This window comes from Ailuropoda melanoleuca, chromosome 13 (assembly GCF_002007445.2).
Source record: "Ailuropoda melanoleuca isolate Jingjing chromosome 13, ASM200744v2, whole genome shotgun sequence".
Taxonomy (NCBI): Eukaryota; Metazoa; Chordata; class Mammalia; order Carnivora; family Ursidae; genus Ailuropoda; species Ailuropoda melanoleuca.
The window spans coordinates 3,143,271-3,205,032 of NC_048230.1; the positions used below are offsets into that span (position 1 = coordinate 3,143,271).

The 61,762-nt window shown below is 37.3% G+C and overlaps 1 protein-coding gene across 3 annotated transcripts; it reads right to left on the reverse strand.

Moving 5' to 3' along the window:
• Positions 1 to 3,368: 3,368 nt before the first annotated feature.
• GOSR1 (golgi SNAP receptor complex member 1) lies at positions 3,369 to 54,386 on the reverse strand. 3 transcript variants are annotated; one of them, XM_002912302.4, is made up of 9 exons: positions 54,266 to 54,386; positions 51,786 to 51,900; positions 47,827 to 47,914; positions 47,370 to 47,477; positions 43,098 to 43,189; positions 40,151 to 40,225; positions 17,382 to 17,411; positions 10,264 to 10,346; positions 3,369 to 7,350 (listed from the first exon to the last, which is right to left on the reverse strand). In XM_002912302.4, exons 1-9 carry the CDS (start codon positions 54,294 to 54,296, stop codon positions 7,226 to 7,228), a joined length of 747 nt encoding a protein of 248 aa, XP_002912348.1. In that variant the 5' UTR covers positions 54,297 to 54,386; the 3' UTR covers positions 3,369 to 7,225. The 3 variants fall into 3 exon arrangements, with proteins under 3 accessions (XP_002912348.1, XP_011222162.1, XP_034496129.1); XM_011223860.3 differs by having other exon boundaries at positions 51,780 to 51,900; XM_034640238.1 differs by lacking the exon at positions 17,382 to 17,411 and having other exon boundaries at positions 51,780 to 51,900.
• Positions 54,387 to 61,762: the final 7,376 nt, after the last annotated feature.

Consider the following 61,762-nt stretch of genomic DNA (forward strand, 5'->3'; position numbering starts at 1 on the left):
CTCAGGTCATCATCCCAGGGTTCTCGGATCGAGCCCCATGGCAGGCTCCTTGCTCGGTGGGGAGCCTGCTTCTCCCTCTCCCTCTGCTCCCCTGCTTGTGCTCTCTCTAATAAATAAATAAAATCTTAAAAAAAAAAGAAAAGGGCAGCTGAACCGAGGGCGGTTTAGTGACTCTGCCCGTGGCCTACAAGCGTCTGATCGGCGGCACAATACAGCCCCGCACCCTGCGGCTCCCAAGGCACGCGCGGCGATCCTTCGGCAAAGGGCGGCTGATGGCTATGGGGCGCGGGGGAGGGGGGCAATCTGGCGACCCGAGCGCCTCGGGCTTGCTCCCCCAGCAGCTCCGGCCCCCACGCTGGGTCCCGGGGGCGCAGCGCGCTGCACTTCCGGTCAACGAAGGTCCGCTGCTTCCGGCCGCGCTCCGAGCTGTGAGCAGAGCGTTTGTGAAATGCACGCAAGCAGCGAGACTGAAGAGGCACACGGGGACCCCCTGGGTGAACCGCGTTACAGCTGCGTCCCGGGACCGCGGCCTGACGTACCCAGCGGTCACGGCCGATGTAATTAAGTGCCAGGCGGAGCTCAACAGGAAAGTACTTGCGGATGGAGCCGTCTAGGAAGCGAAGACCTTCACATCTTTGGGTGCTTTGGCCAAAAGGAGGCGACAGGAAGGATTTGGGGCTGCCCTGGGGGGCGGAAAAGAGCCCGAAGGCGAAGGCGTATTTTCCAGAGCCGTGCAGGATCACTGAGGGGCATTCCCACACTGCCGGCCCTTTGCAGCCCAGCGTCTTAGGAAAGGGTTTTTCCCCTTGATGATTACAGTCATTAACGCAGGGGCTAAAAATTATTTGTCAACAGTGTGTAAGTTTGATCAGCGATTATGTTAATTTGCATTTTAGTAATAGGTGTGAGAGGAAGGCCCCATCTTCGTCATTGGGACAGATTGAGAAAACTTAAACAGATTGTGCAAATAAAGCTCATGTGGTGGTCAAAAAAAGGTACTCTGATCTCTTGGGCTTGTTTCCCGATCTGCAAAAGAATACTCCCTATAAAGTGGACAGGATTTTGTGTGATGTGTGTATGAATGTAGCAAAGTGGATATTCCGAGTGTTAACCCACTACAACACACCGGCAAACCTAACAGGGAGCTGCCAGATATTCTCGAACAGCGATGAGAGGTTGGAAGTTGTTCAGGAAGATAAACTAGGCAGCTTTGTGCAGAGCACGTGGCGAGGGGCTCCATGAGAGGAAGGACACCCAGCTCAGGACAGGGCAATACAGGGACTGAGGGCCGTATTCTTAGCATATTATCCATGAGTGCACATCCATCTGGGAGAATTGTATGAATTACGTGCCACACTCATTTAGAGATAACTAATCACTTTGGGGGAAATGATTATGTTTAAACCATACTTTTTCAGCAGTGATATAAAAGTAGTTACTAATCATATTTGCCTGCTCTCCCTCAAGCTGTAAGCAATTTCACCGGTAAAAGGATGGACTAATTGGATGCTTGAGAATATCTAAAAGAATTGCACTAATTAAGAGAAAGTGACGGTTTCCTAAGAGCTTTGTATCCCAAAGGAGGGAAGCTGAATGCCACAGATCAGGATAACAAATTAGATGAGAATTTGATGAGGGCAGCAGAACACTGTCAAGTGATCTCTGGGATTCCTCTAAGCAGTTGCGGATTCTCAGCACCCGATCTTTTTGGCTTTTAAGTGTTTTCAGAGAGTTAGTAATAAAGAGCTCCGCAAGCTGAGCTCTGCCAAGGTGGGGACTCTAAGCCGGGTGGAGCGGAAGGCATCAGGCTAAAGTGCATTCCTCTTTGTTCCAATTCAGCCAGCAAATCTGTATCTTCAGGAGAGGGAAAATACTCGTTTTTCTCCTGGCTTTTGCTGTAGAGACACAAGATAAAATGTCCTGATAATAAACATCTTCAGTGAGATTCTCCAGCCACTTTTTTTTTTAAATTAAATTCTAGGCCTCTCTGCCATCAGACAAGGCATGCTGGGGCAGGGCCTCAGATCCTTTCCCAAGGAACCAGCAGGTTCCACAGAGTGGCAGTCCATCCAAGCCATTCCACCCAGAAAGGACAATGCAGCACACCACCGCCACGGCCGGCCGGCCAGCTCTAGGAAAGACCTCTGAGGTTCTGAACTGGAAGGCAGGAAGAGTTGAACAGGAAGTTCGATCCAACTAAAGCCACTAAAAACCATTTTTTTTTAAAACAACTTCAATGCATTATATTAGTTCTCGTAAAGGAAGTGATTTACAAACGAGTCCTCTTTACTAAGCACTTAGCCACTAGTTAGTATTCCTTGGAAATAATCAAGCTGCAGAACTTTAAATAAGATTTAAATGTCACTTTTAAAACCAGGCAAAACTGGTGGTTCTTTCCTAACTTCTCTCATAGTCACACAGCGCAAGTGAAATTACGTTTTACAAAACTAGCACAGTATTTGGCATGAAAAAGCCCTCAAGATTCAAATCCTTGCTTTCCTGTTCACTCTGATTTTGAGCAAATTACTGAATCCTGGGCTTGTCCTCTTATCTGTACAAGGGACGGCTAGACTCACTAAGAGTGGAGTCGGATTTTACGTAGGTCTACGTGGGGGTGCGCACATACAGGGCTGGGCACAGGTTTGTCGCCAAAAGGAGGTCAGGATCTCAAGAAAGAAAAGGGTACTTTGGAAACCATGTGAAGAGATGAGAGGGAAAAACTGGGGTGGCCAAAACAGAAAAGTCCGGTCGGATTAAAAAGCCAGAGATGGGGGTGGGGAGTCACTGCTAATGGCGACAGTGCTGCTTTTGGGGGTGATGAAAGTGTTCTGAAGTTAGCGGTGCTGGTTGCACAATATACTAAAACCCATCAGTACACGTTAAAAGGGTGGATTTTATGGTACATGAGTTTTAGTTCAATTATAATGTTATTTTTAAAAAGGATGCAGAAAACATGAATAAGAATATTTTGGAGAGTAATGGAACATGAGGGATTTTCAAATTCTGTGGTGGGGTAGAGAATCAAGCTCTGGTCTGTAGGATGAAAAGTCATTATTTTAGAGAGGGTAAGAACCCTTTTCTCTTGCTAAGCTCTGCAATTTTACATTTACACCATACTTTCTGAAGTTTCATTTTGAGAAGAGATTCTCCTTCACTTCTTGGGCTAAATTATCAGTGGAATGTTCATATGATGTTTCTGAACGACAGGTGACGGGCAGCCTTCCAGTACCTGCAGTGTTTCACCCTGGGTTTTAGGACATCATGAGAAATACTTATTGATACCAAAGATTTCATAATTATTATTGCAAACTGAATTGCAAACTGAAACAATGGTACTGTTTCAATAGGAACAACCATAGGCACAACCATTTAGGTTTCTAATTTATTAAATTACATAACAAAGCTACTTCTATACAGTCAGAAAATGCACATTTAGATGAGAACAAAAATTAAGTACAAATACAATAAATCTGGTTCCAAAAAGCCATTTTAAAAGCAAAAAAAAAAAAAAAAAAGAAAGTGCATTTGGAATAGATTTTTAAAGAATCTGTATTGGCATTTTTCATGAGGAAACATCTTTCATCATGATAAAGTGTGACTGGAATTGATCTCCCTCCCTAAGAGCTAATAGGATGGGAACAGATGCAAATGCCCTTATACTAAAGTGAGGCATTAGGCACAAAGAAAATGAGAATGATCCCTCACGGCTCAGCTTTGCCTCAACTTTGTATCCAGTAAGCATCCTTCAAAGTCACTTAGTCCTTCCTTATCTTCTTTTCCCAGAGAAGCTTAAGGGTATGCAGGTTTATAAGAGAACAACAAGCTTGGTTTATAAAGACCACGATGAAAAGCTCTGCATCTGAGTAGAGCCAAGGCTCAACCCCCTCTGACCCGAGAGGAGAACGGAGCACAATTATTTCACTTTTCTGAGTGGAATCCATCTGTGCTTTAGTTACACTTGCCACAGTTTCGTGTCATCCTACACATGGCCATTCATCCCCCACGGCAAGTTGAAGAACTCGGTCAATTTCTAAGAAATCATATCTGGCTAATGATCAAACAGGAGGTATCAGAAAACCAAAAAGGTTAGTCCAGTTCTTTAAAGTCCTTTTCATCAGATTGAGATTATTAACAGTGAAATAGAAAATCAATGGTGGGAATGCAAGTCCAAGATGCCTCAGTTCCACAGAGGCCAAAGTCATGACATCAAATGGCTCAATAAGTACATTTTCCTAGTCAGATGTATTCAGCATCCAGTAGGAAAGAACTAAAGTAAATATTATTTGGTTTCAGGTATAAAAAGTGCCTGTGTGATGTCTCCTCTCTTCACTTGTCTCAATTCTTAGGATTTTACTTCCATGCCTGATCTGCAGTAGGGAAAATGGCATTCTCCATACAAGTGAATTTTGGTACAAAGGAGAGAGGAATAGTGGAGAAGGAAAGCCCTTTTCTAACACTAGAAAAATAAAGGGTGAGCAATGCAGGTTACAGGGAATCCTTCAGCATCATTAAAAACACTAAGAAGAATAGAGAGAGAGCCAGGACAGATCAACTGAAGCACTTGGATATCTAGGTTTGAACTTAGTAGTCAATTAAACATTTTTAACTAAAGTTATCAGCACACATCAAAACAAAATCTCAGAAGTATACTTTTGGGAATTTTGTCCTTTGTGTTGACAAGGTTTTTCATACTTCTTAGTGAAAAGCAAAGTTTTGAATGGTCACTAAAATGACCCCAAAGGAAGATCCATTTTTATATAAGACAATGGCTAAAGGAGAGTAATTTCCCCAAAGAGGTAACTTCCTTCTGACCTCCCAGCTCTAACAAGCAACTTACAGTTGGCCCTTGAGCCTAGCAGCGGGTCTGTAAGGGCAGAAGGGAAGGGGAAAAAACCAAGATAGTTAAAAAAAAAAAAAGTTAAATGGCATGAAACTGAAAAAGTTCTAATCAGCTATCACGGGATTCAAATCCTCTTCTTGTAAATGGCACACTTCTATTTGCTTATTCCAGGGCTTGTTTCTGCAAATGAAGGAACCGAAGAGGAGAGGAAGAGCTCTGTCCTCGCCACCCACACTTGCCCTGGTCACCTCACTATGGGCTATAGCAGCGGGCGGTTAGTCAGACAGACCTACCCGACACCAACATCTACACCAAGCTTTTTCAACTTCCTTGGAAGAACTAGTTTATTTTCATCAAGAAAATAACCAACATAATTCTATTACTTCATTTAAGCATGACCCTAACTGAAAGGCTCGTCACCCATCAGAAGCATGTGTTTGCTCAGGGCAGCAAGCTAAGTCCGCTCAGGCCCTCGGTTTACTCCACAGTCAGCTTTAATGGATGTACCAAATAACTAGACCAGTGAAAAAGACTGGTAGTATAATTAAATAAATAACTTTATTATGATACTTCAGATTTTATAAATGCCAACCATATAGCAATGAAAGTCCCATAAATTCTAGCTGAGGCGCAATCACCAATCAAGGCCCTTTGAAAAATCAAAGATAATAATAAAGTGTCAGGGGAGAGAAGTTTTGTTCTCCTAAAAGAGAATTTAATAAATGAACTTCTCTGATCCTTTAAGGTTTACGTTGGGAAAACTTAAGACTTTCTTTTAAGGGCATCCCCAATCAAGCAACTGATCGATCAACCCATATTTAGAAAAATAAACCCCACAGTTAAGGAAAAAAATGTATCAAATGCCTTTCATAACCAGGACATAATAAAACTTTGACACCAGAAGGAAAAACCTCTCAGTTTCTAGACCAGGCCAGGGGTTGGCATAGCCATAAGCCTCTGTATGAAATTCACCTTAATGTCGTCACCCACACACTGTGATGCAGTTAAGAACTACACGCGAATCTCGTTTTATTCCCTGTGGCACAGTCTGAAGCCAACACCATAAACACCACGGTCAATTCCAATGCTGACGCGCCACCTTCTTTCTTGGTGAGGAGCGTAGACGTTGGTCTTCAAGCTATTTGTGGTAGTTCAGTTAGACAAGTCATATATTTACAGAAATGAAGAAATGGTTAAACCTGAAAAGAATTCTGGTGGGTGGTTTAAAAATTTTGTCACTGTCCAGGAATGATAGAAGACAGGTGCAGACAGAGATTCTGTCACATGTATCTTCAACAGTAAAACCATTCTCTGGATGTTTGGAAAATCTTAACAGATTTGGAATGAACAGGTTTTCATAAAACCCAGAATTCCTAGTACATTAGGCAGTAGTTCTCAAACTTTTGCTCCTAGACCATGGAGCATTTACAGATGGAATTATCTGAATGGTGACCCCTCAATCAGTGTCTTTTTACATGTGGCTTGTTGAACAGATCTCACTGAACACTGAGCAGTCCCCTCACTCGGGGTTAATCCTGACATGATGAGGAATTGGTGGGAGCAGTGACAGACACTGGTCATTAGTTACTTTTATCATGGTAGAACCGATATTTCATTTACTTGTAGTAGCAAATATTAATCCAAGGAAGAAATAAATAAAAAATCACAACGACTGACAAAAAAGCCCATTAATCTTGATGCTTTTCCAGTAATATAGTCAACCCCAGTGTGCATACAATTTACTAAAAGAAGAAAAAAAAAAAGCTTTTTTGCAGTGTTTGTCTTCTGTTTCAGACAACCTCAACTGTGTTGAAGTTGACCTGCTGGCATCTAAAAGAATCTGTGAAAAATGTAATTTTCCTTGAATACCAAACAGGGACACAGAGTAGAAATTTATAGCACAGGTTATTAAGAAATGACTTGTGATTTCTCATCATGAGTGTAAAATAAAAGGACAAGAACTATTTTTATTCACAACCCAATCTGGGGGCTAAAAGGAAAGCAGTCTTTGGATACAGAGAGACCTGGTTTTCTGAGAAGTCCAGCTATGAGACCTGGCTTGTCATCAGCCTTCAACACTACTGCTGAAGCACAGAAACTCTGTTTCTGATTGGTTTACTTACCTCCTGGAAAGACAAAGCAACTGAGAACTTTTTTTTTTTTTTTAAACTAAAAACAGAAGGAAATGTGTGTTAGAAAAGATAGCACAGAAAAACTGTGGCTTCAGCTCAACCTGACCACGTCACAGAGTCCACCGCGACCAGTCTTGAACTAATCCCGCTGGTCAGGCTAATCATCAGGACAACCGACTTCTCCTCCTACTTTTCCTTACTCCAGATCAGGGTGTGAAAGCGGTGGCTGTCCAGAGTCCCTGGAGAAGCTCCATCAATGGAAAGCATAGAGCAGCAACAGGATGGTGCAGACACCGATAACAGCGCCCAGGATGAGTGAGTCTCGCCGCTTCCTTAGGTTGACCCGCTGGATCAGGCTGTTCACAGCAGGAAAACGATCTTTAGGAAAGCTTTATTAAGGTCATATCTGAAGAAGCCTCTTTAGTGAAAAGTCACAGTAGTCACAAAAATAGAGATCAGGGTGGTCCAGAAACAATAAATAATGAGAAGAAATACGGGGAAAGACAATTACACTGAGGGAGTCTTTAAAAAACACATGCCCCAGCGGGGAGTGTCCTACTGCTCAAGGTCCCAAACAAACTGAGGAATGACTGCCCTGCTTCAGGCCAGGGTAGGAGCCAGTGTGTGACCAGGGGAACAGTGCAGGGCGGGGAGGCACAGATGCAGCCAACTACCACTGCTACCACCCCCTATTCAAACCCCCCACCCCCTCTGTCTCCCCCCTCCCACCTCGCTCTCTCTTTAAACCCCTTCTCTCAGCAGAGTAGAAGTTTTGCCAGAAGAGTTTTGAAGAAGTAACTGCTCCTCTCCTCACAGGGTGATAACCCCCTTAGAATCGGGCAATTGGTGGGAACCGACTCAAGGGTCTGACTAAATCAGTCGCTGGTGAATTATTTACATTTTTAAATCTACTTTGCAGAAGGAGGCAGGATATGGCAGGAAAGCGGGTTACACTGCTCTAGCTGTTCTACTTGGGAAACATAAAAAAAAAAGATAGGAAATTTCCCATTTTAGAGGTTTAAAAACAGTCACAACTATATTTTACTTAGTAGTTCAAAATGTCTTCATACTGTAGTTTGCACGCTGTAGACAAAGCACATGCCGGCACATCCCGGACCGCTCTGCGTTTCCGACAGTATGTACCCTGCAGGGGCAGCCTCTCTGCTAATGGCGGTATCCCACCAAGGTCAGGAAAACCACCAACAAAACCACCTACAATCCTAGACAGCTGGAATAACACCTCCACCTCGTGAATCCTTACTGCATTTTCCTGTCATTAAACTACTCAGCAGGGACTACATTCGTGTACTTATATGTTCTGCATGTTACATGATTAGGACCAAAATCTTGAATTTCCCTGTCTACCCAGAACAGAGCGTCACATACTGTAAGCATTAATGTACTTTCTGAATTAATGAAAAAAAATTTGCAGAAATAATTTTTAAAATACACAAGAACAGGGGGGGTGCCTGGGTGGCTCAGTCATTAAGTGTCTGCCTTTGGCTCAGGTCATGATCCCAGGTTCCTGGGATCAAGCCCGGAGTCAGGCTCCCTGCTCAGCAGGAAGCCTGCTTCTCCCTCTCCCACTCCCCCTGCTTGTGTTCCCTCCCTGTCTCTCTCTGTGAAATAAATAAATAAATAAAATCTTTACAAAAATATATACAAGAACAGGAAGCATGAAATAATAGGCAAAAACTTTTAGAAGGTACAAATCTCATACAGAGCGAGTGCTTAATCATTTTTTTGCTTAGTAAAAGGATCAACAATCCCTTTACAGTATGTAAACTTTTGGCATTAGGAAACCCTGTCTCTAATGGGCACATATGTGTCCATTTTTCCTTTAGGGAGTCCCCTTTCTTCTACACTAATCTATTCCAGTCCATGTAATAGTGTGGGCTGACCCCGGTATATGAACAAACTCAGGACCAGCCAGGAAGAGTACCTATGGTGACTCTAGCTGGGGCAACTTTGGTCCTCTTGAGACTCTTATCTCGGCTGTTAGAAAAGACCCCTCTTTCCATGGGGATATCTGAACTAGTAGAAGGTGACTCTTCTAGCCATCTCGGTCACCATGAGGAGAAAACCTGAGAATGAGGCCAACCACAGGAAAGATAAGAGACTGAATAGGTAGGGGGAAAAGAGAGGAAAGGCAGATTAATAATAAAATCTGACCTCCTGAATCGAGCCATGCCTTAAGCCAAATTCTACCCATGAATTTTAGATAAATATAAACAAATTAATTCCCTTCTTTCCCCCTTAAGTCAGTCTGCATTAAGTTTCTGTTACTACCTCTCTATGGAGTCCTGACTAATGCTCATTTTATTTGATTTTTTTTGAACACACTTTCTTCAGGAAGTATGATAATTTGATGATACAATGTATGTAACTGCCCTGTAAACTGTATAGCCTTATATAAAATATAAATGATTGTGGATGTGTGGTTTTGTATTTAGGATAACAAAACAGGAACAAAATTCACAAAAAACTGGAAAATACCAATGCACTTCAGGATACTCCTTAGGCAAGTAAGTATCAACCTAAAAGTGACCTTAAATTATCTAGGACCAGAAGATACTCAACTTTTGAAAATTATAGGTCCTTCCTCCTTTAGTAATTGGAAAAGAAAACTTTTTTTCTCCAAAAGGCTTGACTTCTCTGAGAGTAAACAAAATGTTTTGGAGTGGCAGGCTTACCAGTTTTCCCACTGGGTTTCATGAAGTATTAGTAATCCTAATTCAAGAAACTTAAGAATTGAAACGGTAGAGGTCATAATAAGCTACCCTAGCATTCAGCTTGTGCATGAAAAGCCACATGAAAATACTCTGTTGGCAGTTACAACTCATCTACATGTGGGGCTGTCTGTCTCCTTCCTTCTTCTAAGCATCTGCTACTGACTTAATTCTCCAAACTGGAAAAAGAGAGAAAAAGCATGTCATTTACAATGTTGAGGTAAGAATAATATCTACTGTGGCATTCTAACATGGATTCAAGAGCTTTTAAAATGTAAAATAATTTTGTGAATAATTTGAAAATTCACAATTATAATTTTTTTCTAAATCGGCTAATATCAGACTTCTGGTGTACAATCTTTTCCAAATGGCACTAAACAGTATCAACTTTTATAAAGTAGGAATGCAAGGTACATTCATATTATGTAATTACTAATGGCCTCAACTGCTATTGGTGATGGCAACCTGACACCCGCCCCTCCCTGCCAAAAAAAGGCATAGACACCCCCCCTCCTGCCCCGCCCACCAAAACCTAGAGACTTCAAACTTTCAAAAAGGATACTGGCCAAAGTATTCATTTTGCTCTGAATCGACTTCAACATTCCTCTCTGGGAAGTCATATTTTCTTTTGTTGCCATAGCAATGCTGAAGGCGGAAAAGAGAAGATAATTACACTGGCATTTAAAATTATCCTGCATGCATGGATCCATCATACCCTTAAAAAGTGAGCAGAAAACGAAGACAAGGAACATCATCCTGAAAAGCATGGGCAGAAAAAAAAATCACTTTCCAAGTCACCTTCACACTGTCCTTTTCCTAAATGACCACTCCATCCCCACTGCTTTCCTCTGATGTCTTTTTCGACAAGGCAAGCAGGCCATTTCCTGTGATTTTCCCCAAAGCAACAAATGAAATGACAGACAAATCGCCATTACAAAAGCTTCTTAAAATGGTTTTGAAAGGAGCAACCAGGTGGCTCAGTCAGTTAAGCATCTGCCTTTGGCTCAGGTCATGATCCCAGGGTCCTGGGATCAAGCCCCATGTTGGGCTCCCTGCTCAGCAGGAAGTCCGCTTCTCCCTACCCCTCTGTACTCTCTGTCTCTCCGTCTCTCTGTCTCTCTCTCTCTCGGCTCTCTTTGAAATAAATAAATAAATAAATAAATACATAAATACATAAAATCTTTAAAAAAACCCAAGGTTTTGAAAGGGGCCAGCACTAAAATATCCTTAATCAGGAACTGTTGACAGGGACGTAGGAAATTATGATCATAAAAATAGAGCCAAAAGTGTAATATATCCCAAAATATTCATATATAACTAGTCCTTAATTTGTGAAAAGATTATGTTCCAGAATTCTACTTGAGAATCAACTAGGCAGATTTTTTTATTTTTATTTTTTAAAGATTTTATTTATTTGACAGAGAGAGCACAAGCAGGGGGAGTGGCAGGCAGAGGGAGAAGCAGGCTCCCCAAGGAGCAGGGAGCCCAACATGGGGCTTGATCCCAGGACCCTGGGATCATGACCCGAGCCAAAGGCAGATGCTTAACCGACTGAGCCACCCAGGCACCCCAACTAGGCAGATTTTAGGAGACACGTTCAACATTTTGCTGGGTTTCCAAGCCAGGTGACAAAAGTTACATATTCACTAAATGACTTCGAGAGATGGGAAAAAGTCCCTTCTCTTACAGAGACTATAGTCTCTTCCATGTGACTACTCTGATGTACTGTTTAAAAGAATCTCAGTTATTATTTTTTGGCTATCACTGCCAGGGTAACTTGCAACAGCCTTATCTCCCTGGACATTAGAAATCTAGAGGGCAGGGTCAGTGTCCATTTTGATAAGTAACACACGGGGAGTGCTATAGATACTGATGTTATAAAAAACAGCAGGAAACAGAATGTTCTTGAATAATTCTGAAAATATATGAAACATTTAAAAAAAAAAAAAGCAACAGATATGAAGAGATTCTGGGAAGATGATGATCAGAGCACAAATTCCTGACCTCACCTCTGGTCTAAGTTCCTCCACGGAGGAACAGAAGAACGAGGCAGGTATGAAGGGGAGGGATCCACCTGAGATCCCAAGTTCTTCTGACATCTCCAGGGAAGAAAGCCAGGTAGGCTATACTCTCTCGAGCAAGGGAAGAACCAATGAACTGATGGCAGGAAAGACTAGATTTTTCTTCAAGCCTGGGGCAGACCTAGGTTTCACTGCATCCTGAGGAGCCCAGAGCACTGAAGAGATGGACCTGCCTGCGTGGGAGCTGCAGGGGTGGGCTGAGCTGCTCCCAGGACCTGCAGCTGGTAAAGGGCTGTGACGCACGACCACAGGAACCTCTAAGCCGAGAGCTGACAGCCCCCCAGCTGGTGTGAGGGCCAGCCTTGAGGAAGAAAAAACTGCTGCGCCATCCATACCACCTGACAGGCCTCTGCTTAGGGGTCTCTAAGAGCCTGACCTATCTGGGAGCTGACCGCACATACTTCTGAACAAGCAACACCGGGTGTCCTACTGGAGGAAATGCTAGAGGGAGTACTCGAAGCAAATGGTGAATCAAAATTGAAATTTCAAGATTTGAGGAGGCAAAGAAGAAACAAAAGTGTGTGAGGAGACAGATAAAAGGATATATATTAGAGCATTGTTTTATATAATAAAAGACAAACACACAAAAACACATCTCCCCAATGGAAACAATACTGGAATGGTTTAACAGATTATGATATAACCATACCATGAAGTCATATTTGGTTATTAAAAAGAATAAGATGGCATTATTTCTATTAATCTGGAGGGATGTTCATGATATACTGAATGACTAAAGCAAGACAGAATATATAAAGTATGAATCCTTTTTCATTTCAAGCAATAAAGCATCTTTGTACATGTCTGTATGGCAGTGAGAGCGTATTAGAAAGATATTAACAACTGTCAGTTAATACAAGTTTCTCAGGGGATAAGAATGGAGGGACATTACCAAGAGATTAACTTTTTCTTTATATATTTTAGTTTTAAATTGTTATAAGAACATTGTACTTTTCTAAAATATACACATCTAATAAAGAAAATCGAAAAGAAAATTGCAGTAATTCCACCTGAGTGACTAAGAAATGTGAGTAACATTAGCAGCACCAAATGTACTACAGTCAAGCAATGATTTATAGAAGTTTTTCCCAGATCCTAGAAAAGATCAAGAATTGAAGGGATTATATATCTCTGAAGGCAAAACTGTGCAGTAGGGCTAATGATGGAAATTCTTAGAAATTTGTACAAGGAACTGCCAGACCCTTACGTTACCTCCCCTGCGCCATGAAGTCAGATGACCGCCCCCAGTTCGGTAGAAGAGCTAACCTAGGAGAGACCTGAGAGATGCTGACACTTCGAAGCTCCCAACGAAACAGCCAGGCCCCCTTCTGATCATCCACTGTGAGGCCGACCAACTGGCAAGTGTCCCACCACCCCTGTACACAGGACGAGCTTCCAAATACTGGATTTTGGAGCCTCACCCTCAAATATGAACAATGAACCAAGAATCACTACAAGTTTGAGAAGAGCCTCTAATGAGAGGCAGAGATCCAAACCAACCAACCAGCACACAGAAAAGTGAATCTGAGGAAACAGAGGCAATGATAGAAGCTCGAGAAACTCTAAAATCAAATTATATATTCAATGTCTTCAGAGAGAGAAAAGAAGGCATCACATCCATGAAACACATAAATATATGTATATATGTGTATGTGTGTGTAAGAGGGTACCCACCCCTTAGAAAAGAGCTGGTGTAAATTTAAAAAAAGAATGTAAATTAAAATGTAATAGAAGTGTCAAAAGGACAAACTGAGTAAACCCCTCAGAAAGTAGAAAAAAAGATAAATGGATAACGGAGAAAAGGTAAGACAGGAACAAGAGAAGGCCCAACATGTTTATTATTTTTTATTTATTTATTAGATTTTATTTATTACTTATTTAGCAGAGAGAGAGACAGAGAGAGCACACGCAGAGGGAGCGGCAGAGGGAGAAGGAACAGCAGGTTCCCCACTGAGCAGGGAGCCCGATACGGGGCGCGATCTCAGGACCCCGGGATCATGATCTGAACTGAAGGCAGACGCTTAACGACCGAGCCACCCAGGCGCCCCTATTACCTTTTAAAATTAAAATAAAAAACAAGAAAACAAAACAGTGAAAAAGGAGGTGGGAAAACGATAGTTTAAGAAAATTTCCCAGAACTGGAGATGAGTTTCCAGACAGTAGGAGCCCACCCAATGGCCAGGGCAATGAACTGGAAAAGATGCATGCTAAGCTTACTATGTGGAGGTTAAAAAACACACAAAACATGGGGAAAATAGGATGACCCTAAAAGTTTCCAGAAGAAAAAAGCTCATTACATACAAAGGACCAGCTACCTTAACCGGCACTGGACTTAAAAAATAATACCGAAGGGGTATTATATGAAGGCGGCTCAGCATCTGCCCTTTGGCTCAGGTCATGATCCTAGGGTTCTGGGATTGAGCCCCATGTCGGGCTCCCTGCTCAGGGTGGAGCCTGCTTCTCCCTCTCCCTCTGCCTGCCGCTCCCCCTGCTTGTGCTCTCTCTCTCTCTCTGTCAAATAAATAAAATCTTTAAAAAAAAAGTACTGAAAATAGCACCTTCAAAAATTTCAAAATTATTTCTAACCTAGAACTCTCTAACTTAGCTAAGCAATGAATCAAGAATAGATGTGAAAAGTTCAAAATTGTACCTCCTGTTCTTTCTCAGGAAACTACTAAAGAATGTGGTCCAGCATAATGAGGGAATAAACTAAGAAAATGGGAGACACTAAATTCAAGAAATAGGTAATCCAATAAAGGAGATTATTTGAAGGTAACGGGGAAAAGCGCACCAGGACCAGTGCAGTGGCGCAGGCCTGGAGAACAACCAGACAAGAGTAAAACAGAAGGAAGCAGTCAGTTAACTTTACGCTGAATTTTAAATCCCAAAACCAAAGAGAACACAAGAGTCGAAACTAACAACATCCTCTGCATCATTAGTTCTTATTCATAATTATGTCTGTGATGGAATATGATACATTTAAAATGTGGTTGTTTTAACATAAATTTATAATGTACTTTTAAAAATGGGTATTATGGTCTTGTATAAAGTAACACAATTTCATTTAAAGCGAGGCTAAGCTTCTGAAGGCAATCTTCGAATCATATATGCCCCTGTTTTTTACACTGGGACTATCACCATCTCCCATGCACTTTGACTCAGAAGTAGATAAAGAAGATTAAAAAATAATTTCCACAAAGTACTTTGTATTCCTTGGAGAATGGATACTGTCATCATACATTATGTTATTATCTTGCTGAATATGCATGATTGCCAGTACCACACAGAGTATACCTAGACATACTTTCTCATCTCATTGCATCATTCGGATTCAAGATGAGTGAAGTCTAGGTTGTTATTTCAAGGATCAAATACTCAGACGCAAACATAAGCTCCAAATAATATATAATGCTTTTAAAATGATAAATCATTGATAAATCATTGATGTGCTCTGTAAACTAAACTCAGACACTTATTTTTTCAACGACAGACTAGTACTGTTACACACTTAAAGCTTAAGAATAAATATTAAAAATATTAGTTCTTTTCAATTAATTGATTCAATTAATTGATGCCAGAGTCTATATTCAGTTGTGCACATATTCTTAAAATCTCCAAAAGGAAAAAGTAAATTGTTACATATAGAATATGCAAAAATAATTATTATCTGACACTTAAATTTTATATTATCTATAAATTTTATATTATCTATAAGTAATCATAACTAGCTTAAGAATCAATAAAATTTCACCTGTGATACCTATCAGATTTTGAAATAAAGGGAAATAGTAAAATAAAAAAACCTTGTAATTACATTTTTTTTTTTTTGCTTTTTAACTAGCAAAATAGTAGTAGCAGTGATTCAATGGTTCTCAAATGTTCCTATGTGAGGAAGTACTCCAAATTTTTATACTCCTATTACCAGCCCTTACATAGGTCAGCTTTGAGTTGAAAAGCTTAATTAAGGCAGCCTGGCCTGAAGAAGATCAGGTAGAAAAAGGAGGAAATAACAGGAAGAAAAAAGAAAAAGGATAACAGGGTAACTTTTAGTAAAAAATCCTTGGCAAATGTGATTTTACTTTATGTGCTGATGAAAGAGGAGTCACAAGGAAAATATTTCAGTTGACAATTAGGCAATGGTGCGAAAACTTTGTTCAGATGGACAACTCAGTGCGTGTAATTTAAACAAAATCTCCAGATAACTGCATATTATTTTAAGAGATTATACTTTATGAAATAATGACAGAAACATTACAACCTACTGAATAAAGAACTCATGAGTCCATATCAATATAAATACATATTTAAAATATGAACGATGAAATATTTAGTGGTAGAGAGGCCTCATGTCTGCAATTTATATTTAAGTAGCTTTAAAAAAAAGTGAAAAAGCGCATGTGGCAAAATGTTAAGGTAGGGAATCTATGTAAAGGGCATATGGGGATTCTCTGTACTACGGAAACTTTTCTGAAATCTGAAATATCAAAATAAAAAGTTTTTTAAAAGTTTGCATTAATAATACAGCTATTACATACAGATTACCTAGTAGCAGCCAGGCATTGTATTAGGCATTTTACCTCATACTATCTTTAATCTTCACGATAATCTTTTAGGGTAGGTATTAACATCAATCCCTGTTTTTTAAACACATGACAAAAGAAGGCCCTGAGTAAATTATCCAAGAACAGAGATCTGCTAAGTAGCACAAACCAAATCACACTCCAAAGCTTGTACTCTTTCTACAAGGTGGTAAATATAATAGTCGTTAAGTAGAGAGCTCTGGTTCTAGAATTAGAGAGATTCAGATTTGAGGATTTGAATCCTCAACACAGTGTATCAGCTGTGACCACAGGCAAATCACTTACCTTGGTTTCTTTTTTGTTTTGGCCACAGTGTTTATTTCATGGGTTAGTGAAGAAATTAAATAAATGAAGCATGTAAAGCACCCGAGCACAATACCACGGCCGCCAGTAGGGGTACGTATGTTTGGTGACGTTTCCATGTGCTTCATTATACCTTTCCTGAAAAATGCTTTAGATACTGCTGAATTCTAAACTATAGAGATCATATCTAGTTCATTTACTTTTTTACTGTCATAAGACGGTATCTAAAAATTCACCAAACCTAGAGAATTAAGCAGGTCAAACCAACAAATAAATGTCCCTTACCTTAAGCAATACCCTACTTCAGTGTTATTACAGGTAATGCTAAATACTATTGCAGAAGATTTTCTGCAGCTGCTGTGACAGAAACCAAATCTACATAAATGGCATAAATAAGACATTTACCAAATCACATGCCTATGATGGTTTTCCATTAAAAAGGGAGAATGAAAAAATTGAAGCTGAAAGTACTGAAAATGAATTAATCAGAAAAATTAACCTAGGTAAATCAGCCTAATTCTAGAAACAAGTATTTTGGGCTTCAAATATCTCTAAAAAGAGAAGGATGCAATAAAAATACATCACAATCTAGTGAAATTCCCATCTTTAAGAATGATAAATTAATTTTAACTCTAGTTACAGGGTTAACCTAATCTGTTCACTTATGTTGCAAGCAAACAAAAAATGCACTGAAGTAAAACAACATTTTTTCCTACCTTATTGTCTCTTCTATCAGACGATCTGAGCTGCAAATAAAATGGAAATTAAAATTCTGAAATTATTAAGGCATATTTAAAATTTGTACTTAATTTTTCTACATTTTAGAGATTAACTTCTCAGCCACTAATATAAACAGAATACCCAAGTCTTTTGAAAGCATCTGGAGAATATTCTGGGCTCTGAAATAAATTTAACTCATCCACACATATAATTTTCATCTTACGTGTATTTGTTAGCTTAAATCTATTTCTTCCACAGGGATATTTGATGATTAAAGACAGAACAGTTTTAATGACAGCATAAAGAAATAAAACTTCTTTAATCTAGATAGCTCAAACTTGTCACCACCATCTATTCAAAACTTAAGAATTACAACTGACTTGTTGAGACAGGATAAGGAAATATAGTTCTGATGCCTATAAGTAGTAATTATTTACACCTTAAAGGTCCTTCCATTTTTGGGAAACATTTTTTCGTTTTGTTTTGGAAACAAAACTAAATTTCAGCCTACAAACTTTACAATTCAACAATGTGAATAAAGACACTAAATGCACCTTTGATCTGTAAAATGCACTGGAGAGAAAGAAGTCTATTTTAGGGAGGAATTCATAGGTATCAAAATTGCTAAAGGTGCTGCTCTGCGGCAGAAAGCAGGAGAACTCCCTCCTAGACATCTGCATCTGTTTAGCACAGCGCAAGGTGCACAGCACGTTCTCAACTGAATACTTGCATATTTTCTTTCTAATTATTTCCTTCCAAAAGAATTTCTACATTCACTGTATCAACTAATAACTGGAGGTTTCATAATAAAGTAGTGGACCAGGAAATCTAAGTTAATGCAGGAATTAGGGGACAAAGATGAACTTTAAAAAATGTCATAAATACCTTATATAAGCCCTGTTTTGGAAACCTTTAAGAATTTCAAAAATTACATGGGGCAACTGGGTGGCTCAGCCAGTTAAGCGTCTGACTCTTGGTTTTGGCTCAGGTCATGATCTCAGGGTCGTGAGATGAAGCCCTGAGTCGGGCTCTGTGCTGGACACGGAGCCTGCTTAAGATTCTCCCTCTTGGGGCGCCTGGGTGGCACAGCGGTTGGGCGTCTGCCTTCGGCTCAGGGCGTGATCCCAGCGTTACGGGATCGAGCCCCGCATCAGGCTCCTCTGCTATGAGCCTGCTTCTTCCTCTCCCACTCCCCCTGCTTGTGTTCCCTCTCTCGCTGGCTGTCTCTATCTCTGTCAAATAAATAAATAAAATCTTTAAAAAAAAAAAAAAAAGATTCTCCCTCTCCCTCTTCCCCTGCTCCTCCCCACCCCTCTCCCCCTCTTAAAAAATTTTTTTAAAAAATCAAAATTGCAAAGATAGTTGGAGGAATTTAGAGCCAGCTATGTGGCTTTTGAATGCTATCTCTACCACTTACTAGCTATCTGACATTAGGTAAATTACTCTATGGTTAAATATTCTCACCTGTAAGATGGGAATGATAAACAAGCAAAAAAACAAAAACAAAAACAAAAAACAACCCCTACTTGTTAAGAGGAATAGAGAAGTTTATATACAGTGATGAGAGCAGAATCCGGTACATGGTAAACACTAAGTATTTTTTGCTATTATCACAGTAGTTTCTCAGTAACTATGGACTGATTCTAAATCTAAGCATAAAGTTGATATAAATTTCCATATAAATCCATTGCTGTGGTGAATTCTATTGATAAGTATGCATTTATTTTATTAACAAATGTGTATGGAAGTGCCCTGGAAGAGAACTGCATCAGACAGGGGCCACAAAGATAAGGTACTAGCCTCTACAGACCTTACTATGGAGACAGACAATACCTACGCCTACAGGTATCTTGGTAACGTGGTCATAAACTCACAAAAGAGGGAGTGGTTAACTAGAACTGGATTAATAGCTCCTCGTTCAACACAATGGTTTGGTTGACTGTCCTCATTAGAGCCTTTCAGCGTATGGAAAGGCAAAAAAATAAGACATTTTAAGATGCAGGAAGTGTAATATGAAAGTAAATAATTACATTGCCAATCTCAGCAAGCCAGTTTTTTATTTAACTTTTATTTATTTATTTGAGAGAGAGAGAGAGACAGTGTGTGCACACAAGCAGGGGGAGTGGCAGGCAGAGGGAGAGAGAGAAGCAGACTCCCCACTGAGCAGAGAGCCCAATGTGGGACTCAATCCCAGGACCCTGGGATCATGACCCAAGCTGAAGGCAGACACTTAACCAACTAAGCCACCCAGGTGCCTCCAAACCAGTTTGCTTTTTTTTAAAGATTTTGTTTATTTATTTGAGAGACAGCCAGTGCCAGAGTGAAAGAGAGTGCACAAGCAGGGGGAGGGGCACAGGGAGAGGGAGAAGCGGACTCCCTGCTAGTTTCCCCTTATCCATGAGGGATATATTTCAAGACCCTCACAGAATGCCTGAAACCTGGATAGTACTGAACCCTATGTATACTATGTTTTTTTCCCTATACATACATACCTATGATAAAGTTTAATTTATAAATTATGCACAGTAAGAGATTACAACAATAACTAAAAATAAAATAGAATAATTTTAACAATATCTATAATAACAGTAATGTGAATTTGATCTTTCATTCTCAAAACATCTTACTGTACTGTACTCACTCTTCTTTTTGTGATAATATGAGGTGATAAAATGCCTATGTGATGAGATGAAGTGAGGGGAATGAATAGTAGCATTAGGCTACTACTGACTGACCTTCTGACAGTAAGTCAGAAGGCAGGTCATCTGCCTCTGGACCACAGTTGACCACAGGTAACTGAAACCATGAAAAGCAAAACCACAGGTAAGAGGGGACTACTGAAGGCCAATATTCCGGATGAACACAGATGTAAAAATCCTCAACAAAATGTCAGCAAACTGAATTTAATACATTAAAAAAGGGTCATACACCGCGATTAAGTGGGATTTATTCCAGAGATGCAAAGATGGTTCAACATCTACAGTCAGTCAATGGGATACATCACACTAACAAAATGAAAGATAAAAATCATGATCATTTAACAGATGGAGAAAAAGCATCTGACAAAATTCAACATCCGTTTATGATTAAAAACTCTCAACAAAGCAGGTACAGAGGAGATGTACCTCAACATAAGGGCCATACAGGACACACCCACAACTAATATCATATCTATGATGACAAGCTGAAAGCTAAAATCAGAAACAAGGACTCCCAGTCTTGCCACTTTGATTCAACAGTTTTAGAAGTCCTAACCAGAGCAATTAGGCAAGAAAAAGAAATAAAAAGCATTCAAATTGGAATGAAAGAAGCAACCGTCACTATGTGCAGGTGACGTATTATATATAACCAGGTATTTAAATATATAGAAAACCCTGAAGACTCAATCAAAACACTGTTAGAAGTAGGAGCGCCTGGGTGGCTCAGTTGGTTAAGCATCTGCCTTCGGCTCAGGTTATGATCCCAGGGTCCTGGGACCGAGTCCCACATCAGGCTCCTTGCTCTATGGGGAACCTGCTTCTCCCTCTCCCCCTGCTTGTGCTCTGTCAAATAAATAAATAAAATCTTAAAAAAAAACCTGTTAGAAATAATAAATGAATTCAGTAAAGTTGCAGAATACAAAACCCATGACTCAAAAATCTGTTGTGTCTATATACTAATAATGAACTATCAGAAAGAGAAATTAAGAAAATCCCATTTACGATCACATCAAAAAGAACAAAATATCTAGGAATATATTTAACCAAGGAGGTGAAAGACTTTTATACTGGAAACAAGACATTAATAAAAGACATTGAAGAAGACATAGATAAATGGAAAAAATATTCCATGCTCATGGATTGGGAGAATTAGTATTGTTAAAATGTCCATACCACCGAGAGCAATATGTAGATTCAATGCACTTCCTACCACAATTCCAATGGCATTTTTCACAGAAATGAAACAAACAATCCTAAGATTTGTAAGGAATCATAAAAGACCTTGAATAGCCACAACGAGAAAGAAAAAGTGAGCTGGAGGCATCATGCTTCCTGATTTCAAACTATATATTACAAAGCTATATTAAGGGGCAGCTGGAAGGCTCAGTCGGTTAAGCATCTGCTTTCTGATATGGTTGTGATCCCAGGGTCCTGGGATTGAGCCCCACATCGGGCTCCTTGTTCAGTGGGGAGTCTGTTTCTTCTTCTCTCTCTGCCCCCCCTACTCATGCTCTCTAATAAATAATAAAAAAAATCTTTAAAAAAAAGCTATAGTAATTAAAATAGTATGGTACTAGCATAAAAACAGATATAGATCAGTAGAACAGAAAGCCCAGAAATAAATCTGCACATATACAGTCAGTTAATTTATGACAAAGGAGCCAAGAATACACAATGCAGAAAAGACACTTTCTTCAATAAATGGTGTTGGGGAAACTGGACAGCCACATGCAAAAAATGAAACTGGAACGCTATCTTACAACATACACAAAATCAACTCAAAATGGATTGGAGACTTGAACATAAGACCTGAAACCATAAAACTTCTAAAAGAAAGTGCAGGCAGTAAGCTCCTCGACACAGATCTTGGTGATGATTTTTTTGTATCTGACACCAAAAACTACAAAAGCAAAAATTAACAAGGGGAATTACATCAAACTAAAAAAATTTTTTTCCCTCAAACTAAAAAATTTCTGTACAGCAAAGGAAACAATCAACAAAATGAAAAGGCAACTTACTAAATGGGAGAAAATATCAGCAAATCATACAGCTGATAAGAGGCTAATATCCAAAATATGTAAGGAACTCCTACAACGCAGTAGCAAAACAAAACAAAAAACCCTAATCTGAATAAAAAATGGCATAAAACCCGAACAAAGGTTTTCCCATAACATACCAATGGCCAAGAGATAGATGAAAAGACGCTCTACACTATAATAATCAGGGAAATGCAGATCAAATTCACAGTAAGATGTCACCTCATACCTGTTAGAATGGCTATTATCAAAAAGACTAGAAATAACAAGCGTTGGAAGGATGTGGAAAAAAGGGAAACCTTGTGCACTGCTGGTGGGAATATAAACTGGTGCAGCTATTATGGAAAACTATAGAATTTCCTCAAAAACTAAAAATAGAACTAACACATGATCCAGCAATTCCACTTCTGGGAACCGAAATAAAAAGCAAAAAACAGAAAGCAAAAATACTAACTCAAAAAAATATATGCACCCCCATGCTCACCACAGCATAATTTACAAAAGCCAAGATATGGAAACAACCCAAGTTCACATAACAGGAGGATGGATAAAGAAATTGTGATATATACAATGAAATATTATTCAATGGTAAGAAAGAATGAAATAGTGCCCTTTGCAACAACATGGATGGACCATGACAGCATTATGCTAAGTGAAATAAGTCAAGACAGAGAAAGATAAATACCACATGATCTCTCTTATATGCGGAATGTAATATATATATATTTTTTCTTTTTTTCCCCTCCCTCGCTCTCTGCCCCTCCCCCCCATTTGTGTGGTCTCTCCCTCTGTCTTTCTTGATCACTCTCTCTCAAATAAATAAAATCTGGGGACACCTGGGTGGCTCAGTTGTTAAATTTGTCTGCCTTCGGCTCAGGTCATGATCTCAGGGCTCTGGGATTGAGCCCCATGTCAGGCTCCCTGCTTGGCGGGGAACTTGCTTCTCCCTCTCCCACTCCCCCTGCTTGTGTTCCCTCTCTTGCTGTCTCTCCGTCAAATAAATAATCTAAAAAAAATTAAATCTTTAAAAAAAAAGACAAAAATTGAATGATGACTGCGAACAAGGAAAGAAGTTACCAAATCTGAGAAAGAATAAAGAAATTATAAGAGCATTCATATGTTCATTCTTTGGAGTGAAGGGTCAAAGAACTGCTAAGTCTAGAATATGGATAGTCTGTCCTCTATAGCTATTTAAGTTGCTTCCTAGAACGATAAAATTTAGAATGAAGTGATCCTCCAGTGACATGGAGGTTCCTAGATGAGAGGAAAGGGGAAGGATAAAGAGATGGAAAGAGCCTTAGGAGTACAGATTTTTATTTTATTTTATTTTTAAAGATTTTATTTATCTGACAGAGAGAGAGACAGTGAGAGAGGGAACACAAGCAGGGGGAGTGGGAGAGGAAGAAGCAGGCTCCTAGCAGAGGAGCCTGATGTGGGGCTCGATCCCAGAACGCTGGGATCATGCCCCGAGCCGAAGGCAGACGCTTAACGACTGTGCCACCCAGGCGCCCCAAGAGTACAGATTTTTATTAAAGTAGAGATAAGTCATTATCTAGTAGTAGTAGGGGAAACTAAAACTGATTGTGGAGAAAGAGGAAAGAGAGCTATCATTTATTGAGATAGTAAGAGCCAAATTTCTGAAGTCAGACTGCTTGAATTTGAATCCTACTTCTGCTATTAACTGCGTGACTGATGATCAAGTTACTTCTCTCATCAGTCTCAGTTTATCTGTAAATGATGAGAATGGTGTCCAGTCTTGGGTATGTGTGTGTATATGAATACTTATATATATAATATTTTTATATAAGATATATTACTCAGCCATAAAAAAAGAATGAAATCTTGTCATTTGCAATGACATGGATGGAGCTAGATGGAGAATATTATGCTTAAGTGAATGAAATAAGTCAGTCAGAAAAAGACAAACATTATATGATTTCATATTAATATGTGTAATTTAAAAAACAAAACAAATGAGTGAAGGGGAAAAAAAGAGGGAGAGAGGGGCAAACTGAGAAACGGACTCTTAACTATAGAGAACTGATGGTTACCAGAAGGGAGGTGGGTGATGGGGATTAAGGAGTGCACTTGTTGGGGCACCGGGTGGCTCAGTCGGTTAAGCGTCTGCCTTCGGCTCAGGTCATGATCCCAGGGACCCCTGCTCAGCAGGAAGCCTGCTTCTCCCTCTCCCACTCCCCCTGCTTGTGTTCCCTCTCTCACTGTGTGTCTGTCTCTGTCAAATAAATAAATAAATAAATAAATAAATAAAATCTTTAAAAAAAAAAAAAAGAGTGCACTAGTTGTGATGAGCAGCAGGTGTTGTATGGAAGTGTTCAATCACTATATTGTGCACCTGAAACTAATACTACACAGAGGTTAACTAACTGGAATTTAAATAAAAACTTTAAAAAAATTATTCAAAAATCAATCAATGTACCCCACCATATATGAACAGACTAAAAAGCACTTGACAAAACATAACAGCCACTCTAGAGAAAAATTCTCAGGAAAGTAAAAACAGAGGGATACTCCTCAACAGCTAGCATTATACTTAACAGGGAAAGACTGAACACTTCTCTGTAAGATCTGGCACAGGGCAAGGAATCCCATTCTCATCACTCTTATTCAACATAGTGCTGGAAGTTCTGGCCATGCAAGAAAGCAAGAAATGGAAATAAAAGGCATACAGATTGGAAAGGAAGAAATAAAACTATCTTTATTTGCAGATGACAAGATTGTCTACACAGAAAATCCCAAATAATAAAAATTCCTAGAATAAGTGAGTTCAGCAAGGTCACATTACACAATATAAACATGCAAAAATCAATTGTATTTCTATGAACTAGCAAAAAGCATGTGGACACCAAACTTAGAAAGCCAATGCCATTTATAACTGTTCAAAGAAGAAAAATATAGGTGTAAATCTAATAAAACCTGTACACAGAACTTGTATAGGACAACTACACAACACTGATGAAGAAATCAAAGACCTAAATAAATGGAGACACACACCACATTCATAGATTGGAAAACTCAACACAGTAAAGATGTCAATTCTCCCCAAGCTGATTTACAAATTTAATGCAATTCCTAGATACAGACAAGATTACTGTAACATTTATAAGACAGTCAAAAGAATTAGAATAGCTAAAGCAATTCCTAAAAAAGAATAAATGAGAAGAATCAGTTTACCCAATTTCAATACTTAACACAGCTAAAGTAATCAAGACTGTGTGGGGAAAAAAAAGACTGTGATACTGGCAGAGAGACAGACACAGAGATCAATGGAACAGAAAAGTGTCCAGAGATAGTCCCACGCAGATAAGTCCAACTGACTTTTTTTCTCAGGTGGATATCTAAGGTGATTTTTTTAAAACCGAAGTGAAATCATGTAACATAAAATTAACCATTATAAAGTGTACAATTTGGTGACATTTAGAGCACATTCACATTGTTGCACAACCACCACCTCTACCCAGTTCTGAAACATTTGTATTGCCCTAACAGACAACTGTACCCAGTAAACAATTCCAACTGACTTTTGACAGAAATGCAAAAGCAATTCAATGTTGGAAAGAGAGTGTTTTCAACAAATTGTGTTGGGGCAATTAGACATCCATAGGCAAAAAAATGAACCCTGACCTAAGTCTCACATCTTACACAAACATTAACTCAAAATGAACCATGGATTTAAATGTAAAACATAAAATTACAAAACTTGAAGGGAACAAAAAAAAGAGAAAGTCTTTGGATTTCGACACTAATTAAAAGCTTTCGGTCTGGGAAAGACCCTGTTAAGATGAAAAGGCAAATTAGAGGCTGAGAAAAAAAATATTTGCAAACCACATATCTGATGGAGAAGAATTCTCAAAACTCTACAGTAAAAAAAAAAAAAAAAAAAAAAATTAGAAAATGGGCAAAAGCCATGAAGAGACATTTCGCCAGAAGATAGACTGCAAATAAGCACATGGAAAGATGTTCAAGATCATTAGCCATTAGGGAGATAGAAACTGAAGTCACAATGAGAGATCTCTACACAGCTATCACAATGGCTAAAATAAAAATAAGTGACAACATCAAATGCAGGTGAGGATATGAAGAAACTAAATCATTCACACATTATTAGCAGGAATGTAAAATGTAAAATTTTAAAGTTTTTATTTAAATGTACTCTGGAAAATAGTTTTAAAACTAGTTATTTCTTAAAATTTAGATTCTTGTTCTTTTTAAAAATTTTATTTTAAACATACAATGTATTATTAGTTTCAAAAGTAGAGTGTAGTGATTCCTCAGTTGTATGTAACACCCAGTGCTCATTAGTGCCCTCCTTAATGCCCATCACCAGGGACCCCCATTCCCCCACCCACCTCCCCTCCAGCAACCCTGTTTGTTCCCTATTGTTAAGAGTCTCTTATGGTTTGTTTCCCTTTCTGACTCCCTTCCTGACTTATTTTATTTTTCCCTCCCTTCCCCTATGATCTTCTGTTTTGTTTCTTAAATTCCACATATGAGTGAGATCATACGATAATAACACAAACCCAATTCCAAGTTAGATTGAATATAAAGGTACATACCTTAAGTAGTGTACAATGGTGAATCAGTGTTAAAAAAAAAACAACGAACTGAGGGCTTCAGAGGGGAGAGGGGTGGAGGACTGGGATATGTCGGTGATGGGTATTAAGGAGGGCACGTATTACATGGAGCACTGGGCGTTATACGCAAATAATGAATCATGGAACACTACATCAAAAACTAAGGATATACTGTATGGAGACTATTATAATATAATAAAAAATTATTTAAAAAAAAACAAACCCAACAGAAACTGTGTGGAAAATATATTTTCATCTAACTAAACTCAAGTGAATCTGTCTAGACAGCAATGAAAAAATAGAAAGCTAAGCATTTCATACAAATCATCAGAAAATCAGCCAGATATATTTCATTACTACGATTATCTGATTTCTGTAAGATCTGAAAATATAATAGCATTTCTTTTGTATCTGTTCTCAACCATAGATGTCAGAGCTAAAGTTCACTGCACCAGCTAATAAGTCAGCCTAACTACTAGACTTTGGTTGGAAAACAAAGTCACTACGTTTTACGTTCAAAGATAATGTCCTTGAAGAAGTGAGGCTGAAATGGCCAGTAAGGAACAACTATCTGTGTCATTTCATAGCAAGAAAATCCTTTGATGTTGTTTGTAGCACACAGATACAATTCTTGTTTTATGTAATGAGTATGTTCCTTAAAAGGTATCCTTTTTGAAAGTAACATTTTGGCCAATTTAAATCATATTTTAAATGTAATAAGACCATTCTATTTACATAAATCAAATTAAAAATCCTGTAAGGCAAATACTCATGCCTTCATTCTCCATTTTTTTGTATACAACTAGATTTTCAATAATAGGTTTTCTTAAAAGGATACAGTTTCATTGAAATAGGTCGTTTTATATATTTGAAATTCACAACTTATCTTCATATTATGGTAATTATATAGCATCATCTGAAATGCAAAGAACACATTTTGCTGGATTCCCCTGAAAAGGAAACCAACCTAATAGGCTTTGCTTATATAGAAAACTAAAATTATAATCCTCAATATTCTGTCCTGTGGAGGAAGGAGGTCCTCCCTCCCTGTGGTATCCTTAATTTATACAGTGGCATAGACAGAGGAAGGCCGGTGATTTTTAAATTTCTTCTCAGATTGCCTTAAGTCCTTACTTGTTTAGCTAAGCCCTCCACTGAATAAACACCATTCATTAAAACCATCCTGGATAGTGTGGATACCAATTCAACAACAGAGTGGCTACATAAAGATGGCATAATCTAGTAAAAGTCGAATTTAAAATTGCTTTCCTTTGGGGCATAACATACACCATCAAGTGGAATTATCCTCAAACTAGTACTTCATAACAGCTCAGAGGCATTCCATAAAGTCATTTGGAGTCTGTAATTAAGCAACAAGTTTCTGTTTCTCTAAAGACCAATTTAAACTAGCTGAAAACAATGAGCCAAATTTCATCATCAATTATTGTATGAAGAAATCACTAAAGCCACATTAAAATAATTCTCTTTTTAATAATAATTCATTTCCCCCAACACACATACTGCAAACGGCACAAATTTCAGGAATAAAAATGGGATTTCAAACACATAATTTAAGGCAATTTAAATCAACAAAATATAAGAATTTGGCAAAATCACTTAGATACCACCTAATTAGAATCCTCTTTTATTCCAGTAAATAATAAACAAATAAGCAAATAAGAAAATAAGCAAGTACATAACAAATAACAATTTTAAAATTGATCCCTTTGTAAACTGCAACTGGTGAGGCTGTCACCAACCAATCATACCATTTACATCAAACACTGTGGTGATGCAGTCTTTTATTTAAACAGATCCTTAAGATCTATGTCTTATTTATTTCTGTATATATTTCTCTTTTTTTGAAAAGATGTTATTTATTTTAGAGAGAGAGAGAGTGAGAGAGAGACAGACAGCACGAGCAGGGGGAGGAGCAGAGGGAGAGAGAGGGAGAAAGAATCTCAAGCAGACTCTGTGCTTAGCGCGGAGCCCAACTTGGGGCCCAATATCACGACCCTGACATCATGGCCAGAGCCTAAACCAAGAGCCGGACGTTCAACTGAGTGAGTCACTCAGGTGCCCCTGTATATATATCTCTTAAAACATGTTAAATGAATACCATTACGCTGCAATAGGCTACAAAAAACTGTTTTAGTGCTAACAGGTATTTATTTTACAGATAACATCTGGGAAATACAGAAAAACAAAGATGAAAGTATAAATTATTTGTAATCTCTATTCCATTAATATGGTGGTTTATCTCCTTCCAGTCTGGGTGACTAAGAATATCTTTACTTGCTTTTTTTTTTTTTTTAAAGATTTTATTTATTTATTTGACAGAGATAGGGACAGCCAGCGAGAGAGGGAACACAAGCAGGGGGAGTGGGAGAGGAAGAAGCAGGCTCATAGCGGAGGAGCCTGATGTGGGGCTTGATCCCATAACACCAGGATCACGCCCTGAGCCGAAGGCAGACGCTTAATCGCTGTGCCACCCAGGCGCCCCTACTTGCTTTTTTTTAATGGTTTATTTGGCATAGAAATTTTGTTTTACAATTATGTGAAGTTACCTAAGGACAAAAAGTAAAGCACCTAACAGACTCAGAATACTAATTTAGGGAGAAAAAAAAAAAAGTAAATTTATTAAATTATTAACAGTGAGTTCTTGGAAAGTCACTTTTTCCATTTTTTAAAAATAAGTAGACTTATTTTTTAGAAGAGTTTTAGGTCTACAGAAATATTCAGCAGAAATACAGAGCTCCCATATACCCGTTCTTCTCCACCTATTATTAACATCTTTTAGTGTGGTACATTTATTACAATTGATGAGCCAATGTTGATAATTACTCAATAAAATCCATTATTTACATTAGGGTTCACTCTCTGTTGTGCAGTTCTACAGGTTTTAACAAATGCATAATGTCACGTATCCATCCTTACAGTGTCACACACAACAGCTTCACAGCCCTAAATCTCCCATGTGCTCCACCTACTTACTCTTTCTCCTCTTTCCACCCTGAAGCTCTGGCAACAGCTGATCTTTCTACTGTCTATAGTTTTGCCTATTGTCATATAGTTGGAATTATACACTATGTAGCCTTTTCAGACTGACTTCTTTTGAGTATTTAAGGCTCCTCCATGTCTTTGGGGGCTTGCTAGCTTACTTCCTGTATCACTGAATAATATCCCATTGATGGATATATGGTAGTTTATCTGTTCATTTACAAGGACATCTTGGTTGCTTCCAAGTTCTGGCAATTATGAGTAAAGGTGCTATAAACATTTGTGGGCAGGTTTTTGTTTGGACATGAGTTTTCAATTCATTTAGATAAATACCTAGAAGCGTGATTGCTGGATCAGATGGTAAGACTATATTCAGTGTTTTAAGGCAGCTGCGAAACTGGCTACACCATTTTGTATTCCCACCAGCAATGAGTGTGAATTCCTACTGCTTCACATCCTTGCCAACATTTGGTGCTGTGTTTTGGATTTTGGCCATTCTAATAGGTATATAGTGGTATCCAGTTCTTTTAATTTGCAATTCCTTAATGACATGATGCTGAACATTTTTTCATATGTCTATTTTGCCATCTGCTTATCTTCTCAGATGAACTGTTGATCTTTTGCTTACTTTTTAACTGTTGAGTTTTAAAAGTCCTTTGCATATTTTGGGTAACAGTCCTTCATCAGATATGTTCTGCAAATATTTTCTTTCAGTCTGTGGCTTGTCTTTTCATTCTTGACAGTATCTTTGACAGGGCAAGGCAGAGGTGTTTAATTTTAATGAAATCCATCTTATCGTTTTTTTCTTTCATAGATGGTGTTTATGGTGTTGCATCTAAAAACTCATTGCCAAACCCAACATCACCTAGATTTCTCCAAAATTATGAAGCTTCTACAAGTTTTATAGTTCTGTATTTTATGTTTAGGATCTGTTTTGAGTTATTTTGGGGAAATGAAAGGTGCCTATTTTATATATATATAATACATAAAGATATATATATATCTTTTTTTTTTTGCATATGGATATCCAGTTTTATAGCACCTTTTGTTGAAAAACTCTTTTCTCCATTGAATTGCCTTTGTTCCTCTGTCAAAGATCAGTTGATTGTATTTGTGTAGGTCAATTTTTGAACTCTCTATTCTGTTCCACTGGTGGATTTATTCTTTCACCAATACCATGCTGTCTTGATTACATACAACATACAATATATATACAACAGGAAATCAAGTATAAATGGGTAAGTTTTTGTTTCTCTTTTTCTCTCCTCAAGGTATTTTAATCAAACATTTTGGTGCAAAAATATTTTTTTAATGTCACCAAATTTGTTCAACTACAGCAGAAACAGAAAGCTTAAGAAATAATGTGGGGATGGCAGTTTCCATTGTCTGTTCTTTAGATAAATGGTTTAAGAAGACTGAAAATCCCCAAACACTACCCGAGTCACAAAGAATCTATGAGGTATTAAAGAAGTGTTTTCCAAAAAAAGAAGCATTTCCCGATGTTTCTGAAACCTCTATAAAAAACCCCTCATATATCAATATATGCTAATGTGCTTACATAAATAAAAATGGAACTACACTTTTCATTTTATGTATGTTTCTCTCCCACTTACTTATAACTCAGAAAACAGTTCTTTCATGACATTCATGAAACTATAAAGTAATCATGACATTCATGAAACTATAAAGAAGAAAATGGCTAGTTGCTCTCTCTTACACCCTAGGCCTTGGGTTCTAGTCAAGGCTTCAAGTGCTTGGCTCTATGAACTTACTACACAAAGTTTTCATAAGTCTCAAAAGGGATAATGTAAACAAAAGTATCTTGTAAACTGCATAAGCCTACACATACGTGGTTAATACAGATCAAGGCACTTTCAGGTCTTAGTCTTTCTCTTGCCCTGGAATCCCTTTACCTGATTCTCAACATAAATTGCTTATAGTTTAAAGTCCAGCTCAAAAGTCACATCCTTTTCCCTATCATCTATACACCCAGAGAGAACTAATTCTTCTTTATACTGTAATATTATGCTTTCCTTGTTCTTTGTTCCATATCAATTCATTCAAGAATAAACAAGCATTTAAGATATATCAGACATCGTACTATGCAGTGGAGGAAAAATATCTTAAATTTGCAAGGCTTACAAAGTTTTCTTCATATAAGATATCTTATTTAATACTTAAAAATATAATATTTGAACAAGATATCATAATTATGTTTATTACTTCTCCAACCAGAATGAATTCCCACGGAGCAGAGGCTGAGTCTAATTCATCTTTGACTCCCTAGAGTCTAGTATAGTACCTAGCACACAGGAGACACTCATTAAATGATTGATAAATGAAAGAGTAAATGAGTAACAGATACTTGTTAGATGCATAAAGTACCAATCAGAGTTAACAGAGTTAATTTATAAATTTCCATGGGGAGGGGGGCAGAAAGAGTTATACTTTATATGTGCAAACATATATCTGGAGAGAGAAAATTCCTCACTATAGCAGAGCATCTCCAACTCAAGTTTTATTGTATAACAAAGCCATGTACCAACTGAAGATAGTCTTGATTTCAATATACTCCAGGTGAAGAAAAATGAGTTCTGCATAAAAGCTCCAAACTAGGGGGCCCCTGGGTGGCTCAGTCAGTTGAACGACTGCCTTCAGCTCAGGTCATGATCCCAGGGTCCTGCGATCGAGCCCCACATTGGGCTTCCTGCTCAGGGTGGAGCCTGCTTTTCCCTTTCCCTCTACCTGCCGCTCCCCCTGCTTGTGCTGTCTCTCTAATAAATAAAATCTTAAAAAAAAAAAAAAGCTCCAAACTAGATTATTTTGCCTTGTAAAACTGTGTATTACCACATGAATATAAAAATAAGAAAAGTATTATTCAGGGTTCTATTAATTTGCTTCGTCCTCTATTTCAATATGGCAGACAACTGCACTACCTGAGACAAATGGGGCTTTGACATGTAATTTTAAAATATCCCATGAATGAAATGACAGATAACACAGTGAAATAATCAAATGCTACCAGTCCTCATATGTTAAAAATTTAACTCTCTATTATATGAAAGACTCCTAATATAGATAAGGGATAGATCTCCAGATCTTTACTATTCTCACATTTATGGCTACTACTAATACATGTGGCTTCCTCCATAAGCTTCCCATTTTTCTACTCCGGAGCACCACTTTTTGTTGGATCACTTCACTAGCATTACCTTTATAACAGAGTGATGTTTCACAAAGAAACAAAAGTATATGTACATATACGTATAAATCATTTCAGGTAGTTACCAAGTAAATAACAACAAGCAGCAAATATGAACACAGAAGTGAAGATGGAAGTGTAAATGCAGGTTATACATACTTGCTAGCCAAATGACCGCCTCGACACCAGCTCATTAGCTCATAACATTCAAGTTTGTGTCTCAACAAAACTACACATCACGAACCTTTATTCTTTTCCATCATGAACCTTTAGGTTTCATAAATAGTTGAGAAAGCGAATGTCAAATCCTGAACACCAGGAGTCTATCCCATTCACAGATATTATAATCTGACCATCATTTAATTGGAGTCATATGCTATTTATTAAACAATAAAGGTATATATGATTATACCAAAAGCTTTTGGGATAAAGCTGCTCCTTGTAAAAGTCACTAAATTATGGTGATCATTTGTCTTATACTTTTCAAATATGGTCATGGTCCATTAATACAATTAGAATTTAATTGCACAAAGACTATTCTAGAGTCAAATTATATTTTAGACATGTAAATTGACAGTGCATATAAAAGGTTTTCTTCTTTAGTATCTGCTTTTCTTACTCGTAAAATCCTCATTATGTTCTACTTTATAGAGACATGGCTCACAGTTTACAAAGCTTTTCTATATGCGATATCTTAGCCACTCTGTGACGTAGCTACCGTGAGAACTGGTTTAGAGAGGAGCGCAGTACTGCAGAAGCAATCACCTCAACAGTTGCAAAACAAGACAGGAAAAAGTTCAACCCTATCCATGACAAAAACTTTATGCATGAGAGAGCCTGAAAGCAGTGACACTTCAGTGGCAATTAGCACAACTACCACAAAGTTCTTAGTTTCTGAACCATTCTCCAAAAATAGGAACTAATGCTGCTTGGAGAAGAGGTTAATTTCAGGGCTGAGGCAGGGAAAATACAAGAGCCACGAAAACTGTGGTAACAAATTGTGAAGAAAGTGATCAAAAACAGATGGGACATGTCAAATGACAAAAGCTAACCTGAAGGAGCTCCCAACGGCCAAAGTTGGAACAATGTGAACAACAAAATAATGATAGTGCTGGTGCTGGATTATAACCCAAAGTATAAAATAAATATCCATGAGTTTACACTGATAAATAAATAATGAAATAAAATGAATGATGGAGAAGGGGCCTCAGAGAATGTCAACTATTAAACGTACAAGGACTAATGGAAATAGAAAACCATCAGTAGGCAAACAACCCAGAAATAACCGAGGAAGCAAGATTCACTAAGGGATGCAATTAAAATTAGTAGAAAAAGTTTACAGAGAAATAGGGTATCTGCAGTTTCAAGGCATCTTCCCCTATATTTATTAATTACAATGGGAAACAATTTTACAGTGGAGAAATGTGACAGGCACTACTTTAAGCAATCTAGATTAACATTACCAATAAGACATACTGACATGATATACACCCTGATATGATGCTCCAAGAAGGGCCCAACATCACTGTATGGTATTCTTGCCAAAACTGCATTAACACTTACAGTAGTAGTTATTTTTATAGAATGTCCCTTAACTTGGGTTTGTCTGACATTTTCTCTTAACAAATTGAGGTAAGGCAATTTTGTCACAGATCTGAGGAGACTAAGGAGACAAGACACCTAAATGCAACACAGGAGCCTGAACTGGATCTTGGAACATAAAAAGAACATTAGTGGAAGAACAAAGTCTGTAGTTTAGTTAATATTACTGTATGATAATCTGCTGAATTTGCTAACTGTATTACAGTACTATAAGACATTAATATTAGGGAAGCTGGGTGAAGGATATAAAAAAATTCTCTGTACTATTTGTGCAATTATTCTTAGTCTAAAATTATTTCAAAATAAAAACCTAAAAAGCCCAACCAACAAAAAAAGCAACTCTTGGTAAAACAGGAGGAGAAAGGTTCTTCCTCAACTCAATTAAAGCATGTACAAAACCTGTTAATATCAAAGGATAAATGTTTCTCCCTAAATACAAAACGAGGCAAGAATATTTGCACTAACCACCTCTATCCAGCACTGTGTTGATGGTCTTACCCAGTGCAATGAGGAAAGGGATAAAAGGAACACAGATTAGAAAGGGAGAAATAAAACTATATTCTTGGATAACATGACTGCATACACAGAAACTCCCAAAAGATTTACCATGAAACTACTACAATAAGTAAATTTAGTAAGGTCACAGGATGAAGTTATATACAATAATTATTTTCCATACTAGACAAAACAACTGGAAAATTAAAAATTTTAAATTCTATTTATAATCACATCCCCAAACAGGAAATAATTAAAGATAAATTTAACATAATTTGTGTAAGGCCTACATGGTGAAAACCATAAAATGCTACAAGAAATAAAGGAAGACCTAAATAAATAGAAAAACAGACCATGTTCCTGAGTTGGAAGATTTGCTATTGTTAACATGGCAATTCTCCCCAAATGGTTCTACAGATTCAATGTAATCCTATTTAAAATGCCAGCAGGCTTTTTCTTTTAACAAGATGGTTGTAAAATTTATATGGCAATGAAAGGACTTGGAAGAGCCAAACAATTCTGAAAATACAGAACAAAGTTTGAAAACCTGCATTACCTCATTTCAAGACTTAAAATAAAGCTACAGTAATCACAACAGTTAAGCTATTGGTGTAATGATGGACTATATAGGTCAATGGAACAGAACAGGGTTCAGAAATAAATCACGTAACATATGGTTAATTAATTCTCAACAAAAGGTGCCAACATAATTCAGTGGGGGAAAGGAGAGTCTTTTCAACAAATAGTGCTGAACAACATGATATCCATGTGATAAATAAATGAATCGACCTTAATTCAAACTAGACACAAAAATGAAGTAAAAATGCTAAGACTGTAAAGCTTCTGTTAGAAAACAACGGGCAAAATACTTGCAAACTTAGGTCAAAATTTCTTACACTGAAAATAAATGAAGCATAAAAGAAAAACTGATCAACTAGACTTAACCGAAATGTAAACCCTCTGCTCTTCTGGAGGTCACCATAATGAAAATGAAAAGGTTAAGTCACAGCCTCAAAGAAAATATCTGCAAAACCTCTGACAAAGAACTTGTATCCGGGATACAGAAAGAACTTTTAAAACTCAATAGTTAAGAAAAACAAAGCAAAACAAAACCCAATAGTAAAAAGACAAATAGCCCAACTGAAAAATGGGCAAAATATATGAACAGACATTTCACTAAAGATAAACAAATGACTGATAAGCACTTGAAAGGATGCTTATCGTTAGTTATCGGAGAAGGGTAAATTAAAACCACGATGAGATACAATTAGACATCTGTTAGGATAGCTACAAGAGAAGGGTCGACAGTATCGTCAAATGCCGGCAAGGATTTAAAGCAACCGCAACTCTCAATACGGGATTGTCAGGAATGCAAACATGATAAAACAACTTAAAAATATCAGACAGTTTCCTATAAAATGAAACATAAACTTACATTTGCCATTAGAACCCAACAATACAACTCCTAGGTAATTACTCAAGAGAAATGAAAACATACAGCCACGTGAAATTTTGTCTATGGATGGTCATATCAGCTTTATTGGTAATAGCCCAAAACTAAAACATTAACCTCAATATCCATCAATGGGTGAACATATAAACAACTGAGGTTTATCATACAATGGAAATTATTCAGTGACAGAAAGGAACTGACTACTGATACAAAAAACAAAAACAAATAGGTGAATCTTAGCAATACCATGCTAAGTGAAAGAAGTATACATTGTACGAATTCATTTATATGAAATTCTGGAAAAGGTAAAATAATCCACAACAGCAGAAAGCAGGTAAGCAGTTGCCTGGGATTGGGAGACAGGAACTGACTACAAAAGGGCATAAAACTTCCCTGGGGTGACAGAAATGTTCTATATCTTAACTATAATGGGCAATTAAACAAGTGTGTGTGTGTGTGTGTGTGTGGGTGTGCGCGTGCACACACATATATATACATGTTAGTTAAAACTATATCCTTTAAAAGTAAAGGATGAGAGACAGATCATAAAGGTTCTTTGAGGGGAAAAAGAAGAACTTTAAAATACAAAACTCATCCAGACAATTCTTTCAAAAAGGAAAATATAAAAGAGCAATGAAAAAGAACAGTTAAATAAAGGAAGAGAAATTAGTCTAAATAGCAACCAAAGAGCTCACAGAAATGCATCTACACTACAGCCCAGTAAAAAAACAAATAGCTACAAGCTTGACAGCAGTTCACAGTCAGCATTTTTTTCTGACTGATGTACTGAAGAGACTCAGAAAGATGATTCAAAAATGAAAGCTACTTTATCCACAGGAAGAGAAATTACTCTCTTTCTTAAGATAAATTGTTACAAGCTAACAACATTTACTTTTAAGACAAAAAGTATTAACAGGAACTGGTAAAAACAATTACAAAGTTAGGTTTTTTTTTTTTAAGTTTGGCATTCATTTATAAAAATTGTTTCAAGGCAAAAATATGTACTTTTGAAACAAGCTGTAGAAGTTAACATTACCATAAAAAATGTTATGAAGAATCAAATAAAAAAATATATATGCTTCTAGCCATAAAAAGTCCAAAGATACTGTACAAAATCCAACTAGTTACCTGAGTTATTGGGTATTAAAAACCTTTATCCATAAAAGACCAAAATAAAAAATACAATAGCAGCAAATCCGGCCTATTAATTACAAATGAACTATATAATCTATAATCACTACAGGTTTCTATAATCACTTTTAGGTTAATTTAACTACTACCACTTTGTGCTTCTTTTGCTTGGCTGTTTAATCTATGTTTTCTCCAATGAAAATGCATTCCTTATATTTTTTTTAAAACTCTATTACTGGAGAATTTTTGCCTATCTTGGCATAAACTTAAAAAAATCAAAATATCAGTGTTACTGAGGGCACTGGGGAATGTTTACATATATGCTACTAATGGGACTCTAGCAAACCTTTAGAGGGAAATTTGACAGTAATATAGCAAAAGCTTTACAAGTGAATATATTCCAATTCTAGGAATTTATCATAAGGAAATAATTATGGATACTTGTAAAGACTTCAATATGTATAATAATAAAAACTGAATATAATCCAAAAGGCCAACGTTAGGGAAATGGTTACATCATGGTTTATCTGTATTATGAAATAGATGTAAAAACAAATTATCAAATAACATGTAAAAGGCTCCAATTTACTGATGAGTAAAAAATGGTTACAGAATCTGTACTAACGAGTGATTTGAATTGTCTCTTTTGTGTTATCCAAACTTTCTAAATTAAGTACTTTATTATAATGAGCACTTATAGCTTTTGTATGGAAAAAGTTCTGAAAAGATCTTGCCAATTCTTCCTTAAGCGCTTGGCCGATGACAGAGATGACATTGAAAAAACAGAAAAAGTTTTCCATTTTATTTGTACACATAACATCCATGATTTTATGTTATCACCTAACAAATATTCATAATTTACACACAAAAGATCGATTTTTCCAAAATGTATTTGAAAGCTATGTTCTAATACTGAAAGCAATGACTGAGCCCTTGTTTTCAGTCTCAACAACTTTCCTAATCTATCAGAAGCTCATATTCCATTCAACTCATCCTGCCTCAGTTTCTCTCTGTACAGAATGAGCACATATAAACTTTCTCACAAGAATACTGAAAGGAATATATATAAAGTATATCACATGTAAAACTGAGAAAAATGCAAAGTACCTTTTGATTGCCAATCTTCTCATCATTCTTATAACCTAAATAATTCGTTATATGCCCCTGAACTGATGTATTTTTTCCTGTAAAATGGACAATATAAAACTCCTGATGGGTTTTCTTTGAATTATTAAAACAAATGCGAAACTGCAAAATTTCATATACAATTATAATAAGCAGTATGCTTTGAAATTATGAAATAAAGGATATTAATTTATATAATCACTCTGATACACTTTTCAGCAACAAATTATTCTTAAAGTAATTCAACTACTGCATTTCTAACTTTTTAACATCTTTTTGAGGCAATAAATACAGAAACACTGATGCAATCTAATCTTTATTTTATGCTACTTGAGTATCTTATCCTTTAAATTTGCTTTGTAACTAAAGAATGTATTAATATAGCTCTGGATATAATGCAAAATTCTTTTTCTATGGTGGTTTTTATCAAATATAAAAAGAACTACCAAAGCTAGGAGTTAAGTATAAACTAAAAATACTCTAGGAAAGACTGCCCCCTTGTGCCAATCAATAACATTCAACAGCTTAAGAAAGAACACTAAGAACTATATCCAACACTAGAAGAATCCAGGCTTCTATTTTTTAATTTTTTTAATTAAAAAAAAATTTTTTTTAGAACCCAGGCTTCTAAAAAGGTTTTGATTTTTCCATGTTCTGATTATAACAGCTTATATCTAAAGTAGTGATCTTTAAGCTCATACAGACATGCCTCATCTATGACATTCAACAGCAAATATCAACATAATTTGTAACATTTAATTATAATGGGTACCAGCTGCTCAAGGGCTTAGAGGCTGAATAGAGATAAGTAACTTTCTGACCCTTGAGTTGTACAACAAAATACAGAGAAAATATTAAAGAAACCACTAGCTTGCAGGGAAAAACATACACAATAAAGGGATAGAATATGGTTAGTTGTTTTAAAACATATATGTAGTTTATCCAAGTTTTTAGGCATTTTTCTTCTGAATTCTTAGATAATAAGATAATTTCTTTGGATTTGAAGTATGGCCCATTACTCTTTATAAAGCTTCTTGGCATATATAAGTGGTAACAGGACATTCAAACAAATAAGTCATTATCAGCACCATTACTATTATTATTACTAATAGTAGTGAGCAAACATATTAGAGGGATAGACTTACTAAAGAAAAGAAACATAAGGCAATAAAAGATATAGATACATTACAAGTAACAATTCAGTGACGTGAACGCAGATTTTGGATATTCGACTGCATAATATCTTTCCTAACTAATAGCTGGAACAGTTACAATTCCATTTCTACCAAATCGGGTCATTAGGAGAACTAAATAAGTTAGCGCTGATAAAGCACCTGCTATAAAAAACACCACAAAATGTTTGTTATGTCAATAAAGGAATTAGTAAGTATGGGAAGCTACATGGTATGTATGTATACAATAATACCTACTTTCGAAGGTGGTCATGTTCTTTCAAAAATAGTTCAGTTCTTCTGTTGTTTACTCCAGACCCACTTTTATATGACCTGGAATAAAATAGAGAAAATTTAAGAACATTTTTGGCAGATACTGCAAAACAGAAGTAACTGACTCTAGTCATATCCAAAGTAGACATATAGAGCCTCTCCATAGTTTTGAATGAACAGTTAAAATGTTTGATCATTTTCATATTCTAAAAATGACATCCATAATAAATAAATACAACTGCCTCTCTAATTTAGGGCTAATTGTTTATTATTTTTCACCAAAATAATCCAACATTTTAAACAGAGAAACCTTATTTGCCTTTGTCTATTATTATTATTTTTGTCTATTATTATCTCTTTATTTTCTCCAAGTGGACGTAAAAGTTTAAACTGATTACTACACAGCCCATGGGGTACGAAGCTACCGCCATGCAATGTTATCCTTCACAATGGTATATGCAGTCTATTCACCAGAGCCTAGAGGGCTAAAATGAAGCTTAAGATCTGGTGATTTCAGCACACTTAAGGATTTCTGTGTGGCCTTAAGTGCACTAAAATTTACAAGAAAATGCTTTTTATCGTTACTATCAACACCTTCATGTTTCTGCTCTTTACTCACATTAAAGTAACAAGAACAAAATAAAAAATTCAAGAAACTGCACACATACTACAGTAAGACAAGAGAGGGTCACGTTGATAAAACTGAACTACTGGCTGAGAGGCAGTGCTGATTTGCAAAGCACAGAAGGAAAGAAAACCCCAGGAAAAGCAGCATGCGATAACCAAGAACACACAGGACTTGCAAGACAGATGATTTTTTTTTTTAAGATTTTTATTTTTTATTTTTAAGTAATCGCTGCACCCAATGTGGGGCTCGAACTCACAACCCCAAGGTCAAGAGTTGCGCACTCCTCTGCCAGAGCCAGCCAGACACCTTGAAAACAGGTGATCTGGATTTAAATATATACTCGCATCATTTATTAGCCAGTTAACCTTAGACAAGTCTCTTAATATCTAGTTTTATAAAATGGTACTAATAATTTCTATCCATACCAAATGATTATATGAAGCCAGAAAAGAGCTAATATATGGAAAAGTAGTACACAACTGCAAAAAACTTTAAAATGTCAGTTATTATTACTATATCTCATCTCACTAATCATATTCCAATCTGTATTGTTAATTTGAACATGTCTTATTCCCCTCTAGCAACTAGATTATAAACTCCAGGAGGGCTAAGTTGGTCTTTTCATTTCTAGCTTCTACTGTGACTGATCCAGAGTCTTACTCATGGTTGGTAATCAGGAAATAGTTTAATGTATGGATGAACATGTTTCTTTAATGATTGTTTTTCAGAAAGCAAGTTATTATGGTGGGCTATATTCTAACAATTTCCACAAAACTGGGGGGAGCAAAATGCCTAAACATTAAAGGCCGTCCCCTACATTGGTTCTCAATGTATACCTAAAAATACATACATAAACAGTCTGTACAGATTTTAAGCAAAAGACTTACATGTTCCTGAGAATTAAAAATATTACAAAATATCTAATTATGGCAAATATGTTGTTTTTCTACTCCTACATGTTTCACAAAGTATATTAAGACTAAACATTAAAAAAACAGAACAGAGACAAACAATAAAAATTAATTTTCCAAGAGAATTTTGGGGATAGGAACATAACTTTGATGGCTGGATAACTCTCGATTAGTTTTGAGCAAAAATTTTGAATGCAATGAATATGAAATTATTTCTGTTGCAAAACTTACTGTTGTAACAAAATAAAGGTCTCTAGAAAAATGTTTCTCAGAGTACACATGACACATATCAGCTTATGATATGGTAATGTGTATCACAGATATGTTTATGAAACACAATAATTACTTATGAAACATAAGTATCATAAATTTATCACAAGTGAGGCAATGACAGGCATCAACAGATGGTCCAAAAGTGGAAAGTCTTCAGTTTTAATTAGATGTCCAATGGATTTACCGTTTTCAGTTGTGAAAAACATTTTTTTAAAAAATTTTTTAAAGATTTATTATTTGAGAGAGGAAGAGAGACAAACAGACTCCGTGCAGAGTGCGGAGCCCAATGGGGGATTGATCCCATAATCCGAGATCATGACCTTAGCCGAAATCAAGAGTTGGACACTTAACCGACTGAGCCGCCAGGTGCCCCGTGAAAAAAATTTTAAATGTCCATATGAAACATTAGAATGCATTACTGAAGGTGAGGTAAAGGGATGGAAGAACAAATCTTTAAAATTACGGTTGAGATTAGCATAGAAACACTGGAAGTTCTTAAATAATTTGACATACGGCTATGAAGTCTGAATAGAACCTGGAAAGCATAGATATTTCAAATTCCAGAGAAATAAAGGATACTTTATATCTATCATATATATACATATATATATACATATATCATATATATATGATACATATATATATACATCTATCATATATATACATATATATATACATATATATGATAGATATAAAATTACTCTGAAATACATATATATGTAACTGTTAAGGCAAGAAGAGGGTAGGGGGATAGGTGGCAATCAGGGAAACACAGAGAGCTTCAGTTAATTGGCAATATCATTATTAAGTTGGGTGGTAGGAGATCAGAGAAAAACTCATGAAGATAGCATCTCAGCTGGACTCTGAATTAACACAGTAAAGTCAAGGTTGGCAGGAGCCAATGATAAAACTAGGGGAAGCTGGAGAGAAGACCAGCAAAGTAGGTTAGATTCAGCAATGTTTAAAGAACAGTGAAATGAGAATTTGAGAATTCTCTATAAAATGAGAATTAGAACCTTGAAATCTAAATCATGGTTTTGCTACTCAGTTTACTGTTAATCACAGATACGCTCTAAATCTGAATAAACATCCTACAAAAAGAACATAAAAGGTAACTTACTCAATATCCTTTCGTACTGATCCCATGAGATTCTCCCTTTCCCGTATTGCCATAAAGTTTGCTTTGGTTTTATGGAATTCATGTGTATAGTCCTGCAATAAATCAACATCCAATCTCAACATAAGCTCGTTACATATTTTCATCTTATCTTATTGAACTAATTATGTATTGTCATATTATAAATTTATGTCAAGAACACTGCTATTTAAGAATCAAACAGTCAAGAAGTAAAAATAATATTATAATCTTTTTCCTGAAGAGTGACCAACCTCTTTCAAATGAAAACAATTCAGTGTTAGGGTAATAGTACCACTAAATCACTATCCTTCGTAACTTCTAGTACTTTGTCTTATGGGACAGAATTATGAAGAAAAAAATAACTTTAAGATAAAATGATTCCAAATAGTCTAGGATAAAACTTGAGGGGCTCTTTCTATTTATTAGTGTACACCCAATGGGGCTTATTTTCAAATTTCATCTTTTTGATTAAATTCCCACAGAAATTTAATTCCTAAACCTGTCAAAGCAAGAACAGAACCAAAAGAACTGTAAAGAACAAAACAGTCTTTAAATATTTTCCTTTCTTTTTCTATTACCATACTTTCAAGAGATTAAAGAATATTCATTACTTTTTAAAATTCAGAGATGTGTATAGAGAAGATGAAAATCATAATCCCATCTCCCAGAAAGCCCCTACCACCCCTTTAAACACAGAAGTATAAATGAACATGGAGAGAATACTAAAAGAACACCAAAAGGAACAAGAATAAAAACCATCCTGCCCTACAGCTCATAACTGTGATCACTTTCTTGTATTTTCTTTCAGGAGCTATGTTTCTGTGTATATAAGCTTCCTATTATTTCCCTCATTTATGCTAAAGAAATCAAACTACAGTTGATCCTTGAACAACACAGAACTGAAATGCATGAGTCCACTTATATGTGGATTTTTCTTTTTTTTTTTTTTTAAAGATTTTATTTATTTATTTGACAGAGATAGCGATAGCCAGCAAGAGAGGACACAAGCAGGGGGAGTGGGAGAGGAAGAAGCAGGCTCATTGCGGAGGAGCCTGATGTGGGGCTCGATCCCATAACGCCGGGATCACGCCCTGAGCTGAAGGCAGACGCTTAACCACTGTGCCACCCAGGCGCCCCTATACGTGGATTTTTCTTACAGTACAGTTCTTTAAATAGATTTTTCCTACCACTTTTAAATAACATTTCTTTTCCCTAACTTACTTTATTGTAAGAATACCGTACATAATATGTAAAACCTACAAAGTAGGTGTTAACCAACTGTTTATGTTAGGCTTCTAGTCAACAGTAGGCTATTAGTACTTAAGTTTTTAGGGGGTCAAAAGTTACACGTAAATTTTCGAATGCGCAGGAGTGGAGAAGCGGGGTGTCAGCACCCTTAATCCTCACATTGTTCAAGGGTCAGCTGTACTCTGCTATATACCTTCTTTTCAGTAGTTCATAAGGTATCAGGTAATCTTTTCATATTAACAAATAGAAATCTACATTCTTTTTAATAGCTGTATAGAATTCTACCTTATGATTGTCATAGTTCCACTCCAGTCAACATTTTAGTTACTTTTGTTGCTGTCTTAAAAAATGCTGTCTGAAAAATAAACATTCTTATATATATTTTACTGAACTTTTTTTTTTAAAGTGTATTTAAAGAGTAAATGCCTAACAGAAGAAGTGGATCAAAGAATCTTACATTTAAATTTTGACAGTGCTAAACTGCCTTCTAGAAAGACCACCAATTTATGTTCCCAGCAACAGATAAGGGCCCATTTTTCTATATTCTTGTAATGTCCAACAGATGTTTCAGTATTTGTTATTCTGACAGGTGAAAAATCCTATCTCATTTTGATTTGTATTATTTTCCTTCTGGTATGTGGCTGAACATCTTTTTATGGTTTTGAACATTTTCTGTAAATAGCCAGTTCGCATCCTTTGCCCATTTTCCTAGGTTATCTTTTTATTTCTATTATTTCTCTGTACATTAAGCAAATCAGACATTTGTTATAGTTTCTAGTTATTAGGTATTGTTTAGAAATGTATAATTTTTTAAAAAGATTTTATTTATTTGACACAGAGAGAATGCACTAAGCAGGGGGAGAGGGAGAAACAGGCTCCCCAGTGAGCAGAGAGCCTGACGTGGGGCTCGATCCCAGGACCCTGGGATCATGACCTGAGCCAAAGGCAGATGATTAAAGGACTGAGCCACCCAGGCACCCCTACAAATGTATAATTTCTAAAATGTGTAATTCACCCATGCTTTATTCTGAACTTTTATAGTTTATTTTTTTACATATAAATCTTTGATCCATTTGGAATTTATTCTGGATGTGAGGATTGAGATAGAAACTCAAGTTTGTTTTCTGTGTGCCCCCCCATAATTAGGCAATTGTTACAGGTCTATTTAATTTATGATATCTCTTTTTCCCAATGATTTAAAATACCACCTTTAGGGGCACCTGGGTGGCTCGGTCAATTAAGCATCTGCCTTCGGCTCAGGACATGATCCCAGGGTCCTGAGATGGAGCCCACGTGGGGCTCCCTACTCAGTGGGGAGCCTGCTTCTCCCTCTCCCTCTGCTGCTTCCCCTGCTTGTATTCTCTCTCTCTGTCAAATACATAAGTAAAATCTTAAAAAAAAAATCTTAAAAAAACAAAATAAAATAAAATACCACCTTTATCAGAAACTTAATTTCCATGTGAACTCTGTTCTGTTGGTATATTTTTTTTTCCTCCAGAATCAAACTGTCTTAATTTTTCTAGCTTCTTAACAGGTTTTAGTATCTGGTAGAACTAGGCATCCTTTACTACTTATCTTCATTTTCACATTTTTTTTTTCTTGTTTACACTCATATGTCCGTGATTCCAAGTGAACTTTGACATCATTTTGCCAATTAAAAAAAAAGAAACAAAAACCTCTTTTTCCATTTGGAAGGCACTCAATTTATAGGTTGACTTAGAGAGAAATCTTCCTATCCAAAGGCATAGTAATTCTTTCCTTTACTTAAATCTTCTTTTATTTTCTTCAGTAAAGTTTTACACATGCAAGTCCTATTCATCTTATTCAATTTATCCACAAGGATTTTAGTTTCTTCCATTTTATTTTCTAACAGGTTATTAGTTATATGCAGGAAAATTACTTGCTTTAATACATTAATTTTGTAATCTACCACCTTACTTAATTTGTTTCTAATTTTTTCAGTTGTTTTTCTTGGTTGTAGTCGATAAATAATCTTCACTGCTACATAATACAAGTTTGCCTCTTCCTTGTCACTATTTAAATCTTGTTTATTTCTATCTCTGTCTAACTGCACCACCAAGAACTTCCAAAACAATAATAAACATCTGTGGTGATTGGGGATATCTTTACCTTGTTTCTTTCTTCAAGGGGAACGCTTTCAGTGCTTTACCATTAAGCATCAAGGTAGCTTTAATATGATACACACATTTTTGCCTTAGGTAAATCAAGTATCCTCCTATTCCTATTTTTACAAGAGTTTTTCAAATTAGAAATGACTGCTGAATTTTTTCAGTATTAAAAACATTTGCTTTTCTATTTGTACTACTATTTTTTTTTAAAAGATTTTATTTATTTATTTAACACAGATAGAGACAGCCAGCGAGAGAGGGAACACAAGCAGGGGGAGTGGGAGAGCAAGGCAGGCTCATAGCGGAGGAGGCTGATGTGGGGCTCGATCCCATAATGCCGGGATCACGCCCTGAGCCGAAGGCAGATGCTTAACCGCTGTGCCACCGAGGCGCCCCTGTACTACTATATTTTTAACACATCTGTATGTAAATCTTTTAAGAGTTTGTTTCATTTTGTTGGTACACTTTTAATATTTTCTCAAATAACATACTAAATATAGTATATTACCTCCCTTCCACATTATCTTCAAAGCCTGATGAAAGTAACTCTAAACCACAATATTACAGTCTATGCATGACCACTGGCTATTTCATTGTTATTGCTAGCTAACCAGGTGTCCCACAGTAGAAGTATATTTACCTAGTGATGAATATTAATCATTTTTACCAGGCAAAAGCAAGAGCTATCAGATATTTTCAGAATTTTATTACACCAAGGGAAAAAAAAAAAGTAAAACAAGACAAATTTCTACAGCATAATATTTATTGTCTCAGAAGATTCTTCCCTTTATTCTCTTAAATACATGTATACACATTCTATTCAGGGATTTAAAAAAACCCACCCAATAACTTAAAAATTTCAAGCCCAATATATTACCTGCAATATATCTCTATGTCTCTGTAATGTATGCATCAGTGCTGCATTCAAAGATGGGACACCTGCACTGTTGGCATATTCTGCCATTTTATCATTTACTCCTGTAAGCTGAAAAGAAGAGGAAGAAAAAGAAACCAATAAAAATATTTTAAAAAGCACTGTAAAGAGATAAAAGTAAATTAGCTGCCTGTATGCTCTTTCAGCTAACAGCGAAGCAAACAAAAAACCATCTCAAAACCAAAACCAAAATGACAGACAAGGATTCAGTATTTCCCCTCAAAAGTCCATAAAGCCTGAAATAATGTCCATTAAGACCTGAGAATGGCTATCATCCAAATTCAAGGGGCCTGGGCAGGCACATATCTTGGATGAAAGGGTGATTTCAATAAACATGTCTGCGTTAATGTAATCTAGTACCATATCTAACAAGTGATTAACACAGTTGACAAGTACTTACCCTCGCCAGAAGCTGTTCAATCTCAATTGCCATTGTTTCAAACATTCTGTCTTGGCTTGATCCATTTAAAAGGGGGGTTGTGTCAGAGCTAAAGAAAAGTTCCATTAAAGAGAATCCATTACTTAAACCTAATCCTTTATAAACATACTTAAAATAATATAGTAATTATTCTTAAATAGGTCAAGTGGAACCCCAGAGACATTCGCTATTTAAGAAGCTGTAACTTTTACAGAAGTTCTCCTATAAAGATCACATATATTTTAAATATTAAATTCAGTATAAAATATAGTTGTTTTTTTTCTGAGACAGCCCATGCACACACGTGGTGGGGGGCAGGCAGCGAGGGGCAAAGGGAGGGAGAGAATCTTAAGCAGGCTCCACACCCAGTATGGAGCCTGACAGAGGGCTCGATCTCATGACTCTGAGATCACGACCTGAGCCAAAATCAAGAGTTGAATGCTTGGGGCGCCTGGGTGGCTCAGTTGTTAAGCGTCTACCTTTGGCTCAGGGCGTGTTCCCAGCGTTCTGGGATGGAGCCCCACATCAGGCTTCTCTGCTGGGAGCCTGCTTCTTCCTTTCCCACTCCCCCTGCTTGTGCTCCCTCTCTCGCTGGCTGTCTCTCTCTCTGTCAAATAAATAAATAAAATCTTAAAAAAAAAAAAAAAAAAAGGGAGTTGAATGCTTAACTGAGCCACCCAAGTACTCCCAGTAGGAAATATAATTGTATGTAAGATCTTTCCGAACTTTAATACGTACATCTAACCTTAAAAACATAAAGAAATCCCGAATGCTTGTTTATTATTTCCTAAATGAAAGTAACTTAAGCAACGGCAGTGCCCAATTAAATGCTGAATCTAAAAGAAAAAATTATGTGAAACAAAACCATGGAACTAAGTAGTAATACATATAAAAGGAGGCATAAAAGGTATTATGGATTATGTTATGGGATCTGTGAGGCATAGTTTTTTAAATTTTCACTCCAAAGCAATAATGGTTCTTCAGATTAAGTTCTCTCTACTTTCCTTGACTATTACCAAAAAGAAATAAAATGGAGATTTACATAATCTACAGACTGGATACCTAGTTATTAAGTAATCAGGAACTGGCTTTAAGTCTAATATAGGTAGCCATGTCCAGCAGGGAAGTTTCAGTACCAACTCTCTACATTTCCACTTATATTATGCAATTGTTTCAGTTTTTTGTTTATTTTTTTACAAAAATGTGAACTGTCTTCTAATCTGAATAGTCAGTCAAAAATCTAACTTTTTACAAGTGAAACTTAGGTTTGACAGATTCAAATTCTAAAACCAGATGTCCAGGAAAACTGTCTTGCCTCTTCTGAAAAAAACCACTAACCTTCATTCAGTCCCCAATTGTATGCATTATCACGTGAGCAGCTCAATAGAGATCTCAGTTACACTGAACACAGATAAGTAGCCAGGCAATGACAATGCTCTTCAATCTTACTGAAGACTTTGTCCTGCCCTGTGACAGTGCTTGGGTGTGGTGAATGAAAATAGATTAAATCATCAGTTTAACATAAAAAAAAAAAAAAACACTTCAGCTACTATTTCTCTTCTTCACGTACGATTTCACAGCCATGGTAATGGGCAACGAAATAACCAAAAAGTAGCTAATAAAAAGGATTTTTACTTTAAGATGTTTAATTAGGTCCAAATTTTTATTTCTTCTTAAAACATTTCAATTTACTTGCCTTAAAATATATCCAAATATCTAGTTCTTTATATGTCAGAGCCAACCCAAAGTTCTGTGGTTATCTCTTAGAATGTGCCCAGGCAAAAATGCTCTAATACTACTAATACAGACCCCCCCCCCCAGATACATGAAAAAGAACAATGGGCCAACGAATGTGAGCTCCATGAAGAGGGAAACTGCCTGTTCACATATATATGGCAAGCACCTAGAATACTGCCTGGCACATGGTAGATACTCATTAAATACATGAATGAATGAGAAGACAATCTCTACATTCACCATTCTCAGAAGATACGAGTCCAGGGAAATGGTCAAAAACTCCTTCTCCACAATACTACAATTCAGTTAAACTGAATTCATTTTATAGATACATGATGATTCATAGACCATAAAGTTCTCAAAGTACAGAAAGTAAAAAAAAGTTACTCCTAAGTGAAAAATTCTGGTCATCACTGAGATTTTTCATTATGATATGCTTTCAACCTGGGCAACAACGAAACACTTTAGAATATACACTGGATTCCTGATCCTCATGGCCTCAGGCTTCTTACTGAAGGGAGAGTTGGGCTGTAGAAATCGACAAAGTCAGTCCCAATTTGTCATGGAATTTCTTAGGAAATGATTTCAATATAGTTTTCCCTTTAAAGGAGTCATAAAAGTATTAAGATCATGAAGCACAGAAAATATAGAAAAAGCATCATGTAATTGTGTCTCCTGACAATTCAGTTTTAAAATTGTATACCCACTGGCGTAGTCAAGCGGGAGACTTAAATTCAGTACAAATGATTTCCAGTGATAAAATTAAGTTCACACATACAGAAGAACCTTCCACATTTTACTTGCTAAATAAAGGCAAGCCGAAAACAACGTACTGCAGTCAAAGCTATGTGATGTGCCAACAGCTTACTTTTAGGTTCTATAGTCAATACGCTGGCCTTGCTATCTTTAACTCTTTAATAATGTGCCCTTATTAAAAAGAAGCAGTATTTTGGCTACGGTGGTGAAATGAATCTTTTGTTGGAATGTTCATAGAAAGGTTTAGAGCACAGTTTCTGGAGACAGAAAAACCTGGGTCCAAAACCACGCTCAATTTTTATTGTTTTATTATTAGCAGAAAAAAAAAATCCCATCCACTGCCAACCTTCAAAAAAGTATATGAAATAAAGAAAACAACTAACAACTATGCAACCAGCAATTCCACTGCTAGATATACAACATTTTTATAGGTAAAAATGCTCCTAGCAGCCTTCATATAAAACGCTTAAAACAGTACCTGATATGTAATGAACACTGTGGTAGCTATTAAAATTATTATTAATTAGCAAAAATTAGAAACAATGTCCATCTACAGATTACAACGCACAACTATACATTCACAATATGATACTATATGTAGCAAATGATATACCACAGTTAAATGTATCCAAAGCTTAATCACAAAGACAATGTTAAACAAAAAGCAAGTTGCAAAATAACCACAGTAAGATACTATAAATTGTTTAGGAACCAAATTTATGTAGTAAAAACATAAGGAGATTATGGGGAGGCAGAAAATGGGATACTGATAACTGGTATCAACTGAACTAATAATGATTATTTCTTAAAGAGGGAGACAGGCACGTGAGGACCCATTATTCTTTATACTTTTCTAAGTGTCTTAAATATTTCCTAACTTTTTAAAAATAAGTGGATGGCCTAAAGTAAGCATAAGATTCAAAGATAAGATTACATTTTCCATATGTTCAATACGGTAGTATTCCGGTTTCTCAAAAAAGAACCAAAATTAAAAATAGCTTGGATGATTATTAGTGAGGATACACACTGCATTAGATTCAGTCTAAAACACCAGAATACCAGTATGTATACTTAACATTTGAGTAGTTTCTCATATCCAGTTAGCAACCAGGAGATATAAGAAATACAACGTGGGCAAATCAACCATATCTCCTTACACTGGCTGTACTAGAAACTTACCTCTGATACACTCATTCTTAAGCCTTAGCATTTTCCTCCTGACACCACCACAGCTTTTGCCTAAGGATCCCAAACAAATGCTAGTCTCAAGAATTAAGAAGAATTTTTTAAAAAATCACTAAAATATTAGCAATAACAAAAAAATAAAATACCAAAAATTCACCACTAGACCAAGTTACAGAGTTACATATTTTAAGGTTTACTTTCTAATGCTTCTAAAACATTCTATGATTTAAGGCATAAGAGACAGAATCTGGTAGTACCTATACCTGTCGCGTCTTCCATCTCGGGAACTGCTGTGACTGTAACTTGTACATAGTTTACTGAAGGAAACTAGTTTCAGGTCAAGTTCATTTTCCAGCTGTCGAGCCTGTTTCCTGAGATCTTTAACAAAATTTTAAAAGTAAATAATTAAACACAGAGTCCATCAGCAGACATAAAAATCATAAAACTATTCTGAAAAAAACAAACTATGAAAATAATCATATACTGATCTAGATTCCCCATAAAGAAAAGTGTTAAAAGGAGGAAGCCAAAGACTTACCCAGAAAAGCAAACTGTCTCTTATCTAAACTTCAGATGGGTCAAGAAGGGGAGAAACAGTGCGAGGTGGAAAATTTCACCTGTATTCCAAAGATAGCTAGACAACAAATGTTGTTCTAACATCTCTGAAACTATTTCTGTAACAATGTCTAAAATTTTATAATTTAGGGGAAAACAGAGAACAGAAATCATAAAGAAACTGAGTATGGTTTATGACCAGCATTATATCAACTTATTAACCAACTTCATAAAAAAGAAACCATCACTGTTTCTGACAGAGATTTTCCTATCTCTTTATATTCCAAAGCTTATGAAATTCTTAGAATGACTCAGTAACTGAAGCTTAAAGAAAAAATAATCATTAACAAAGGATTAAAAATTGGTCTTTCAATAAGTTTACTGAAAGAAATTTAGAGACACATAAATAATAAACTATGTGACTAATAAGGTCAAATATAAGTATGACAAAGTAAGGGCCTAAGTTTTAAAAGAACAGAAGCAAACAGAAACCCTGGTATAGTAGTTTGGCCTAGTGGTTGAGGGAGAGACGCCCCAGAAGGGAAACCTTCACCTAGATAGGAGTGAGTACTCTTATTCATGGTGAAGCGGGCATCAAAATAAAAGGGCTGAAATTTAGAAAGGAATATTTTAAGGATCTCATCTTTCAGGAATAAGGATTGCAAAACATTATTTCAATATATTTATCAGCAACCAGAAGTAGGAAGCAGTGTAATATAGTAGAGCATATTTTGCCAGAGATCACCAAGTTTCAGAATCTCAGCTCACGCTTATGTTCTGAGATTCTGAGAACTGACTCTGAGATTTATTGAAAATCTACTTAACCTATGAACCTCCACTTTTTAAAAAAAAGATTTATTTATGTGAGAGAGAGCACGGGCACAAAGCATGAGCAGGGGGAGGGGCAGAAGGAGAGGGACAGAAATCCCGCAGAGCTCCAAGCCTGACACAGGGATGGATCCCCGGACCCTACCTCCTGGGTTTTTCTAGGCATTAGTAACCATGTGCTTAAAGCACAGAGTAGGTTGTCAATAATAAGCTGCTATAATTATTATAGCACGGCGCTTCAAAAAACTATAGCCTAATGACTAGTGTTAAAGATACCAACAGCCACTTGTACATAATTTTAAAATATTTTCTATCTAGTACACATTTCAAATAAGCATTTAAATGCATGCTTTAAACTATAGTCATGGTTCTCTGTAACTAGTAACTGTCTTCCCTAGTAGAAAACATCAAATAAAAGCATTCTGAAAGTATAACAAGCAAGTATGGATGAACTTAAAATTAAGCTCTTGGACCAAGGGGCTGATAGTGACAATACTGCTACTTGTGGTTTCCAAGAGGCTTCGGAGAGTAGTTTCTATTGTAATAAAGCAAAGAGACAATTGAAAGAAAAAGATGAGCCCTCTCTGATCGTCACTATAGTCCAGGAGTGAATTTTACATGAGCCCACTTTATCGGAACATATTTTCAGTAATTAAATAAACGTACTTGTCAAATCACAAGACGGTTTTTTAGGAAGAAGAGGTATAGCAAATGCAATCATTGCAATTCACACTGGTTCTCTCAACGTTTTCTTTTTAACAAAACTCATCTCCACAGCAGAGGGCAAAGTTATTTCCTCTGTTTTCAAACGGGACTCGACACCCAATCCTCGAAGTCCCAGCCTGAAGCTGCCAAGGGGACCCAGTAGGAGACACTTCGTTCATGTAACTTCCCTCGATGGACCAGACTGACAAGTTCCTTCTTTCCTTTATTCTCCTCAATTGTCCAAGAGTGACCTCAACTCTTAAAACGCTGACTCTTCCAGCCTCCTGGGCTCGAGAGATTCTCGTTCAAAACTCGTCTCCTCTCAGAGTTCGTGCCCCAAACCCCTTCGTCCAAGTTCTCTTAGCCCCTCAACCCAGTTCTACTCCAGTGACTCAGGACTCTCTTCCTCTCCATAGCCTCTCAGCTCTCTTCGCTTAACCCCCGCTCCAGGTCTTGCTGCCTTTTGGGTCAGCCCCCTGCCCCAGACCATTCGGTCTCTTCGGTCCCCAGGCCCGGCGCTCCTACTAGACAAGCCCCACCCGTCGGCTCGGCCGCTCCCGAGGCCCGGCTCTTCCCTCTGCCGCCGCCCCCAGGACCTGTCCCCACCCAGCCCTTCTGCCTCTTGGCGAGACCCACACGGAAGCCTCGCCCTCACCTTCCCAATAATTGCTGGTTCCTGCAGCCATCTTTGTTGTCCAACGTCAGTCGGGATAGGAGAGTAGAGGCGCTGCGAGCCAGAGAATTACCTCCGCACCTTCTTCCGCCCCGGCGCCAGGGCCGATGGGATACGTGAGCTTCCACAGACACCGCCACCTGGCGGTCAATTGATCATTTTACAGCTTTTGAGCAGTGGGACTGAAAACCTAGACACACTACCTGAGTGTTTGTCCTAGTGGTGCCCGCATCCTCTCTCGGCTCCCCAAACCCGCATCATCGCCCTCAATTCGGCTTATCCCTCTCTCAGCAGGGACCTGCTTGGCTGAGAAGAAAGTCATTGTCAGACACAATTCCCCGTTTCCCTCACCTTTTCTCAATGTGTGTCTTCAGCCAACCTCAGGCTCTTTTCTTCCCAAGACCAACTCTTTCATCCTCAAGTGTGAGCTGACTGCTTCCATGTACCTCGTCCTGACCCCCTCAACCTGTTAGAATCAGCTGTCCAAAGCCACCCATATAGATACATAAATTATCACAGTCGGCTTGTGTCTACATTTTACCAGTTCTAGTACAATGTAGAAAAGTTACCTCCTGTAAGGGTGTTTAAATCATACCTCTTTACCCACTCCCATTTATAACTGTCTTTAAGATTTCCTCTACATTCATTGAGAACCACACCAGATAATGTTATCGTTTTTGTTTTGACTGTCAAACATAATTTATAGAATTCAAAAGCAGAAGGAAAGCCGACTGCATTTACCCATATTTTACACTTCCATTTTTCTTTCTTCATTCCCCATGTTCCAAGCATCGTTCGTTCATCATTTCCCTTCTGTTTCGAGAACTTCGTTCAGCCATTTTTAAAAGAGTAGGTCAGCTGGAGACAAATTTTACTAGTTTCCCTACTTTTGATAGTGTCCTGATTTCCTCTTCACTCCTGAAAGATATTGTTGCCAGATATAGAATCTGAGGTTCACATTTTTTTTTCTTCAGCACCGGAAAAATGTGCCCAGTCCTCCTGTCCTCCACAGTAGTGATGAGAAATTGGCTGTTCTTTGAATTGTTTTTCCACTATAGCTAAGGTATCTTTTCTCTCTGCTTTCAAAGCTTTTTCTTTACTTTTCAGAAAGTTAAGATGTGTCTTAGTGTGGATTTCTTTGGTTTTATCCTGTTTGGGATTTGATCAGCTTCTTGAACATTAGGTTTGTGTCATTTGCCAAATTTGGGGAATTTTCAGCCATTGTTTCTTCTAATACTTTTTCTGCCCCATACTCTTTTTCTTCTCCTTCTGGAACTCTGATGACACAAATGCTAGATCTTTTGTTAGAGTCCTACATATCCCTGAGGTCCTCCTAATTTTTTTCAGTCTGTTTTCTGTTATTCAGATTGGGTAATTTCTATAGTCAGTCTTCAAATTCACTGACAGGCATATCTTTCCTCTCTCCCCTCCATTCTGCTATTGAACCCATCCATTGAGTTTTTAATTTCAATTATTGTGTTTTTCAGATCTAAAACTTCCATTTGGTTCCTCGTATCTTCTATTTCTTTGCTGAGATTCTTTTTATCATTTGTTCTAAGTTTATTTGTAATTGCTCATTAAAATATTTTTATTATGTTCTTGTCAGATAATTCCAACATCTGTGTCATCTTGATATTGGCAACTGTTCATTGTCTTTTTTTCCTTCAAGTTGAAATTTCCTGGGTCCTTGGTATAATGAATGATTTTTAACTTGAGTCCTGGATATTTTAAGGTATTATAAGATCCCGGATATTTAAATCTTCTCTTTAAGCAGAAATCCTCTGACATTGTGCTGGGGAACTGCCTTGTTGCTACAGGGGTGAAGTAAAGAAGTTCAGGCTCTCCCCTGGCCTCTGTTGATAACCCAGGTGGTGTTTGGGGGTGCCTTGTTACTCTTCTCCAGATGGCCTCCACTGACACCATAACAGGGGGCCTCAAAACCACTGTGTTGTGATGGAGGTCCTGGCTCTCTACTTGGGCCTTCAAAAAAATTATTTCAGAGTTGGGGGGTGAGGGGCAGAGGGAAAGGGAGAGTAAGAGGGGGAGCAGATTCTCCTCTAAGTGCAGTTTCTGAGGTGGGCTTGATCTCCCGACTTGGAGATCATGACCTGAACGGAAACCAAGAGTCTGAAGCTCAACCAACTGAGCCGCCCAGATCCCTTGACCTGGGCCTTCTTTGACACCACCCACCACCCTGGCTTCTTTAAAGCCAAGGAGGGTGGAATCTACACTCCCAGCTCAGCCATTGTTGTAAGGGGTAGAGATGGGCCTCAATTTTCTTGGTAGCATTTGGCTGTAGTGCAATTATTGTCTAGAACAATTCCATCTTGGTAGGCTGCCCCTTTCTGTGTCCCTTGGTTACAGAAGTATTTTCTTCTGGGCCGCCTAAGTGGCTCAGTCATTCAGCGTCTGCCTTCAGCTCAGGGCGTGATTCCAGGATCCTGGGATCAAGCCCCATATCGGGCTCCCTGCTCCGCTGGGAAGCCTACTTCTTCCTCTCCCACTCCCCCTGCTTGTGTTCCCTCTCTCGCTGGCTGTCTCTCTCTCTCTGTCAAATAAATAAATAAAATCTTTATTAAAAAAAAAGAAGTATTTTCTTCTGGGCTTTTTGTGTCTGTGCCCTTTGACATCTCTGGATTGCCAGCTTCTCCATTATGGGATATGTAATGCAACACCCACTTTAGGATATTTGAGGAAGAAAACCCAAGGAATTTGCCACAAATCATTCCTTTGATCCTGAGGTCCCTAACTGGTCTGCATTCTTCTTTCCATCGTCCTGAGTCTTATTTGTTTTGTATACGATACATGAGGTTTTTTTGCTCTGCTTAGTGGGAGGAATAGAAGAGAGATACATCTACTCCATTTTGTCTGGAATCAAAAGCCTCCACTTACTTTTTAACAGATTTTAATTCTTTGCTAAAATTCTTCATCTTTTCTTTTTGAATTTATTCATTGCCATTATTTTAAAGTTTCTGATTGATAAATGAAAAGTCTGTAACTCCCATGGGACTGTTTCTATTTCTCTTCCTTGATCTTTGATCTTTTGATATTGTCTTTTGACAATAAAAATAACTTTCAGGGGCGCCTGGGTGGCACAGTGGTTAAGCGTCTGCCTTTGGCTCAGGGCGTGATCCCGGCGTTATGGGTTCGAGCCCCACATCAGGCTCCTCTGCTATGAGCCTGCTTCTTCCTCTCCCACTCCCCCTGCTTGTGTTCCCTCTCTCGCTAGCTGTCTCTATCTCTGTCAAATAAATAAAATCTTTAAAAAAAATAACTTTCAATTGGATGCTGTATATTATAAATTAAATTTGTAGTAATCATCTGAGGCTTCAGATGATATCTTCCTCCAGAGACAGTTCACTGCTGCTTCATGCAGGCAGTTCAGGTCGTGGTACGCCAGCTTACTCTGGTACGGGGTGGGACTAATAGCACGGATTCTGGGTGTGTAAAGATTTGCCCGTCCCTGATTAGCCCCTACCTCTAATATGTAGCCACTCAAGTGTCCTATCTGAAAGCCTGTTGAACAGTGCCCCCTTCCTTGATAGATGCTAAATTTGTATTTTCCCTGACCCGATGATATTGCCTCTTGACTGACCTGCTACTAGGGATCTCTCTCAGTCATCGGTTACAAAACAACAAATGCTTCAAGGTGAAACTTTACTATCATGTTCACCCCTGAATTCCCTTTGCTCTAGTATCTTAATCCCGTAAATCCTTATTATTGTAATAGTTCTTCAATCCTTCAGACAAGTGTTTTGTTTTGTTTTTAAATCCACTTTTCTGATCGTTCTTGATGGGTAGGTCTTTTTGTTTCAAGCCAATTCACCCACACCTGGAAGTAGAACTGAATTATCTTATTATTTCTAATTTACCTGTGGGTTATTTTGTATTTTTCACATGCACAATTAAATCTGCAAGTGATGACGAATTTGCTTTTTCCTTGTCAATATCTGTATCTGTTATTTATATTTTCAGGCTCCATGGCTGAGGTCTTTTCCATCAATCTAGCGAAATTCAAGCACTTTAGTGTTTTTTTTGTGGGTTTGTTTTAATAATAGGGAGGAGCTGTAAGTACTCCAGTTTTGCAATACTCATTTATCTTGCAGGACTCTTAAATTTTCCTCTTTGCTTTTCTTTCTCATCATCTGATTGTCAAAGGGTGCTTCTCCTTTCTTTTTCACTTTTTCCTTCGCCAGAAGCTATGTTTCAATGCTACCCTTTTAAATCGTGCCTGCCCCATTTGGATTGTGCTCTTTGAAGCCCCTTCCCTATAGTTTGTGCTCTGATCTACTTGGATATGTTTTTAGACTTAGACTGAAGATGGACTTGGTCTTTTCTTTCCTTCTTTTTCTTTCTTGATTTTATTTATTTATTTATTTGACAGAAAGAGAGACAGCCAGCGAGAGAGGGAACACAAGCAGGGGGAGTGGGAGAGGGAAGAAGCAGGCTCCCAGCAGAGGAGCCTGATGTGGGGCTCGATCCCAGGACTCTGGGATCATGCCCTGAGCCGAAGGCAGACGCTTAACGACTGAGCCACCCAGGCGCCCCTGGACTTGGTCTTTCTGGCAGTAGTTACAGACTAACATCTGCAGTGCCCTTGCACAGGCATCCTCCTTCTTTCTTGTAGTTAATCTCCGTCTGCCTTTGCTCCACAAAGACTTGCACTGGGGTGGTGCTGGGGCAGGCATAGGAGAGTACATGCTGAGATTTGGTGATTTTTCTCATTTTATTCAGGTAGTTTGATGTTTCAAAATTCTCTGACTTCAAGTTACACTGAGAGTGTGGCTTTTGTGCAGGTTTACTTTTTCCTTCTTGTTCTTTGCATTATTTTGCTACAAAATATTGGGAAACAGGTAGCTTCGGTTGCCACCAATGACTAGAGTTACCTGGAAGTTCACCTTTATTCTTGAACAGTATGTTCAATATAGAATTCTATGTTGGAAGCTATTTAATGTTTTACCCAGCACTTTCAAAGTACTATTTTTACTGTACTCTGGTTTCCATGGTTGGGAGTGAGTCTAAACTTTTAGTGTAATGGCTAATTTTTTGAAGTTAATTTTCTGGGTTTTTTTTTCTCTTTGTTTTTGGTGCTCAGCAGCTTCACTGACATGTCTAGGTCTCGTTGTTCACTTTTTCTTACTTAGATCGAGTTTCTTTAATGTATAGATACCATTTATCAATTTGGGAAAATTCTGCATCATTGCCTCAAAATAGTTTCTTATGCTCCATTCTTCCTCTTCTACAACTCTAATGATTAAACATGTATTAGTCTTATGTTAAGTTCATACTTTTACCCTCACCTTCTTATTTTCTACCTTTGTCTCTGCGCTGCATAAGAGAGTTTCTTTGGGTCTATTTTGAAGTTCGCTGCTTCTCTGCGTCCAATCTGCCATTGTAAATGTGCATTCCAATTTCTGTACTTTCATTTCTGGAAGTTGTATTAATTTATAGTTTCCTGTGATAGTCTCAGGCTTATCTTTTATTCTTTGAAAACAGTAAGTATATTTGTTTTACAGTGTCTGATAATGTCAAAACCTGAAACCAGTATAGAACTTTTTCTGCTTTCTTACTGGTGGTGTCTTATTTCTCTACATGCTTGGTTAACCATCTTTGCCTGTGTTTGGTCATTGCAAAATCATGAGGTCTCCACCAATCTAGGATGGAAATACCTTCCACTAGAGAAGAACTGAGTTTAACTCAGTTACCTAGAGGTGTCACTACATGGCTCGATGCCTGGATCACCTAGGCTATGCTGTGTCCAGTCCCTTTCAAATGTGTTCCATTCAAGTCCTGCTGAAGAGAAAACTATATATACAATCCTTCCCATTGCCCTCCCAACACTAACATCATCCAAATAAAAACCCAGTAGCCAACTCTGTATTATCTTCGCAACTTCTCTGTAAATCTAAAACTATTCTAAAATTATTTTCTAGGAAAATCCAGTTGTCCGATTCAGCCATTATCATAATCAGCCCACTTGACACCCATTCCATCCCCTATCTACAGGATCAATTCTTATGGGCATCTCCCATCTTTCAAACGCTAAATCAAAAGCCTGTTTGATCTTGAACAACTCTACTGCAATCATGCTATACCTAGTAAGTGACAATAATAATCATAAACATTAGAATAACTTCAAATACCCAAAAACAGTAATGGTTCAGATCTAGCAATCTAGATCTCTCCCCATGACCCCGTTGCTTTGGCTCAATCTCAAAGACAATCACAGAATATAATCCATGTTATAACAATTTCTATTTGATCTGCAATCTCTTCCTACATGTCCCATTCTAAATTTCTCCACCTGCTGCTATTTTCCACCTACAGCTTTGATTGCATCACAGCCTCTTTATATTGCTTGTAATTGAATCCATAAATTGTCTTTGCTGAATTTGAGGTGTCCGTCTCAATATACAGCCACTTCCAATTACTACACTTTCAATCTTCTCACTCTTCTGGCTTTAATCTTGTCCAGGCTGGCCTCTACACTTGGACAACTTTCTGCTCCAATTCTTGCTTGCCTTGTCTACATTTGTTTATACAGCTAATAGGGAATAGGATTCCATCCAACTCCAGAAAAAATGCAGAAGAAATAACATGCTTGTTTTTAACATTCTACTGATTAATGTAGGTGGAAATTGTGATATTAAAGTTGGGCTTTATATGCTGATTTCATTACTTTTAAATTGTGGGTAATAGCTGAGGTATTTATCTGAGGTCTGCCACAAACAGCATACAATCAGTTGGCCTTCTAGTGCAAGTGAGAATAAGAGATGAAGCCCTAACACAACAGCATTTATTCATCACTGAAGACTGTTAGCACTGAGCATCATGAGTAATCGCTGAGAACAATCAGCTTCTAGAAACCTGAAAAATGAAACATGATTGATAGATCACCATTTCTTATACAAACCAAAAGGTTCTTGACCAGTTATCAGAACACTCCTGTCAAAAATGCAGGAAAATATTTGAAACATTGAGGGGAAAAGAACCATTATTACTATTCAGACTTCCTGCCGCAGGTCAGTAAGGCTCTTTTCCCTGAACAGGCATAAATACAACCTAATTTCATTTAAAAACAAATATGAAGCATTTGGCACAATTTAAAAAACTTTACTGCCATGCTATAGACAATCTATGGGACTACATAATGGAAAATTTCATAGGTTTTTGTTTTGTTTTTTGTTTAGTATTCATGTGTAGGGATTTCTTCTAAATTAAAATGACCACCTGTAAACAGGTCTTTGTTTGTTCATATATTTGATACGATACCTTTCTTTCTTCTTTCAAAAGATCAGAAAACGGCAAATGAAGGAAAATGATACTGGTTACCATGGGCATTATTCAATTCAGAGCCAAGTATTATGTCAACACAATCCTATTGGGTATTATTCCTTAACTGGTAGAGAAAGTAAGACTTAGAGAATGTAAAGAAACCTGTGCAATGTGAGGTCACATAGGAAGCAAGTGGTAGAGCCG

What these genes read in the sequence shown, in the direction of transcription:
- GOSR1 (XM_011223860.3), bottom strand. Translation starts at nt 54,296, where the DNA reads ATGGCTGCAGGAACCAGCAATTATTGGGAAG. An exon ending in GACATAGAGATATATTGCAG is followed by an intron (nt 43,190 to 47,369) that starts GTAATATATTGG and finishes GATTTATTGCAG; the next exon opens with GACTATACACATGAATTCCA. An exon ending in GAACATGACCACCTTCGAAA is followed by an intron (nt 17,412 to 40,150) that starts GTAGGTATTATT and finishes TTTTATTTGCAG; the next exon opens with CTCAGATCGTCTGATAGAAG.